At 43.8% G+C, this 72,089-nt stretch overlaps 1 protein-coding gene across 4 annotated transcripts; it reads left to right on the plus strand.

Annotated features, from left to right (window-relative positions):
* Positions 1-9,177: 9,177 nt before the first annotated feature.
* On the plus strand, positions 9,178-46,927 carry LOC147632223 (uncharacterized). Of its 4 annotated transcripts, none has more exons than XM_086808893.1 (6): positions 9,178-10,372; positions 10,532-11,535; positions 11,627-11,716; positions 45,364-46,068; positions 46,150-46,245; positions 46,334-46,927. In XM_086808893.1, the coding sequence occupies exons 1-6, from the start codon at positions 10,282-10,284 to the stop codon at positions 46,472-46,474; spliced, it is 2,127 nt and encodes a 708-aa protein (XP_086665019.1). In that variant the 5' UTR covers positions 9,178-10,281; the 3' UTR covers positions 46,475-46,927. The 4 variants fall into 4 exon arrangements, with proteins under 4 accessions (XP_086665019.1, XP_086665020.1, XP_086665016.1 ...); XM_086808894.1 differs by having other exon boundaries at positions 46,337-46,927; XM_086808890.1 differs by having other exon boundaries at positions 45,364-46,245.
* The last annotated feature ends 25,162 nt before the right edge of the window (positions 46,928-72,089 follow it).

A 72,089-nucleotide genomic window follows, 5' to 3' on the forward strand; every position in this document is an offset into this window, starting at 1 on the left:
ATCCATCAAGTGGTTGCTCCACTCCCAAATGAGAAAACTTCCAAAAGCTTAACACTACGCAATGCCTTGCTAGTTGGCATATACTGCCTTAATGATGTGCAAGTCATGCTTTGCCTCGGTCAATCAGACCAGCAGCAGCAACCAAAAAACGGTAATATGAAAGGAGTGAGTTGAAACAATTGTGTGTTTCTGATCTACACAAAGTAGTTGCTATGTATAGGAAATTGCCATACCCACTCCCAATAGAAAGCTGCTTCAATCCCTCATTATCATAGACGTAGACACATTCTTTCTCTATTTCATGTAGTAGAGAAGCACAAGTTTAAGGAGTTCATTCATAGCCATGAGGGCATCAGAGATGCTTTATATAGAGAAAGTTTGCTCCACAACACTAGCTATCCTTGTTTGAATTTGTAGTAGCACAACAGCGCATAGGTGCTTGTAAATCTCAAGTTAAAGCTTGGTGGCAATGTTGGTTGAAGTGAAGGAGCCTAGCACAAGAGAAGTTCAAGTTCTACTAACCTCCACGGAAAATCCAATCTCCATGTGGGCCCTTGGTGCCCAGTTCATTTCCAAGCTTATTAAGGTCTCCAGCATTGTCATTGCGGCTTCTTGTGTCAAAGCCAAAGCCACTTATGTTTCCTTGATGTGCAAGAATTATAAGGACGTGAAGGCATTTCCCTCCTGTAGACCAGGACTCGAGGGTACCATCACACCTTGCTCAGGCTGACCATGTTGCGCAGCCTCATGAGGAACCATGTCGTGTGTGAACCCTTGGGTCATCATACCTGACAGCTTCAAGAAAACCGAGAGGATGTCCCCACTAGAGAAATGCCTCGCACCATGTTGCTATCGATAGATCAAAATCCAAGTGCCATAGAGCTTCTACACATGAGCTGCACTCTACTTGAGCTTTTATCATTGATGGATCACATAGCAATCCATGAAATCAAGCAAATGTGCACATAAATCAAGAAATGCAAAAATGTATCACTCAAAATTCTAATAATCCAAGGGAAATCTAATGTAAAATCCAAGGTAAAAATCCACAAATCATGCCAAGATTTCAGGCACAAATTAGATCCCTGATATATGGCTAATGATGAAGCAAAAAACCCTAATCACAACAACCAACATCAAAGCCAATACCAATTCAAGGGAGGGGTAGAGAAAAGAGAAAGATTACACTCGAGTGGAGTACCACATATACTCATAATGGAGCGATCACATGCACTCAAGGTAGTAACACACATACAATCATAATGGAGCGATCGCATGCACTCAAGGGAGTACCACACACTTAGAATGGAGCAATCACATACACTCAAGGGAGTACCACCATAGCCAAGAGCTTGGAGCTCCAATAAAGGGTAATTATATTATGTTCAAAAAGGTTAAAAAGCACAATAGCCATAAACCATATGCCTTTTATTATGTCCAAAAAGGTCAAAAGGTACAATTGTATTATGTCCAAAAGGCCAAAAGGTATAATAGCCATAAACCATATGCCCTTATAGTCCAAGGTCCCTATACGTCACATGTAAATTCTCCCTTCTTTTTTGCTTGCTTTCTCTCACATGGGCTCTTTCAACTTTTTTGAAGATGGTATTGGCACACAATAGTTGAGGTGGAAACCACCACTCTTCACTCCAGCTTACACTTTGGGGTGGGTGTTAGAGGCACGGTTTTGGGTCTCCATACCCACTTAGATTTCCAATTCGAGGGTGTGTTTACAAGGGTCCAAGGCACATGTTTCTTTGATCTTGACATCTAGATGTGGGGGTTCCCTTTGTAGAATCCTTGTGCTTCTAGCCATTTAGTTGCGATGATCCAACGAAGCGTCAACTTCTGGGGTGATAGATGGTATTAAGGTCATTGCCTTGATCTTTTTGGCTTCTAGGGTTGTGCATACGACGAGGTTTTTGGGACCGAGACAGACCAGTTTCCCTTGGTAGAAGCATTGGGTGTCTAACAGCTTGACAGGGATCCAAAGTGGGTTTGGGTAAAACTCTGTTACTTGGGGCATCTATTTGGCATATCTTTGCTCACAATTGGGCTTGTATGGTTGCCAAGTCCTTGCATGGATGTCGTAGGCTAGGTACCATTGTTTCTTGGTGACCTCCGTGAAGGGTTGCTGAGATCAAGGTTTGGGAGGTAGTTTTTGTCTTCACTATCACGCTAAGATTTAGGATCTCCAAAATGGTTTGAGGGAGTGGACGATGTAGTGAGGCAAGAGTGTTGTGTAGTGCTAGAGGTTACTTGAGGTGGGTGGTGGCTCGTAAAAGTGGAGGATGAGGCTTGGGATGTCGATAGGTTCAGTGTGCCCTCATCCACCAAGAGTACATTTATCATTCCAAAGGGGAGCTTGAGTGTTGGGGTCCTTCTTCGTGTCAATTGGATGATGCAATATGTGGTTGTGATCCCTCCCCTTTAGAGGATGATGCTCTCTTTCAATGTACCTACATGGGTCACATAAAACTTGCAAGATGAAATTTTAGATCCAATCAAAAACTTTATTTCAAAAAACAAATGATTATATATTATAAATTATTTACCATGGTAATGGTTGTTGTGGATGGGTGGCCTAATAAGGCCCACATCTCCCAAGACAACATGTTAGCCTCGGTATCAACCAAAATAGGCCATGCAACTCAGTGGTCTTTTTGGGGAAACTTAAACTCAAGGCGAGCTTGTTCCACCGCTAGTTCTATCTTAAATGTGTCAAGCACGAACACAAATGTGATTTTGACACCATCCAATCATGCAAACCTTGTGCCAAGCTTTTGTGAAAGAGTGACCATGGTTGCAGAATGTGAATCCAGTCCTCGGAGTTGGCCAATTTTAGGAGGGGCTTATATTTACAGTCCTCATCTTCACCATTCAATATTGTCATAGGCTCTATAGATGTCAATCAACATGGTGTGAGCTTCTAAGTTGCATGTTGTTACATATTGGAATTGAATCTCCCTCCTCCTCTATACATGGCTAGCAATTGTGCTCCTAATCCCATATGGTGTTTGGTTGGTTTTGTGTGCCTTGTATATAGAGGATAAAATATACCCTTGTCCCTTTACCCCCCAACCATTAAGGTTAGAGAGATGGGATTACGGGGTGGGGGGTGACATAGTCTATTGGCCTCTTGCGCAAAACTGCTAATAGCATGGTATCAAAGCCAAGTTTACTACTACTGTGTGCATGGAGCTTGCTTGCTTTACAACATGTTGAGGTTGTTCTAGTATTGAGCATGGGGACTATGTAAGGAAGGTCGCTAAAGGTTAATGGCCCCACTTTGTATGTTGGGGCAACACTAACATACAAAACTGGGGACGACGTAGTCTATTGTCCTCTTACACAAAACTGCTCGCAAAACTGCTCTCGATAGCATGGTATCAAAGCCAAGTTTACTACTACTGTGTGCATGGAGCTTGCTTGCTTTACAACATGCTGAGGTTGTTCTAGTATAGAGCATGGGGACTATGTGGGGAAGGTCGCTAAAGGTTAATGGCCCCACTTTGTATGTTGGGGGGAGACACCACGTGTTTGATAGTCTTCCAGTTGGTGTCCTAGTCATGTCGTGATCGTCTCCAGCTATGTCGAAGGACTTTGATTAAGGGGGGGTGTTGGAATTGAATTTCCCTGCTTCTCTCCATGTGGATAGCAACAATGACTGTGCTCCTAATCCCATATGGTGTCTAGTCGATTTCGTGCGCCTTGTAAAATAAGGCATAAAATATGCCCTTTCCCCCTTATCACCCAGCCATTATGATTGGAGACATGGGATTATAGGGAAGGGACCCAACCTAGTATGTTGGTGTCTTGCATAGAACTACTCTAACATTGTATGCTTTGTAAATATCGACTAAAGCGGTCCAAGCGGTTGTGTCAAACTCATTATTGACGAGAATTCCTTGACCCATGGGATAGTGAACAAACCTTGCGTCTCTCATGTGAGGCCTTCCAAGGATCATGATGTACTACCCTCTTCTCTAAAAAAACCATCACCACACGAATGTGTGGTGTAAGTTTAGCCCAAAGGTGTTTGCATCCTAACGGATGCCTAAAGGTTTAGCTATGTTCTTATCTCACAAAGCTTGACCATAAGGCTCGTGCCTATGAGTGGTGGGCTTCTTAGGCCTCCTAGTAATCCTTGGTGATGATGCTGACCCCATACCGACGTTTCTTTAAAAAATGACAAGTAACATGACGTTCATTTCATCACTTTCAAAGTAGTGGCCCAGTTTGTTCATAGGCCCTTTTGGTTGTCCTTTTGTCTTGTGTATAGAAGGAGAGCACTCAATGTAGCATAAATCATCCTCCTTCTCCTCTTTAGATTCAGGTTAAGTTATGTGGGCTCTTAAATTCCCATTCATCCAATCAATTAAGTCTCTCCAAAGTTGAGAATGTCCTTGTAAAGAGAGAACTTATCCCATCACAGGACTCAGACTGTCGAGGATAAGAAAACTATGAGGCCTAATATCTTGCTCGTACGATATTCGTGCTCACTTAGCTCATACTCACTCGGAGGTGGGCTTGGGCTTGCTAATCTGTAGGGTATGTACACTGATACTTCCCTAGGAGGCGGTGCCTCTGATGGGGTCAAAATGAAGGTAGTCTATAGGGTATGTACACTGATCCTTCTTGAGGAGGCGATGCCTCTGATGGGGTCAAAATGAAGTCGTCACCTATCACATCGAAGAAATATTATGGTGACTATGATGACCCATGGAAGGCCAACTTTAACCTCCCACTAAGTCCTCCTTCACTCTTCTAGCAATGCCGAATCTAGTTAGATTAGTTCTAGAGGCAAAGGCTTGGGAACTAGCTCTTTTTGCAGCCTCTTTTGGTTACAGTTTCGGTCAAGGCATTGAGGTTCTCTCATTGGTTCTAATATTCGTTGTGGGATGGAGTTAGGGATCATCTTAGGCGGGTTCAGTGGTTTGTACTTGACCACTTGCTCAAATACTGGCTCTAGTTTTGCCTGCGCCTTCCTCACAAACTTTTGGGCTTGCTTCATTTGCTCTTTCTCCAACATGGGGTTGGGTATACTCTAAGTTTTTTTGGAAGGTTTTTGTAGTTAATGGGTTTCTTTTCTTTGGGAAGAGCTGGATTGAATGAGAGATTGCTCGTTGTCTCTATGGATGGAGGCAGCTTCGGAGCTATCGTTCAAACCACTTTCAAATGGTCATGACATTGTTGCCTTAACAACTTATGCGAGCTCTTCAAGATCTTCTCCTTCTTGACCTTTGGTTCTACCTTTTTGGGGCTGTTGTAGCCTTTGGGGCTTGTGCCTCTAGCTCTTGGGTTTTTGGCCTCAAGGTTGAAGCTTGAGATTTTTGCTTCTTCGTTATTACCTTTTGATGTTTCTTTGTGGTGGCAATTGCCCTCAACTTGGTCTTCTAGAGCCTTGTGATAGCATTAAGGGAGACTATATGAATAAGTCCTCCTTGTACACTCAACAAGTTAAGGCTCATCAAAGTTGTTGATGCTTTGGCCAACCACTAGGGTGATTGTCACTCTGTTGGGATAATCCTTGAAAGCATCTTCGAATGCACACTTGTAATATGTGTCTCCATATGGAATAACGATGGGGTTTGGCATTGGATTCGGGAGTGGAGTTGGGACCCTAGGTGCAATGGTTCTATAAGGACACACAACAACATGGTGTGGGTCCTTATAATGGAGACATTAAAGAGGCGGCCTACATGCCATATTGTTGAAATCCCTTGCTCTTTGTTGCACCATGCTCTCAAATTGAGAGGTATAGTCGATGGTTGTGGGTTGCTTGGATATCCATATGAATCATATTTCCCATATGACACTCATAGCACTCATGTTCTCTCTGAGCCCGTTGGTAATGTTACCGAGTACTATTGTATCGATGCAGTTCCAAGAGGAACCGGTTGGGCTAGTAAAACTCAAGGTGGATATGGCATTGGTGGCAGTCCGTACGTAGCTCTTAGTATATGGTTATGATAATTGGCCACTCGATTATGTATCGGTGGTAGGGCTAGTGGTTGCTTTGGCGCTGGGAGCATAGGTTGTGGTATGGTTGTGGGGTTGGGTTCCTTGGTACCACCAATGAGTTACGTCATGGTTACTATGGCACAAGTACAAAATTATTGTTGTCTAGGCCTTAGGAATGGACACTCTATACTTGTATGATTTTTTGTGACAAATTGCACACCAACCCATATCTCTCCGCGTGCGGGAACAGATGTGGGTGTCTTGCCTGAGGTGCAAGCTGGGGCTGTTATCCCATACATGGCAAATTCATGTTCTATGTGAAAGAAATTTGATCAAGTCAAGCTTGTAGTGCGGGTTAACCTACTAACTCCTATAGTTCAAGTATCATGAGATTATGTTTATACCATGGATAAAGTTGGGCTTGAATTGTGTTGATACTTCCAAAGGCTTTAAACTTTACATCAAATCTTGGAGGATTTGAAATAGGGTCAAGTTCACATCCATAATCGATTCCTCTTCTTGTAAGAGTATTGCGAATGTACTCTCGCTAGGTGTTCTAAGGTGACAATTTGCATCGATTGGTCAATAGAGTATTGAGCATTCCTTATCCAAAAGCCACCCAAGATGTACTCACTGGGTGTTCTACGGTGATAGTTTACATTGATTGCTCAATAGAGTATTGAAATGTACTTATCCAAATCCACCCGAGATGATTTCGTCAAGGTCCTCAAGAGTAACCTGGAACTCCCCCTATGGGGTTGGGCTGCACAATTTCCAGTGGCCGTTAAGAAGGAGGACTGTTAGAGACTCTTGTTTCTAAATGTTTCACTATTCCTTCACTCATGTCAATGTTTTGTTGGCTCCGAAGTTCGTGTAGGACCATTGGTGACTCCTATTTCTAGGTGTTCCACTGTGACTCTTCTTGTTTCCAGGTGTTCAAGTGTTCCTTCACTCACGTCTATATTTGGTTTGGCTTATTTCTTCCCAAAGCTCTTCACATGGGAGGTGGATTCAAAGGAGTCTAACCTTCTGAATTGGAGAGCATTTTGATGAGCGCATTGATCATTTGTTGGGAACAAAGCCTTGGTGGGTTTGAGGAGGTCTAGTTCGATGCGCTGGAATGACTTTATTATTATTTCCAACAATTAGTCCAAATTGGGTTCGCATCAAAGGTCTTGGGTGCTTTTGGATCTGGTCTAAGAATGGTTTCAAAGATAAGTGTTTTTTTTTAGATTAGATTTTTTTTTCAAAGATTAGATATTATTATTATTATTATTTTGCTACTAGGCTCATGTGTGCAGGTTCATGCCCCAGACTCATGTCTCAAGGCTCACGTTTGTAGGCTCATGTGTCCAAGCTCACGTGTCCAGCTTCATATCTCTAGACTCACGTGTCTAGCTTCATATCTCTAGACTCACGTGTCCAACTTCACATCTCTAGACTCACGTCTGTAGGTTCACATGTCTAGGCTCACGTCCCTTGGTTCATGCCTCCAGGCTCATGTCTCTAGGCTCACGTATCCAAGTTCACGTCTCTTGGCTCTCGGGTATGAAATATGCCTAATTGGGGTACATATTTCTAGAAATTAAGCCTATGACAAGGTTAGTGTACTTAACTCCATAATAATTGTGAAGGCCAAGAATTTTCCTTGAAATTTATAACTGGTATAGATTGTATGACATGGGTAGGTGTGTCCATACGGGTCTTTATGGTCTCTAAGGATGGGTAGGTGTGTCCGTACGGGTCTTTATGGATAGGTGTATCTTTCCTTGGAATTTATAGCTGGTACAGATTGTATGACAATAATATCTTCCAAAGACATATGGGTAGGTGTGTCTGTACGGGTCTTTATGGCTGAATTAATTGTCTACTATATTAAGTATATGTGCAACTCTTGAGCAATCATTGCCATTGCATGATTCATATAAGATTCAGCTTTCTTGGCCTTCAAACGGTCATGTACCAATGGATCCTCACGGCGGTTGAGATTCAATTCTTCTTGTTGTGCATAGAGAGGAGCCTGTATTTACGAGTAAGTTCAGCCCTGAAGACTATGGACTCTTCGTCCTGGCAACCATCAGGGTCACATCTCAAGGCTCAAGGCTCACATGTCCAGACTTATGGCTCACGTCTCCAAGCTCACATCTCTATTAAGGTAAGCTTGGCCCGACATTAGTCACATCTTCAATTAAATCCATACATGCTAATTGGTCTATCGCAAAATCTAGGTTTTTTGCATGGTATTCTGGGCTTATGTCCCCTACTCGTCTCGAGAGCTGGTTTAGCATGGTTTTTGTGATTTTTTGGACTTGAGGGGGTATGTTTAGTGTTTTGAATCCTAATTAATGGGTGTGATCCAACTAATTAAGTGTTTTTTGATTATTTTTAGATGATTTTTCATTTTGCAATTCTACCAATTCAACAATGCATGAACAATTTATGGAAAAAAATGAAATGCATGAATAAAAATTGATAATTTCATTGTAATTCAACCTAATAGAGCTCAATGCTCACTCCTAATCACAAAGCAATGAAATCTAAGCCTCTTGGACTCCAATTCCATGTAAATCACAAAAAATCCAGGGTTTTGTCCTACCAATAGATGAACATAGATTGACCTAATGCAAAATAAACTTCAAATGGAATTCAAAAGCAACAAACAACCATATCCAATGCTCCAAAACCTTATGTTTTTCGGAGCTGACATCCTTAATCAACACCGGGCAATATTGGGTGATCCCAATAACCTTGGGCTGAGCCTAAGGTTATGATGAGCCTAAGGTTATGAACCTTAGGCTCACCTAATTTGTGGGCATTAATTATTTAATACGCTAGGAAAAAGTGAATATATAAATATGTGTGAATATATAAAAGTGAATATATAAATATGTGTATGTAAAAAAAACAATACAAATATCCTCCGCTATGGTATTGGATATAAATCATCATACAATTTATCAAAGCACGTTTGAGAAAAGTACAACCGCATATTGGGGCCGTCGAGACTTTGCGAGTGACACGTGGCAAGAATTTGGACAGGAATCCGACGGTGGAGAGCGCACGCACGCGAACTAGAGGGGTAGAGCTTCAGACATACGGTCCGTAATATATATATATTATATACACATATATATTATATATATATATATATATTGATATATATGAATACATATTATATATATATTGATATATATATACATATTATATATATATATGTTTTTCTGTGTTTTTCTTTGGGAACCAAGATGCCCTTCAATTTCTAGTTTTAGTTTTATCGGCCCTCGTCGTCTTTTTCTCTACGTTGTCGTAGTTGTCTGCAGCTCTTCACCATAGCCATTGTTTTGCGAAGCTCTCCCCCTCCGCTATCTTCTTCGCTTTCTTGCTATTTCACACTATCGATCTTTACGTGGGCCCCTCACTTCACAGAAGTTTCTTTGCTGACTCTTTTCATCGACCTCCAAGGATGAACAGATTAGGGCTTGGACAACCTAGGGTTTGAACAGGCTCCTCGGCTGCAATCGATCGACAGCATATATTCCTCCACAGATCTTTTTCTCGTTCGTCTTTCGAGGTTTTGCGAGCTCTTGCGGCTCTCTAGGGTTTCTGCTGGAAAAAGCAGTTTTGGGAAAGCTTAACATAGCTAAACCCTAGAAGTCTGTTTAGTGCACCGCCGTTTTCTTGTGGGCAGAGGGTTTCTTGGATGGATTTTCGATACAGTTGATGATTATCCATCTGGCAGGCATTGCCTTGCCGTTGCTGCATGTCGGTTCCTCATTTTGAAGGTTGGTGAATGCCCGTCTGTTGAAGTTTGGATTATCCATCTGGCAGGCATTGCCTTGCCGTTGCTGCATGTCGGTTCCTAATTTTGAAGCCCGTCTATTCAAGTTTGGATTATCTGCAGCCTGAGGCCCCGCCTCAGGTTTTCAGTTTTCGGCATGGTTCCTCTCTAAGGCACATATCAGGGCACATTTTCAGGGTCAGCTTTTGCCATGGTTGTTGTCTAGGGCATATCGGCCATGGTTACAGGGTTCTAGCTCTTTCCATGACCTTTATGCAGGGCATAGGGTCGCTTGAATCATCTCAGATATGGCTACCGTTTTATGCTTTCCACAATCAGGCCTCGCATGGTAAATCCAGGTTTCTCGAGGGCCGCCACACAGGATTGTCTGTAGTCTGGAGGTTCACCCTGTAAAGGCCTCTGGAGAGGGCCGGCCTCCAGTGATACTGTTTAAGAAATCTAGCCCTAAAAGGTGATATGCATCATTAGGTCTAGCGGCAGCTCGGGGACATACACCACGACGATGATAAATATTTCTGATGGAGAGAAGTGAACCCTCTTTAATCCCAGAATGGCTTAAGGGAGCTTCTGGGGGTGCCTTGGCAACGCCTCAGCCTGGTTTCTTCCAAGGTATTTTCAATGCCTTTTTTTTTTCATGGTTTTGGTGCCAGGATTTCCCAGTAGAGATTGTTGCTTTTTGTGCTGCACAATGCAGCTGACTGTTTTCTGCACTGTACACCTAGCTGTTCGATGAATGCTTAACAGCACGATTATTGCTTCATTGTGCAGATGATGGAGGCAGCCTGTTTTTTCCCAGGTCTAGGGCTACACAGCAAGTTGCAGGAGGTCATGTAGATTATGATTCTCCTCGGGGGTTAGCCTCTTCTGATCGGGTCTTTTTCCCTTCTGCTTGGAGAGGTCACAGCAGCAACTCACTTGAGAGAGTGGGTGTTGACAGAGAAAATTACCTCCTAGGGCGGTTGCATCCTAGCTTGACACGCAGCAGTTCCTCAGTACGTAGCTATGATGCATCAGATAGGGAAAGGGAAAGGGATGGATCTAGAGGCGATGGCAGTCGTGACCGAGAATGGGAACGAGACAATGATAGAGACTTTCGGCCCAGGGAAAAAGACATGGTTTCTGGGTTTGGATCAGATGAGAGAGAGAGTTTGGAGAATGGAAAACTGCGGCTTTCTGTACCAGGAATGCCAGGAAAGTATGATACTGATGCCAAGTTGAGACGCTCACAGTCTATGGGATTGTCTCCCAGGATTTCTGACAGTAGTGTGTGGAAAATGAATGAGGCTGCTAATGTCTCATCGCCCTTGCCTTCTGTTAGTGGGGCCTTGGCTACTAGCATGCAGAAAGCTGTTTTTGAACGAAACTTTCCCTCTCTTGGTGCTGATGATAAACCAGGGAGTCTGCTTATGAGTTCTGGAAGTGCTTCTGTTGCTAGCCCGCGTCCTCTTTGGCAGAGTTCTTCGCGCTCAGATTTAGGTAGAGCTTCTTCACCTGGATTGGCTGGGGGTTTTGGTGGTCCCATTCCAACCACTCCATCGTCTATGAATGGGGGATCTGGAGGAGGTGATCTTTGGAGCTCAGCACTTGCTGAAGCCCCTACTTCCAATGGTAATTTGCTAAACAATAGTTTGGGAGTGAATATTCTTCCCGTCGGCAGTTCTGGCTTGGCATCTGCTGTTTCTTCTGTGCCTAGTCCTGCAGCAACTGTGACTGTCTTGAATATGGCAGAGGCTTTAGCTCAAAACCCTCCACGGGTGCGCACACCTCCGCAGGTAATTATTATTACTTGGGCCTGTTGCTCTTTGTGCCTTTTACATTGTCCACTATGGTGCAGCTATCACGGCCTTGTCCTTTTGTATGCAGTTATCTGCTGAAAGCCAAAGGTTGGAGGAGCTAGCATTGAAGCAGTCTAGGCAGCTTATTCCAATGATGCCTTCCTTGCCTAAAACCATGGTAGCTCTATGACTACTGTAAATTTTTGTTTCTTTGCTTGTTAGAATCAGCAAGAGTCTTAATCAAGCATGCTTACAGCTTCTGCTGCAAAAAAAAAACAAGAAGACTCTTGTTCAAAATAAAGTCTGTTTGTGAGGGCAGTGAGCAGCTCAAATTCGTGGCTCTTGTAATTATGTTTCACTTAGTGTGATCAGCAGATTAGTTCTTGTTGTTAATTTTGCTAAGTTGCCTAAATGTCTATAAAGAAACAATTGAATGGTGGGCGTATGATTTGCCTTGCAAGCCCTTGTTTTGTGTATGGATACCAGTAAGCTAAAAGTTAGGGTCACTTATGTGAGCTTAAATGCAATTATGGGGTGTTTTGTCGGGCTTAGAATCTCGGGCTGATATTTATTTGTAGCGTCTACTGCTAGAAACTTAACATGGATTTACAACTGAGACAACAAGCTGCTGAAGTGCACACGTGTTGTGAGCTAAGTAGTAGCGCGCTAGTGGCTGGCTGAGGGAGGGAGGAAAGAGGGACTGCTGGTTGCAACTGGTGTGTCAGTGAGTGAGAGATGAGTTGTATTCAACTTTTGAGAGGCTGCTATCAGCTTGTGAGAGGTTACTGATAAAGGAGTTGGGGTTAGTGTGGCAAGTGGGTTTCCTTCCAAAGTATTATGATGGGTTTGGTAATGCATTTGCTTGGTGCAACGTTTAGCTCTAGATGTTTCCCTATCAAAGCTCAGAAATGCACTGATGTGAAGACTTACACCTGCTGAATATGGTCACAATCCTAGATGTTTTCTATCGTGAATACGTTTGTGCTCTACCCAACTAAAACATGATTGTAAATTTAGGCGGTACGACAACGACATCGTTGTTGGTCAAGCAAAGTCCTTAGAAGTTCAATAATTTCCTCTTAGCTTATTTTTCATCGTGATGAGCGTGGAATTCACGTAGGTAGGTGTGACTCGTGAACACCGAATGTCAAACACTAACATTTAAAGATTTATGGACATACACAATGCACTAACAAAGCTGAAAATAAAGTGTTGCACAGGACACCAACACTCATAGTGGTTGAGTACTTCAGGTACGGTGCGGTATGGTATCGTACGGTACACGTACGAGTATGTAAAGTACTCATCGGGATGAGTACTTTAAGTATGTTCACTTTTTTTAAAAAATGTATATAAAAAAAACACATATTATAAATCATTTATAATTTAGCAACACTGGTACACAAAGATGCACAAAAAACAATTGAAATACAAACATGTATGCTATATAAATGTCAAATGAGCTGCATTGCATATAACATGAAGTCTTGTTGAAGCTGAAATCCTAGTACATACTACAAAGTACAAATGCCAATAGCCATATGGTCGGCTCTCACTCATCATCATCCAAGCCTGAAGATGAGGATGATGAGTAGTCTCCATCTGTGAGAGGAGATTCTCATCAAAATTATATAGTGGCTCCCACTCCCCCACATCACTTGGTATCTCCTCAACAATGGTAGAGGTCCCAGATATCTCCTCTGGAAGAGTCTGCATCTAGTGCTCTGGACCACCTCTACTGATCACTCTAGCGGCTCTTCCTTTGGAATGTGCACCATGAGTATACACCCTGGTGCCTCTAGAGGTGGAAGGACGACTTTGTTGAGCTGAAGAAGTGAGGGAGCTGGTAGTGAGAGCTCGAGATCAAGCTCGAGTGACTCGTCTATCAATGGCCTCGAGTTCTCTGTGAAGTTGTCTGTATATCTCCTCTTGTTCATCGTGTACTATGTCGCTCTTCTCAACATGTTACTGGGGGTGCTCGAACTCCCCGACATCAACCTGTGGAGCATGTATTCACTAGTAGTTATTAGTGACTAATCACTTTAAGCTTACTATGAACTTTGAAGTGTATGTTGTAAATTTTTTAACCTGTTTTGGTCTATCCATCTTTCGAAGATTCCAAATTAGTTGAAGGTTGGCTTTGCAAAACACCAACCTCTCTAGTTGTGCCGTTCTCAAGTGGTTTCGTATCTTTGTGTGGATAAGAGAGTAAGAACTCCAGTTTCTCTCACAGGCTCTAGAGGAATAATCTTGTAGTTGCTCGGATCGAGCATATCCCCGGTTTTGTGGATCGGCACAATGGTGTGCATCGTCCATTCCGCAGGCAAACCCTCTGCTAGTGCCCTCTTAAACAGGTGTGCAAGAAAAGGAGCCAAAGAATCTACTCCATATATGATGCTCACCCTGTAGGCCCATATGGTTGGCGGCCCGTCCATGCTGTAGGCGGCGGATAGCTTCCTTTACCATCGAGTGGGTAAAGAAGCTAGCTGTGGTAGGTCGAGGCTCTATGGGGGCTGAGGTATAGGTGGCTGTTGTGGGGCGTGGTATAGGCCCTCTGCATATGTGTGCCATGTTTGTGGGTCTGCAATGGGTGTCGCTGTCCGGGGCTCTCTGAAGTGCTGCCATGAGATAGGGCTATCTCTACTCATGAAGAAATGAAAGATCTCTAGCTCCTGTATCTCTGCGAAGGCTCGCCTTTTGCGGCGAGTAAGTCTCCTCATTTCTCTCCTCGACTCTTGCTCTGTGATGGCTCCCAAGGCGCTCTGTATGCGGAGCCGTGAGTATAGGGCTCTGCACTCGTCATCATACCATCTGTTTTGGGGCATAGTCCCAAATCTCGCAGGCTCTCTTGAGTGGACACGATGTGGGAAGCTCTGTAATGCAGCTGTGTGTAGGAGTGATGCCAGCTGGGCTGTAATGGTATCCATAGGTGCCAGGGGATCCATGAGTAGGAGCCCATCCTCTACTCTGCCAGCGTCATAGTTGCCAGGCGTTTCAGAAACGGCAGGTATGAAACGGGTTTCATACGTTTTGAAACGTTTCATAAAAGGTAAGAAACGGGTACAAAAAGGTTTCATACAAAATAGAAAAAACATGTATATTTTTTACTTGAAATATACAAAAGAAAAAACTGTTGACATAACTTATAAGAGACCACATTGAATTCATTTCAATAAAAACAAAATACATGTAAGATATGATGGTATCACAAATCACGTGGGTGATCACTGATGACTAAACAGAAATCAAAAGGATCACCAGGTGGGTGATGAGTCATGACTCAAAATCCAAGATCAAAATAAATAACATGTCCAAAGTTCAAACTAAATAACATGTCCAAATAAAATGATACTGGCAGCTGCTAGCTACTATCTGCATCCTCATCCTCATGCTCATCCTCATCTGCATCTTCTGCCTATGCAGCCTCACTCTCAAGGTCACTGCCGGTAGCCGAGTCCTCAAATGCCTCATCCTCTAGAGGTGCAGGTGCACCACTAGTACTAGCCTCTTGAGAAGATCGTGTAGTGTGAGCCGGAGCCATGATCTCCTCATAGAGCATAGAATAGATATCTCTCTCCTCCTGAGGAATGTCGGGAATCTCCTTGCACTTCATGATATCAATCTTATCTGGATTCACTTGGCGAGGCTCAATGGGATGACCCTTTTGTTCTAGCAATCGGAGATTGCAATGACAAAAGACAAGCCTCTCCAATTGTGCTGAGGAGAGTCTATTTCTCTTTTTTGTGTGAAGGTGACATTGTTCCAAAGAGAATCACATGTTCGAGGCATCCTACAAGGCGGGGATAAATGCAGATTGTTGGCCCTGCAAGTGCGACACAGAACATAAACTAATCTCAATAGAGCAAGGGTGGACCGTGGAAGATATGCCATAAATATTGATGGAAGAGAAAAAAGTGTGCTACTTTGTGAGTTGTGCAAAGAAAACCAACTTAAAGCAAAACATGACATTACCCCTTTGGAAGACCTCCACAAGGCCCAAGGACACCAAGGAGCAGGCGGGCCGACACAAGCGATGGAAGGAATCGAAGGATGGCACACAAATCGGCAAACTCACAGGCGGCCGTCACTGGGAAGCGTGAATGAACTGCGCCATACGATTCACGAAAGGAAACGTTTTTTAAGGTTTTTAAAATATGCATGATGTATGAAACGTGTTTCATCCAGGACGAAACGTTTTGAAACGTTTCGTACGTTTCGAACCTGTATGAAACGCGTTTCTATGCAACTGTGGGGCCCAGCGTATATGTTTGCCATGTCATGTGTGAAGTAGATGGTAGTGTGTGGCGTCGGTATGTGGGGGCCTGGTGATACTGGTGATCCGGCTAGTGAAAATGCCAAGTATGTATGATCTGTCCCAATAGGACGAGGTGGGATGGAGAATGAGGTGACAAGGTGTGATGCCTCCAAAGATCCCATAATGTAGTCCACCACCGTGCCTTCGGCTCGTGTATGACTCCCATGTGGGAAGCATGTCAGCCCTCCTGATCCCGGCCACTGTAGCATCCTGTTATAAATAACGAGACGATGCCTGGCTCCCAACTCTAGTAAGTGTTCCCCATAATGTCCTCTGTCTAGTCCAGTGTCCTCTGATGCCCGACTAGCCCCTATCTCCTCTGGATCTAGAGGGTGGAGGATCTCCATGTCATCATAGTCATACACCTCACACTGTCTGCTCTGTGTGTGGGCATTGAAGTCACCCGTAAGAAATACTTCCCCTAGTGTAGAATAATGCATAATCTCCTCTGACAGACAAGTGTATGGCGAGGCTCCTGTCTCCTCCTCCTGTGGCATGTCCTCTGTAATGACATAGGAGGATCCTGATGGAGGAAAGTAACATAGGACTATGTATATAATACTGTCTTGTGAGAGCTGTAAGCTGATCCACATGTATCTGGCCTCTGGATCCTGTGCTACCACTCTCAGTCTCCCCTGTAGCTCCCGTCTGAATAGAACTGCTACTCCCCCCCGACCCTCTCGAGGTACCCTGGCGTGTGGTCCTCCTGTATGCTGACTCCCACTGGAATCCCTCTACTCGAGGTAGCCCTCTCTCTGGGCTCTGATGTGTCTCTGTCAGAAGTATGATGTCTCTCCCCACCATAACATGCTCCAGTCGTCCAGGCTGCACCCATAGTGAACCATTACAGTTCCATATTGCCATGTGTATCTCTGTCAGTGGCCTGGTCTGTGTCCCATAGGCCCCAAACCGCTAATCCATGGGCCGTTCATCAATGATGACCCGATCATCTCGATAGAAGGCCTTCTTGCCTTCTCTCCTCGCGTGTAAGACTCGTGGCATGCAAGCTCTCCTATGCTCCGAGAGAGAGAGAGAGAGAGAGAGAGAGAGAGAGAGAGAGAGAGAGAGAGAGAGAGAGATTTTATTAACGTCTTCCAAAAGACCGAACTCGGCCTATGAGACAAATCGGAGTACCTGTATGGGGTATCCTCTGTCATCCCAACAAAATGAAAAAGTACTGAATAAAAAAAGCTGAATCTGGGTGTGCAGGGGATGGAGCTCTATTACTAGGAGAATGCAAAGCTATATGCATGGAGTATACAATCATGATATGCAACCTAGCTAGCTCCATCCTGTACCATACTGGGGGTATAAAATGGTATACATCAGTGAAGGGGGTGTCCACAGCTCCCTGAAGAACATGCCTGGGTGTGCTCTGAAGCGAGCCAGTCGCTCCGCACCCTGTCTGTGAAACTGAGCTCTGATCTCTGTCATCTCTCTCTGGTATAGGCGTGGTGTCCGAAAGCCAGGTGTCCTCTGTCTCCTGCGGGCTCTAAGTGTCTCTGCTCTTTGGAGAGTAATTCCCTGCCGTGTAGGGGCTGGGAGGGGTATGGATCTCTGAAAAAATGTAGTAATCTGTGTCTGTCGCCCCCCCTCTGGAGCTGTCTGAGCCTGTAATAATGTCTCTCTGTGGCGCTGTATGTCTAGAATGTATCTCCCCAGTATGCGCTGGTCTGCTGTCTCAAAGATCTGGCGTAGGGAATGTGGCTCTCTGAATAAAATGGGATATCTCTCTCTGATGGCTGTATATGCTCTGCATCTGCATACATAATGCTCCTCACTCTCCACCTCCTCTCTGCACAATCTGCATACCCTCTCCTCTCGGGGGATCCGTGCTGCTCTGCCAGTCTCAATCTCCAATCGGTGTGATGAAACTCTGAGCTGACCAATAGCCACTCGGGAGCCGTGTGGTAAAAAGCCCTCCATGTATCTAGGCCTCTATAAATCCATCATCAGTGATACTCATGAAGTGATCTCTGTAGTATAGCATCTGCGGTGGAAGAGGCTGTGTAGGCGATATCCATGTCTCTCGTGTATAGAGCTGCCATAGATCCTGTCTCAATACTCTGTTCCTCTCACTATGAGAGAGACGGATATGTGGTGCATCCCTGTCATACTGGAATGGTGGTAGATGATCCATGTCTAGGCCATGCTGTGAGAACCAATGTGTGACCTGTGCATACCATGATCCTCTGTCTCCTGCCTCAGCCAACTGTCTAGATGCCTTCTGTATGATAATCTGTCTTGTGGCATCTCTCTGAATCTGTCTAGCAGGCATATAGTCTGAAATATGGCCTCTACCATCATAGGAGGCACAGCAAACTCTTGCCGGATAATGTCATGAGGTACTGACGGTTTGTTGCATATCATGCGTGCCATCATGAGGGCCTGTGGTCTCTCTATCTGTGTCCACCAATGAGTAGCAAGGCCTGGCGCCCATACTGCTGCTCCATACATCAATGCCGGTGTGACTAATGTGTCAAATAGCCACCCCTTCGTCCGGGGCTCCTGAAAATGCGCCTGGTGGCACTGTCTCTCTAGCATAGCCAATGCTGCATATCCCCGTGTCAATCTAGCTCTGGCTGCTGAACCCATGGTAAAGCGCGTGGCTGCTGCAGAGAAGGTAACCCCTAGGTACACGTATGATGTCACCACCTCCACCTGGCATCCTGCGAGAGTGAATGTCAGCTGACTCCTGCCCTGTCTCGATGTATGAAAGACCATAACCTTGGTTTTCCCAAGGTTCACAGTAAGACCCCTCTGTGTGCACACAGAGAGAGAGAGAGAGAGAGAGAGAGAGAGAGAGAGAGAGAGAGAGAGAGAGAGAGAGGCACCACACCTTAGCAGGCACGACAGCAGACAACCGGCGCTTGTACGGGTTTCGAAAGCGCACAATACGGTGCAGGTACAAGACAAGTACGAGATACACGACGGTGGCCCAAAACACGAGAAAAATAATAATAAAAGGGACGGAACTCTACGCGATGCGGAAGTGACCCATTGGGGATCCAAAAAAAAAGTCCACATCAACTGTTTCTGTACGGAACGTACTGTATGGACTGAACCAATCCGTATCGGTACAGATTGCAACTATGCCAACATTGGGGCGAAACGGGTTGAGCTCTTCCTTCTGTACATTTGTATTTCTGGGAGTATTTTGTTGTACATAACCATTGCCACCATGTGCCTTGCCATGAACAAAAGAAAGGAATACATGTCCAACAGCACAAGGTTGCATCCAAACGTTTAGAACGATTGAAATGTTCACTAACGTTTGGAAACGTTAGTGAACGTGGGTCCTCGGGGTTTTGATTAATGTAGGTTAAAAAAACCCACGCACGTCAACATCAAGTTTTTTTTTCTTGTTTCTTACGTGCGTGTGGCTCTCTCTCTCTCTTCAGCGGCGGGCGCTCATGGGCTGGTCGTGCCGACGTGTTGGTCTTCTCTGGTCGTGCTGCAGCCTGCGCTCATTGCCCAAGGCCCCAAGTCACTTAGAGTCGGTCTCTCTCTCTCCACCATGATGTAACTTTTGGTCTCATAGGTCATTATGGCCTTTTGAAGACGTTAATATAACATTTCATTTCATTTCATTTCTCTCTCTCTCTCTCTCTCTCTCTCCCGCACACGCTCGCGGCTGGCTGCTGAACTCTCTCTCCTTCTCCCCCCTACTGCAAGTCTCTCTTTCTCTCTCTCCTCTCTCCTGCAAGTCTCTCTCTCTCTCTCTCTCTCTCTCTCTCTCTCTCTCTCTCATTCTCTCCTCTCTCTCCTTCTCCCCCCTACTGCAAGTCTCTCTCTCTCTCTCTCTCTCTCTCTCTCTCTCTCTCCTGCAAGTCTCTCTCTCTCTCTCTCTCTCTCTTCTCCACAAGGCTCTCACTGTTGCACCTCCCCGGACCCCTACACATAGGCTGAAATTTTATTCGTATTGTGCTTGAGTTTTAAAATATATACTATAACTCTCGAGTTGTGACTTGTCTTGGCATTTCTCCATTTTCTTGATTGCTTTTTGTGCATATTCCATAGATGCCTCGTGCATATTCCATAGATGCCATTGTCACTTGTGACTTCACTGACTTGTAAGTTGTAAGTTGTACAAAATTGAGATTAAAGTTTGTATAGTATTAGTAAGTGCTTTAATGTTCATTGATGAATCTTCAAACTTCATATTTCAAAAGTTCATACTTCTTTTCACCTCCAGTGGCGTAGAAGAGTCCAAGATCCTTCGTACCCTGCAGATACCGCAAGATACGCAATCTTGCGTCCCAGTGAGACTTCAACGGCGTCTACATAAACGAGCTCAACAGCCCCACAGGAAAGCTCAAGCCCAATCTGGTGTTGAGCAACCAGTTCAATGAACCAACCAGCTTCCGGTATAGAGAGGCATGAACTGGCTCACAAGGATCATTAATTGCAAGTTTTGTGTTCGGGTCTATCGGTGACGTGATAGGCTTGTAGTTCTCCATCCCAAAGGCCTCAGCAACTCATGGACATACCGCTGTTGAGAGACAAAGAAGCCCCTCTGGGTTTGCCAGATCTCCAATCCCAAGAAGAAGTGGAGTAAGCCTAAATCGGTCATCTCAAACTCCTTTGACAAGGCAGCCTTCATCACTGCAATGTGCTCCACATGACCGCTCGTGAGAATGAGGTCATCCACATAAAGGATGATCAACGTGACTATGCCGCGTTATCGAAAGAGATATAGGTTAGGATCTGCAATCGATATCTGAAATCCAGTCCGTAGAAAGAAGGAATCAATCTTCTGATTCCAAGCCTTGGGAGCCCGTGCGTATACCTGCGAAGCTTGGCCGCCTGCGCCTGGTTGCGCAAAGCAGTCCGACTGCTTGCATACAACCTGCTCGCAAACGTGCACTGGCCCGCCCGTCTGCGTGTGTATATCAGCCTGCACACGTGCACCCCTTGTCAGCGTGTGTGTATTACACGCCTCACTGGTGCAGCGTTCATGCTGCTGACCTCTTCATACAAGTGGGCTGCGTAGCAACCATACAGGCGCTACACAGCTACAGTCGGCGACCTTCTCTCTCTCTCTCTCTCTTACAAACAGCCGACAGGCTTTTGCTTGTTTTTCTCTCTCTTCAAATTGTTCAAACAGTTGAAAACATCTAAGCCCTACTTCTTGCAAAGCAAGCCAATCCTTTCTAGACCACAATCTCCATCATCACGGGTTTCTATGATGAAAAAGCAACATACTGAATTTGAAAAAACAGCAGTATGCACAGAAAAAACAGCAAGCTTCTCGAACTCATACCTTTTCTTCGACCTCTTTTTTCTCTACCTACCGACTTGCTCGTTCATGAGGCTTGCTTTGATACCATTGTCAAATCCCCATAGGATCTCCTCCTGGAACGCTCTTGGTACACGACTCGAAACCTGCAAACAAACCAAACAAACAAGACGGGGGTGTAGGCTTGACTCACCTCCCAACCTCGACAGCTGTGGGCTAGCCCACAAGAATTGGCTGTCCCCACCGAGCCACGAGCTGAGCTAACTAGATGGACGTATCAACCAATCTCTACCTCGTGACGTCACCTGGCAAAAGGCACCAGGTTTGCTTCAGCCATTGCCTATTCACACGCAGCTATGGGAAAGTATTACAATGGATTTCATTATGGACTTGCCACGGACCCAGAAGGGTAATGATGCAATTTGGACAATTGTGGACAGGTTTAGCAAGCAAGCTCACTTGTTGCTGGTCAAAAAGACCATCAAAGCTGTGCATATGGTTAACATATATCTTGCACAAGTGTTTAAGCATCATGGAATGCCGAAGTCCATTGTGAAACCGATCCCGTCAAGTGGGAAGACTCCGTTGGACACCCACACGCTTAATAGCACAACTTTAAAACCACAATTTGAAATGGACAACTTAATTCAACTTGAAATTGAAATGAAAATGAAATGGAAAGATGGACACCAGCACTGGGGCCGGAACGGGCCGACCCCCCCCTCAATATATGATATATTTATTGGGAGTATTTAATAAATACAATGCTCCATGGGTTCCAAGAACCAGATGATGTCCATGTACATATGAAAACAGTACCAAACAAATATGCTCGAAGTCGACGTTCGGAGTAGACACTCGAAGCAGAACGACCACTAGCGTGGTCCAGTCTCTACGGTCCTGTGCTTTCATTGGACTCCGCGGAGAGCGCCTCACTGGTGTTCCGAGACCACGCACAAACAGTCGCTCTCGTACTAACGCCTGGCTCTCCCGATCTCAGCACCTTTGGACCGAGGTTCTCCAATAAAGCTTGGACTACCTGGCACCGAACGGGTGTTGGCCATATAGGGAGTCGGGAATCCCTTATCAGATTTAACACAAAAATACTTTACTTAAATCTGAAATTCACTTACTTGTGGATGCCTGAGGAAGTCCAATACCCATGTGTGCAGTTACTTGAGAGAAACACCAAGGCACAGCATGTCGAGAGAGGTAGCTGCTGTATGAAGGTGACACATAGCCTGTATGGTCGCCAAGCTACAGTGGAGAAGAGATGACAGCTTGCAACCACCGGCCTTTAGCACACTGTTGGAGAGGACATACAGTACATAGCCCTCTTGTTGAAAGAGGATGGAGGCGCCTGGAATAAACAGAAGAGGCAGCACCTGTAGGAGTTATGGTACCAGGCTGCAGTCTACGCAGCTGCTTGCTTGTGTGGTGGGCAGCCCACAACTAGCGCAGCCCACAGCAGCAGGAATTACAGCCGCCTGCAGAGGGTGCTGAGGTACAGCTGGAGGATAGATGTCGCCTGCAGTCTGTGCTGGCTGGAGGCACAGCTGCCTTCAGAAGAGCAGGCGCAGCCAGCAGCAGCATAAACAGCCGCCAGTAGAAAAGCATGCGCAGCCAGCAGTGGATTCAAAGTGGCTTGCTGGTTCGAGAAGAGCAGCCGACTTCAACACAGCAGATGCCTGTAGATGGTGGACATCCGCCTGTAGGTAAGCTGCCGCCTGTAGGAGCAGCCGCCAGAGGCAGAGAGTACAGCCCGTTGAAGGAGGATATACAGTAGCCTGCGCAGCCACCTGTAGCCTGTGGAGTCGCCAGCAACGGTGGAGAAGGAAGCGCCAATCAAGAGCTTGCGCCGGGCGGCAGAGCACAGCCGCCTTTTGATTTTACTCCTCCGTCTGCAAGCGTTGGAGCGCAGGGTGATGGAGGCGCCAAAAACTCGTGAATCTCCAAGGTGGTCGCCGTTTTCTTTTATTAAGGTTTGGAGAGGGAGTTTAACAATTTGATTTGGCTGCCCCCCCCCACACTTGCATGTGGGTGGCGAGTTCCAAAGGGATGTGGTAGGTAACCATGCCCACCCCCACACTCACTTAAGTGGGGCTCCCCACCTTGGCCCCTAAGTGGGTGCCCAAAGTGGTGCCCACATTTAAGTGTGTGAACAAAAGACCTTATAAATCAAAAGGGTTAGAAATATGAAACATTAAAATAACATGTGCCATATACTTACCACCTGTTCACATGCACCAAAACTAGTCAGAAGACACAGAGCAGACTTCACGACTCACTGGCAGGCGTCCCCGCTGAGTAAGTAACACGTCAACCAAGCAAACACAAAAATACATGTCATGCGAAAACAGTTTCAAACATGCAAAACATGTGTGCATGTGCAAAAAGTAACATGGACATATCTCCCGTTCATGGAACAAGTACAAAATATCTGTCGGCACAAAACTGGCACGACATAAAAACATAAAAACCTGGTCTTCCTATGGAGTGACAGTCCCATAGGTAAGACACAGTTCCAGGCACGAGCCTCCCTATGGTGTGACAGTCCCATAGGCAAGACATGGCATGAATACTGGCTCTTCCATGGCGTGACAATCCCATGGGTTGAACACAGTCCAGGTCATACACGGGTGGCACCAGTCTGGCTCCCGCCCATGTTAGCAAAATACTGGCCTCTTCACATGAGACACCGGCCTGGCCTCAAGTGAACGAGACGCAAAAACTGGAGATGAACCAAATGGTCGGCCAATTGGTGACATCCCCCCGGGCTTCTAAAGAGTTATCCTCAACTGAAAAGCCTCAAGATATGCTTGCAACAATTGTGGATAATCAGCAAAATAGTTCTCATTTACCCACTTGGCATCAATAGGCAAATAATTCTTAAACTTTACAAGGTATCTCTTGGAAAGCTTTCCTGCAGGTAGCTTTCTCTCCTTGTGAAAAACGATCTGTTCTGGCTGGAGGATCTCCTCAAGCTCTTCAATCTCTGGCGGATCTTCTGTGATAGGCTCATCAGGATCTGGCCCCACATATTTCCGAAATAGACTCACATGAAAAGCATTGTGAATCTTCCAATGACTAGGTAAAGCAAGCTTGTAGGACACTTCATTGATCTTGTGAATCACCTTGAAGGGTCCATAATAGCGAGGAGAAAGCTTAGGATATAATCCTTCTCGTCTTGGCCTCTTCCGAAGCCTAGCTTTCTCAAATTTCAGCAAAATCCAATCACATTCTTTGACTTCCATGTCCCTTCTGTGCTTGTTAGCAGTCATTTTATGCTTATCTTGAGATCTTGCAATGGCTGTCCGGACTTGACCAAAGGCAACATCCAAGTCACGAACGTATTCATCAGTTGCAAAAATCTCATCCTTGGTACGAAGGATGGGTGGCAATACCACTCTGCCATAGATAATCTCAAACGGAGCCTTTCCCGTGGAAGCATGGATCGTATTGTTGTAGGCAAACTCAACAAGTGAAAGATACTTCTTCCATGCACTCTTTTGATCTGCCACATAACACTTCAATAAATCCAACACGGCTGAATTTGCAGCTTCACTTTGGCCATCCGTTTGGGGATGATAAGCTGATGAAAACTCAAGCTTAGTACCCATATTATCAAATAAAGTCCTCCAAAAGAGGTTGGTAGTCCTGGGATCTCTATCCCCAACAATGGATTTAGGCATACCATGATGCTTGAAAATATTAGCAAGAAAAAGCTTTACCATATGATCAGCTTTGATGGTTTTCTTGACGGGCAAGAAATGAGCTTGCTTGCTAAACCTGTCCACAATGGTCCAAATAGCATCATTCCCATGCTGGGATCTAGGCAAATCCATAATAAAATCCATAGTAATGCTTTCCCAAGGTTGCGAGGGAATAGGCAATGGCTGAAGCAAACCTGGAGGTTTTTGCCTATCAAATTTCACCTTTTGGCAAGTAATACATGCACGCACATAAGCCTCAATGTCTTTACGCATGCTTGGCCAAAAGAAATACCTCTGAATCATGCGAGTAGTGAGCATAATACCTCTATGACCAGCATAGGGTGGAGCGTGACATTCGTCCATAACCTTTGGACGCAAATCCTTCAGCACACATAGGCAATTATCCTTCATAAGATAACCTTCGTTGATAACATAAGAGGCATGTGAATGACCAGCCATCAAATCAGTCCATATATGGCAAAAATCAGCATCCAAATGATACAAATCTCGCATAGCAGATAGGTCGCCATGAGAGGCTACTGAGACTGCAGCTACATAAGGCCTCCTGGATAGTGCATCGGCCATCACATTTTTCTTTCTTGGAGTATGCACAATCTGAAAATGAAACATGGAAAGAAAGTTTGCCATTCTCATCTGCTTCTCTGAAAGCTTTGTTTGAGATAGGAAGTATCTCAAGCTTTGATGATCTGTCTTGACTACAAATTCAGCCCCAAGAAGATAATGTTTCCATATCTTTAAGGCATGAATTACAGCCAAGAGCTCTTTCTCATAGATATCCATATGAAGCTCGGCATCATGCAAACGACGGCTCTCGTATGCAACTGCATGCCCTTCTTGATTTAGGACAGCTCCTATGCAATCACCACAAGCATCACATTCAACTACAAATGACTTGTGCAAGTCGGGAACAATCAAAACGGGTCCACATATGATAGCATGCTTGAGCTGCAAGAAAGCATCCTGTTCCTTTGAAGTCCATTTGAAAGCAGTTTTCTTCTTTGTGAGATCATGTAGAGGAGTGGCAATCATAGCAAAATGCCTTATGAAACGCATGTAAGATCCATTGTAACTCCATCTTTGGATACAATATGACCCAAATAATGAATCTCTGAAAGGAAAAACTCATACGAAAAGTTTATGCTTCCGCAACTCTTCGAACACTGTGATCAAATGAGTTCTGTGTTCCTGCTCATTCTTGGAGAAAACCAAGATATCATCAAAGAATACTCCTGTGAATTTGCGATGGGGTCGGAATATCCTATCCATCATACGATTAAAAGTAGCAGGAGCATTGGTAAGACCAAAAGGCATGACCAAAAATTCATATAGTCCGAAGGCTGTCCTGAAAGCAGTTTTATGGACATCTTGTGGCACCACGCGTATCTGGTGATAACCAGTCTTCAAATCAAGTTTGCTAAAGCAAGCTGAACCATCAAGCTTATCCAAGATATCATCAATACGCGGAATTGGGAATCTGTTCTTGATGGTAAGCTTGTTCAAAGCTCTATAGTCCACACACATACGGAATGATCCGTCCTTCTTTTGAACAAGAAGCACAGGAGAGCAGTAAGGTGAGGAACTGGGCTGAACCAAACCTTTCTCTAAAAGCTCGTTTACCTGCTTCATGATTTCTTCTTGTTGTGCAGCACTCACTCGGTATGCGGGTTTGTTAGGAGGAGAACTACCTGGCACAATGTCATGTGCACAGTGGGTATCTACCGTGTGCTATACGCATGCAAGACTAGTTTCGAGGCTTGGGGAAGCTTGGAACTAGGCAGGCTGATTGACGAGCTGAGTTAGGGATATACTAACGGGCGGGCACCCAAGTATGGACGGGCGGGCGGCCAAGTGTGGACGCCCGATGACCGGCCAAGAGCCTATAAAAGGGTGGCCAAGGTTAGTTATTGACCATAGAGCTCTCACAAACTCGCGAGACTCTCTATATCAATAACTAAACTCGCGAGACTCTCTATATCAATAACTAACCTTGGCCACCCTTTTATAGGCTCTTGGCCGGTCATCGGGCGTCCACACTTGGCCGCCCGCCCGTCCATACTTGGGTGCCCGCCCGTTAGTATATCCCTAACTCAGCTCGTCAATCAGCCTGCCTAGTTCCAAGCTTCCCCAAGCCTCGAAACTAGTCTTGCATGCATATAGCACACGGTAGATACCCACTGTGCACATGACACACAAGATCTATGCGATGATCTTCGGGCCTTTGGGGAGGTAATTCACCTGGTCATGAGTCAGCAAAACAGTCGTTGAATGCATGAAGAAAATTCAGCCTATCATTAGACATAGCATCCACATTTTGATGATTTAGTAGAAGGCTATCACGCACAAAAACCAAGTACGCTGAAAGACTCTTTTTCATGCTTTATTAATTTGGATGTGTGATACAAGTGGGATGGAATCCCCTTCTTTGCCAGCATCAATAAAATGCATGTGGCCTTTATGCATAAAAGAAATCATATTAGACTTGTAGTCTTTGCGGGGCTCAAGCCTATGGTGCCACGGCTTGCCCAACAATACATCACATCCATTCAGTGGAGCAACTAGGAAATGCTCATTATCAAGGTAGCCTTGGATATGGATGCGCAACTTCCCTATCAAAGGGGTAACCTGCACCTCTTTACCAATAAATGCGGCTTCGGCTTCAATCTGAGGTCCCATATGCTCGACCTCAATACCCAATGCAGCTGCCATTTGCATAGAGATGAAATTATCAGTTGCACAGTCATCAAACATGAATAGTGCGGGCTGATCCTTGATTTGTCCCCAAGCCTTGCAAACCATTTGCTCTTTTGCATCATGACTTGTATTTCCTTGCACATCAGGAACTGCATGTACATTAGCCTTGGTCTGCTTGTCCTCGTGCTTTGGTTTGCGATCTGGGCATTGTCGAAATATGTGGTCTTTGCTACCACAAGAAAAGCATTTTCCATCCTTGGCATATTGCTCTCTTTGCTCCGGGGTTAAGCCGAATTTGTTCTTCCTTGGGTCCTGATCTTTAGATGTGTTATTTTCAGCTTTAGCATCCTTGTAGGTGTCCCGGAAGTTCTTTTTAGGTGGCTGTCCACCCTTTTGCTGATTTGGGACAGCCTTGTCTTTCCCCTTGGAACCTCCTTGATCCTGCTTAATCTTGAGCACCAATTGCTCCGTAGCAAGAGCAGAAGCTGTGAGTTGTTGCAAAGTATGTTTCGGGGGCAATTCTATGCCCGAACGATATGCTGGTTGCAGTCCAGAATGAAACTTCCTCTTTCTTTCATCCTCAGTGATTTGCATAAAGGGAGTCACTTCCACCAACACTTTCCAGAACTTGTTAACATACTGTTGCACGCTTTCATTGTTTCTTTGTTCCAGCGTGTCCCACTTTTGAGTGAGAGTTTGCTCCGCATTTGGTGGCAAAAACTGAGTATAGAATCTGTCTTTAAATTCCTTCCAAGTGGAAATGGGATCCTTGGTGATCTTTTCAGTGATCCACCAATGAGCAGCAGTTCCTTTCAAAAACATGCTAGCATGACGCACTTTTGACTTTTCGGTAAAGTCCTCATCGCTAAAAGCAATGTCGAACTGTGCCACAAATGCTAACACTTTAGAAGCATCATGTTCACCATGAAAGACATCAAACTTGACAGATTTGTCACCTGCTTTGAATTCCTTGAGCTTTCTGGCATGAGGCTCATGGTCTTCTCTTTTTCTTTTCGCCTTATCCAACGGGGCAGCCCTATCTGCATGGGCTCAATGGGCCGTCATAGAAGTTTCATGAGGCACGGTGGCATGTGCTCCACGAACTCGAAACTCAGATGCATGTGACTTACCTGCATATGGCAATGTCTCTCCATGAGACAACTCAGAAGGCAAAATTTTTCTAGAAGCAGACCTGTCACCATGAGATACATGTCTTGCATGCATGTGACTTTCATGCCCTACATGAGCACTGGCATACATATATCTGTCAGGCTTTGTGCCTTGTGGAGAAGATGCATGTCGAGAGGTGACTGTCACCTCTTCCTTTTGCATAAAAGATTTCAGCCTTTGAGATGCGGGATCTCCATGCTTCAAACGAGGTGGATTTCTGAATTTCAGCTCTCCGTCATCCCCCTCTTTGATATCACCTTTGCGGAGGAGGTAGGCAAGTGCCAACTCCCTTGGTTTCTTGCCCACTTCCCGAGCCCTTGATTCAAACGTTACATCTACCATTGCATCAGCCTTCTTGGCTTCAATAGCACTTTGCAGATGGGGATCTTCATGCAAAAACTTTAACTCTTGCTCTTGAGCCTGCAAAAGTTTTCTCATATGGGGATCTTCATGCAAAAACTAACTCTTGCTCTTGAGCCTGCAAAAGTTTTCTCATATGTTCCATTTCAGCCCTCATAGCATCATGCTCTTGTTCAAGCATAACTGTCTTTCCTGGAGACAGTTGACCCTTTGATTCACTATCATTAATCCTTTCAAGGGACTTGTGTCTACCTCGTAGGGCATCAGACCCACGAGAGACACTAGATGGACTCCTCGAATTAGGCACTTCCAAAGGGTTACCTTGGCTGTCCATTGTGTTTTAAGTTTGCTAAAAGCGGGATGTCCAGTACACAGGTTCGTTTCCCCACTAGGAAGAGGGAAACAACCGTGCTCTGATACCAATGAAACCGATCCCGTCAAGTGGGAAGACTCCGTTGGACACCCACACGCTTAATAGCACAACTTTAAAACCACAATTTGAAATGGACAATTTAATTCAACTTGAAATTGAAATGAAAATGAAATGGAAAGATGGACACCAGCACTAGGGCTGGAACGGGTCGACCCTCCCCTCAATATATGATATATTTATTGGGAGTATTTAATAAATACAATGCTCCATGGGTTCCAAGAACCAGATGATGTCCATGTACATATGAAAACAGTACCAAACAAATATGCTCGAAGTCGATGTTCGGAGTAGACACTCGAAGCAGAACGACCACTAGCGTGGTCCAGTCTCTACGGTCCTGTGCTTTCACTGGACTCCGCGGAGAGCGCCTCACTGGTGTTCCGAGACCACGCACAAACAGTCGCTCTCGTACTAACGCATGGCTCTCCCGATCTCAGCACCTTTGGACCGAGGTTCTCCAATAAAGCTTGGACTACTCGGCACCGAACGGTTGTTGGCCGTATAGGGAGTCGGGAATCCCTTATCCGATTTAACACAAAAATACTTTACTTAAATCTGAAATTCACTTACTTGTGGATGGCTGAGGAAGTCCAATACCCATGTGTGCAGTTACTTGAGAGAAACACCAAGGCACAGCATGTCGAGAGAGGTAGCTGCTGTATGAAGGTGACACATAGCCTGTATGGTTGCCAAGCTACAGTGGAGAAGAGATGACAGCTTGCAACCACCGGCCTTTAGCACACTGTTGGAGAGGACATACAGTACATAGCCGTCTTGTTGAAAGAGGATGGAGGCGCCTGGAATAAACAGAAGAGGCAGCGCCTGTAGGAGTTATGGTACCAGGCTGCAGTCTACGCAACTGCTTGCTTGTGTGGTGGGCAGCCCACAACTAGCGCAGCCCACAGCAGCAGGAATTACAGCCGCCTGCAGAGGGTGCTGAGGTACAGCTGGAGGATAGATGTCGCCTGCAGTCTGCACTGGCTGGAGGTACAGCCGCGTGTAGAAGAGCAGGCGCAGCCAGCAGCAGCATAAACAGCCGCCAACAAAAAAGCATGCGCAGCCAGCAGTGGATTCAACGTGGCTTGCTGGTTCGAGAAGAGCAGCCGACTTCAGCACAGCAGTCGCCTGTAGATGGTGGACATCCGCATGTAGGTAAGCTGCCGCCTGTAGGAGCAGCCGCCAGAGGCAGAGAGTACAGCCCGTTGAAGGAGGATATACAGTAGCCTGCGCAGCCATGTGTAGCCTGTGGGACTGCCAGCAAACGGTGGAGAAGGAAGCGCCAATCAAGAGCTTGCGCCGGCAGAGCACAGCCGCCTTTTGATTTTACTCCTCCATCTGCAAGCGTTGGAGCGCAAGGTGATGGAGGCGCCAAAAACTCGTGAATCTCCAAGGTGGTCGTCGTTTTCTTTTATTAAGGTTTGGAGAGGGAGTTTAACACTTTGATTTGGCTGGTCCCCCCCACGCTTGCATGTGGGTGGCGAGTTCCAAAGGGATGTGGTAGGTAACCATGCCCACCCCCACACTCACTTAAGTGGGGCTCCCCACCTTGACCCCTAAGTGGGTGCCCAAAGTGGTGCCCACATTTAAGAGTGTGTGAACAAAAGACCTTATAAATCAAAAGGGTTAGAAATATGAAACATTAAAATAACATGTGCCATATACTTACCACCTGTTCACATGCACCAAAACTTGTCAGAAGACAGAGCAGACTTCACGACTCACTGGCAGGCGTCCCCGCTGAGTAAGTAACACGTCAAGCAAGCAAACACAAAAATACATGTCATGCGAAAACAGTTTCAAACATGCAAAACATGTGTGCATGTGCAAAAAGTAACATGGACATATCTCCCGTTCATGGAACAAGTACAAAATATCTGTCGGCACAAAACTGGCACGACATAAAAACATAAAAACCTGGTCTTCCTATGGAGTGACAGTCCCATAGGTAAGACACAGTTCCAGGCACGAGCCTCCCTATGGTGTGACAGTCCCATAGGCAAGACACGGCACAAATACTGGCTCTTCCATGGCGTGACAATCCCATGGGTCGAACACAGTCCAGGTCATACACGGGTGGCACCAGTCTGGCTCCCGTCCATGTCAGTAAAATACTGGCCTCTTCACATGAGACACCGGCCTGGCCTCAAGTGAACGAGACGCAAAAACTGGAGATGGACCAAATGGTCGGCCAATTGGTGACACATTGTGGGGGATAGAGATCCCAGGACTACAAGTCTCTTTTGGCGGACCTTATTTGATAATATGGGTACCAAATTGGACTTCTCATCAGCCTATCACCCTCAAACGGATGGGCAAAGTGAGGCTGCAAATTCAGCCGTGTTGGATCTCTTGAAATGTTATGTGGCGGATCAGAATTCTTCTTGGGAGAGGTACTTACCACCTGTGGAATTTGCATACAACAACATGGTGCATGCATCTACGGAAAAGGCCCCGTTTGAGATTGTTTATGGTAAGGTGGTTTTGGCACCTATCTTTCGCACAAAGGATGAGATATTTGTAGCTGATGAGTATGTAAGAGACTTGGATATGTAAGGCTGTCGACAAGCATAGAAGGCAATTGGATGTTAAAGAGAATGATTGGGTATTGCTGAAATTTAAGAAAGCAAGACTTGCAAAGAGGCCTGGCAAAGAGGGTGCATATCCTAAGCTTCAACCAGGTACTATGGGCCTTTTCGAGTGATCGAGAAGATCAATGAAGTGGCTTTCAGATTGGCATTTTCTAGTCATTGGCACATACACAATGCTTTTCATGTGAGTCTCCTTCGCAAGTATGTAGGGCCGGAGCCCAGTGAGACGGTCATTGAGGATCCACCAGAAGTGGATGAACTTGAGGAGATCTTGCAGCCAGAGTAGACTGTGTATCACAAGGAACGCAAGCTTGCTGCAGGCAAAGTTGTGAGGTGTTACCTTGTAAAGTTTAAGAACTATCTTCTCATTGATGCTAAATGGGTAATGAAGAGTTCTTCAGAGATTGCCCGCATGTGCTTCAGACATATTTGGATGCTTTTGAGTTGCGGATAACTGTTTAGAAGCCGGGGGGGATGTCACCATTTGGCCACCCAATTGGTCCAACTGTGCTTTCTTATCATGTATGTATAGTACATTGGATTGGTGTCCATGGCAGTTGTATATGCCGGGGATTGATACCACTCATGTGATACTGTGGACTTGGCTGTCCGTTGGGACTTGTGCCTCCGTGTACATGCCCGGAAATGCTTTGTGGATTGGTGTTCCATTGGGTCTGGTACCTCCTGTACTTGCCTGGAGCACGTCTATTTTGGTATGGTCTCATGAACGGGGATTGTCTATACCAATGCTGCATTGCATAGCATCTTTATGTGCTTGCTTGCAATTGAAATTGCATGCTGTTTTCATGCTTGCTTGACCAATGTGTAGTTCCGGGTAAGGGGACGCCCGCCCGTGAACCGTGCGTGGAAAACTGTCTGCTGACATGGTTATGTGGCATGTGACAGGTGGTAAGTATTGGTCATTAACCTGGCCTTAGGAGTTAGCACTAATTTATAAGTGAGTGTGTACAGGCGACCAAAACTCACTTATAAATTACGACCAGCTCGGTGTTCACACACACTGATGTCTCGAGGTGGACATAACCCAATGTCCGCCGCCCAAACCTTATCCCCTTTGTACAAAGGGAGTAACCAGCCATGTGTCCACTCTAGCTTGCTCCACAAAGCACCTGCCTGCCACCTACACTGGGCAACTCACCACCTCACTTCTCCTCTCTCTAGAGATTGGCGCCTCCTTCATGAGGGCTGTTGGGCTGCATTTTCTGCACATTCTCTTTCCCAACTCCATTTCCAAGCTTGCTAAGGTGTGTTTCAAGCTTCCAAGAGTGTTTACGGATGCTAATCACTCTCATACACACTCCCAATGACTGAAATTCAGCAAAACAGCTCTCTTTATTGCTGTAATTTCTGGTCTTTTTGCTGAAAACTCTAATTTCAGCCCTCCTTTCTCAAGTTGAACCATAGGGGAAGCTTTCCCAAGGTTTCCTTCATCCTCTTGAAGACTTTTGTCGCGAAGAAAGGCGACAAATCGAAGATCTCAACACTCCAAGGACTTTCATCGCGAAGACTTCTGCTGTAATCGACTCTACTTGCTATTGGTAAGCTTTTATGCTTAAATATGGAAGCAAGTAGGAGGAGGGAGGAACCGGATTACAAGATCACGTAGTACGTACCCTGTGTAGTGTTCTCTTGTCCTACGTGCTCTCTTGCAGATTGTTGCTACCATGTGTTGGTGGAACAATAGAGAGCAGATGGTAGGGAACATGGGCACTTGAGAGGGTAGTGTGGATTGCAAGTCTACGTCGACAACCACTTGTTTGCAATATTGTATTCATATGCATTGGTATGGAAATCTGGTCAGAAATGCCCATGACACTATGGACTTGATTCTCCCAAGATCAATATACTTTATTTGAGGGAGGGGTCGGCCGTTCCGGCTCATTGTGTGTCTCTTGTCAATTCAGCAATTTACTTCTTGTATTTGAGTAAGTGTCCATCAAATCTTAGTATATTTAAGTGTATTGATTAGCATTGTGTTCAACCAAGTTACACTTGGAGTCCACCAGACCCCTTTCATACTGGAAAATGTCTAGGCTGGTGCCACATCTCCCAATGAAAGACCGCGAATGGGGCTCTCCAGTGAATTAAGAAGTCCCATCCTCCATGTGGTCTATATCTGAATAAGGAGAATCAATACCTTGTAAGAAAGGCTGGTCCTTCGGAATCGTGGGTAGAGGATCCATGCTGTGTGCTCTCAAGGTCTTCAATCCCTTTGCTCACGATAGCTTTGATACCATGTGAGGGCAAAAGGATGAAAGGACCAAATGTACGAGAGATAAGAGCAAATCAACATAGCATGAAATGAGTGAGTGTACACATGATGAAATCTAGTACAAGAGCTCAGTGTGAGACTCTGAAGGAGCAGAGAGAGAGAGGGTTGCTGTCCCATGTTGATGCTAAGGGCGGAGAAAGCCACGATCCAAAGCAGATGGTAGGCTGTTGTCTTGAAGTAATGAGCAGAGAGGACTGCCGTCCCAATGTCGAGGTAAAGGAGCAGAGAGGGGGGTGCTGTCCCAACATAAGCTGCAGTAGGAAAACCTTGAAGTGCAGAGGGTGGGCTGCTGTTCCAAGATGAGATATCTTGTAGAAGAAAATGTTGAAATTGTTGATGATGTTCTGATGCAGTACAGGTGCGTGGAGCAAACATCAGACAATAGTTTCGTTTATGAGGTGATGAAGCGCCGACAACAAAAGTGCACAGCTTGATGATGATTCGCCGCGGCGGCAGTAGCAGCAATAGAAGTATGATGTGGTACTTTTGTGATAATTGGTCAGGCTGGAATAGTAGAAGTGCCGGTAGCAACAACAGAAGATGATGCATGTAATGGAGCAGGCGCGCTGACAGCAGCATCAAAAGTCAAGCCTGAAGAAGTCGATTGTTGTTGTCCTTTGCTGATTTTATGATGCGTTTATATATAGTCTTTTGGGTTGCTGGTCGATCAAGGCAGGCAGTCGGCCAACAACATGACAGACAAAAATTTCCCAAGATAAACCTTTTGGGTTGGATAAAATACCAATATCAGGTATATTTTCACACAAAAGCTGTATCCAGATCTCTAACATACTCATCCGCAGCAAAGATTTCATCCTTCGTGCAAAGGATAGGTGGAAGCACCACCCTGCCATAAACGATTATCTCAAAGGGTGCTTTCCCAGTGGAGGAGTGCATCGTATTGTTATAAGCAAACTCCACAAGAGGCAAGTACTTCTCCTAATCTGATTTTCATTCAACCACATAGCATTTGAGCGAATCAAGTACAGCTGAATTTGCAATTTCACTCTGTCCATCCATTGGAGGATGATAAGCTGATGAAAAATTCAGCTTTGTGCTCATATTATCAAATAAAGCTCGCCAAAACAAACTTGTGGTTCTCGGATCTCGATCTCCCATGATAGTCTTAGGCGTACCACGATGATTGAAAATCTAGGCCAAGAATAATCTCGCCATGTGCTGAGGCTTAATATTCTTTCGCATAGGGATGAAATGAACCTGTTTGCTAAACCTGTCACAATGATGGTCCACATGGCATCATTTTCGTGTTGCATTTTAGGCAAATCCATGATAAAATCCATGGCGATGGAGTGCCATGGTTGAACCGGAATGGGCAATGGTTGAAGCAAACCGGATGCCTTATGCCTATCAAACTTCACTTTCTGGCAAACTATACATTTGCACACATAAACATCTATGTCTTTGCGCATGCTTGGCTTGAAAAAGTACTTCTTCGAAGCCTGTGAAGTGGCAAGAATTTCTCTATGTCTTGCATATGGTGGTGTGTGGCATTCATCCATCACCCTAACCCGTAAATCCGTATGCACACACAAGCGATTTTGCATCATCAAATATGCATCCCGTATGCAATAGTTCGGGGCTGAGATGCCATGTTGTAAATCAGCCCATACAAGCTGAAAATCATCATCCGTATCATACGAATTTCGCATAACGGAAAGATCTCGATGATAGGCAACAGTGATAGCATGCACCTATGGCCTTTTAGAAAGAGCATCTGCCACTACATTCTTTTTACCAGGTGTATGCAAAATTTGAAAATGAAACATAGAGAGGAAATTTGCCTATCTCATATGTTGCTTTGATAATTTAGTTTGCGTCAAAAAGTACCGCAAACTCTGGTGATTTGTTTTGACAACAAATTCAGTTCTAAGAAGATAATACTTCCACACAGTAAGGGCATGAATTACTGCCAATAACTCTTTTTCATAAACTTGCAAGTGAAGCTCTGCATGTTGAAGATGCCTGTGGAGAGCCACAATAGCTGAAGTGACAAAGTGTTAGGCCACTTGTCTCACTTTGATCCACTTTCTGACAAGTGTGAGGCCACTTGTCTCACTTTGGTCAACTTTCTTGCCACATGGTCCTTCCATAAACTCTCTCTCTAAAAATATCCCAGCTGGTAGACATTCTGTCATAGGCACTTTGGCAACTCTTGGTATTTGCTCAATTCCAGATGTAATGACGTGAGCAGAATTTCCATCGAGTTAGGCCAAGAATAGTAGTTCTCCTAGATTTTAGGAGTGTGATCCTTTGTATGCTAGGATAATCCCCTATTCCCAAAGCTTGTACTTTCTAAAAATTCAGATGTCATGGAGTCCACGAGACCCCTTTCATACAACAGGCTGGTGACATCCTCCCCAGCTTTTTAAAAGTTATCCGCAACTTTATGCTTCAAGCCATATATCCAAGATATAATCATGTCCCATCAAGTGGGCGAGATCAAATAGTCCCAAAAATCCAATATAATTGAAAGAATCCATGTCCTAAATAAATGGGCGAGACTAAATAAGTCTCTATAATACCAATATCAAAGTCATGTCCCAAAATAAATGGGCGAGACAAAAACAGTCCCATAAGTCCAGATATCATAATCATGTCCCAAAATAAATGGGTAAGAATCCCGTGGAAGATATGCTAGACACAGTCACAAGGGTCAATTGTGTCTCAATCACCAATATCAATGAGATAATCATATGCCAATGAAAATCGCCAATGAGTTGCTAAGACACTCAAATAAGTGCCTTGTACAAGAAACTAGTGTCTTGCACAGAAACGTGTGCTATGCACACAAACTGGTGCCATTCTAGAGGACAAACCATGGTGATGGAAAAGTTGGTTCTCCATAGTTAATATCATATAGATATAGTCCATAAGATCCATGTCACTGTATAATCCAATAATAAACAAGCTCAAGGCACACAAACATGTGTCAATCCACATGACCCTTGGCGTACACAAGTCTCCTGCCAACCAGGTATCATGTCCACTTTACCACTTGCACTCCGTGTTGGCACTCTGACCACACACCTTGGATGAGAGATGGGCTCAAGTAAGAAGATAAAACAATCACTCACAGGCATAGATAGCTTGGTGTTTCATAAGCATTTTTGCTACACATAGTTTATAGGCATTTCGGCCACCAATAGTTTGTAGGCATTTCGGCCACCAACTCACACTATCCTCTGAAGTGTCCATGTTCCCTTCCATCTGCTCTCTATTGTTCCACCCATACATGGTAGAAACAATCTTCAAGAGAGCATGCAGGACAAGAGAACACTACACATGGTATGTGAACCATGAGTTCCATAAGTCCAATGCCATAAACAGTGTTTCCCTGAAACCATCTCAAGCCAAACACCACCACCTTTCTCCTTGCATGGCTATACAAGGGTTAGTGAACATCAAAAACACTTAATAGTAAATAGCAAAAGCACCAACTTTGCAAACTCAAAGTATACTTAGAGCTTTTCTTTGCCAAGTTGGTCATGAAGCCAAAAGAAATATCTCCTCACCAAATCCTTAAGATATATCGAGATATATCTCCATATAGCTTGCATGTAAGCTTGATAATATAATCCACAATATCCATATGGAAAGAGTTTTAAACGTGTGTACATAAAGCCAACTCCATGCTTCCAACATAAATTCTGTGAATTCATAAATCCTTAGATCAACAAGCTGTCTACTCCTCATGCTCTTGCTTCATAGGCTATGAAGCGGTTGGCCATGCTTAACAACATTGATGGTAAGTGTGGTCCCCACTTGAGATCTTTTCTCTTCCTTATTGATAGAAGGAAGCTTCCGCTTCCAAGAAAGCCTATGCTCTGATACCAATGAAACTCCCGGTGCTTGGGGACTAGGGCCTTTGATACACTTGTTGATACCACATCAATGCATATTAAAACATTTAAACATAGCCATAGCCTTAACACATATCCCTCATCACTTTACATAAAACATAAAAGTTGTACAAAATATCCACAAATGTTGAAAATAGAGCTTGCACATGTGACACCGGATTGAGGCTGGAATTAGCCGACCCCCCTCCCTTTGGAGTATTTTATTACTCAAGGATAATAATATCATGTACAAGCTTTGAGGGCCTTACTCTCCCCACGGGAGATGCCAGATTATCCATATACAAATGCCATAACACAGCCTAACATGAGGCAACCAAGCCGGAACACAGGCTATAGAAATGTTGAGCCAACAATATAATCCATATACTTCCATGTGGATATTGATTCTTCCCCAAAAACACGGGTCTTCATGCAATAGAGCTGGTACAACAGGTTCAACTCTCCATTCAGTCGATACAACAAGTACAATGATTGGTACAATAGGTACAATGGTTGGTACAGCATGTACAATGACTAGTACAGTAGGTACAATGATTGGTACAATAGGTACAATTGTTGGTACAGTGGTTGATATAGCAAGTATAGTGGTTGGTACAGCTAGTACAATGACTAGTACAGTAGGTACAACAAGTACAATGGTTGATATAGCAAGTACAGTGGGTACAATGGTTGGTACATCAGGTACAACAAGTATAAGGGTTGGTACAACAAGTACAATGGTTAGAAATCATAATAAAATGATTAAATTCAGAATTTATTCACGATGGAAGCCTCCAAAACAGTCCCCAATAGTCGGTATTCTTCATGGGCAGCCTTCAAGAGAGAGAGAGAAAGAGAGTAGCCATCATTAGGGCAGCCTGTAATGGTGGTGAGGCTGATGTGCAGCAAGAGAGCCTCCTTTAATGAAGAGAGAGAGCTCCAATTTATAGATTTGGGCCTCCCATGAGCTAACATGGCAAAAGAAGGCTATAATGACAAGTGGAGAGCCACACAATAGCTGAAGTGACAAGTGTGAGGCCACTTGTCTCACTTTGGTCCACTTTCTTGCTACACGTCCCAATCTAAGAGATGGGTCCTTCCATAAACTTTATCTCTTAAAAATATCCCAACTGGTAGACATTCTGTCATAGGGACTTTGGCAACTCTCGGTATCTGCTCAATTCCATATGTAATGACGCGAACAGAATTTCCATCGGAGTCGAGCCAAAAATAGTAACCCTCCTAGTTTTTAGGAGTGTGATCCTTTGTATTCCAGGATAATCTCCCATTCCCAAAGCTTGTACTTTACAAAAATTTAGATGTCTTGGAGTTCACCAGACCCCTTTCATATTGGGAAATGTCCAGGCTGGTGATAGAGCCCGTGGATTGTTCTTGAATAAATTCTTGAAAGGGGGCGGTGTGTGTTCCCCGCTCAGTGTGTGTGTGTACTGTGCAAAGTTCCCTAAACCCTTCTCTCTCTGTGTGTGTGTGTGTGTGTGTGTGTGTGTGTGTGTGTATCTTGGATACGTAGTGGAATTTGTCACGGCATGCCCCGCTGGGCTTCCAGATAATGATTTGGATTTGATTGATTGATGTGTAAAATGAAGTACAAGGCCTTTGCATATATAGCCCTTTCAATATGCCAAACCCTTTGACCCTTATTAAATGCAAGCTCATCCATATTCTACCTGCTTTATCAATATGTATCTATGTGTGTTTGCCTTCAATTATAAAAGGCTTGTTTGTTTCTATGTATCCTAGTTAGGAACCACAACTAAGTGCTAGCCTTGTTACCTCGGTCTTACCTTGACTACCATGGCACATGAGGTGCAGATGGTGAGGTAGGGTGGATGGGGTAGGTGGTAGCAACTTCTTTTGCTTTCGGGTCTCACCACCTTCAGAGCGACAGGGGATTGTTGGGATATATCGGAGCTTGTATGTGTGTGAACAACCCCTTTAATGGTTGTAAGTGTGCGTTAGAGTATTTGCGTGTGAACCACCTCTTATAGGTCTCCTACTTGCATTGCAACAATCCTTAGCTGCATGAGCTCTTGATAAGCTCTTAACAACAGGTGAGTGTCACTGGAATCGGGGACCCGGAACAATAGACCAACACTTCAAATATCAGACAGAGCATGAAAACACAAGGGAAGAACTATAAACAATATAAAAACACCGCATTGAGCCGGAATGGCCAGCCCCTCGTAGGAACTTCTTTATTCAGAGAGAAGGCTTTTACAATAAACCAAGGTGCGGGTGCATACAACACCGGATTTTCCACAAAGCATACACGAGACTTTCACAGAGTTCTCTTCTCAAAATCAAGACAAAATTAGTCCCACAAAACAGTCCCAAAACTGTCCAAAAACTGTCTCAAAACAGTCCATAAATCAGCTCATAAACAGTCCATAAAACAGCTTGGTACGGAGCCAAAAACAGCCCTGAAGTAAGTGCCAAAGCAGCCCCAAAATGGAGCCTCAAATCAGCCCCAGGAGAGCACTCAAATCTGTCCCATATTCCTCCAAAACAGCCCCAGAAGTGTGGCCAGAAGGCGGCTCACGAAGTGTCACAAACGGGGGCGTGGTTATACAGAATTTAATATTGAAATCACAAGATTTATCATCCTTTGATCACTGCCATATCCCACATACATAGCCATAACAATTGATTATACAATGAGGAAGTATTGAAAAGAAATGATACTGCACTAGGGACCAAGAGATGGGTTGTCCCCCCCCCCCCTCCTTGAAGGATATGTGTTGCCTTAAGGGAGTAAGAATTTTACAAGTACATAAAATGGGTGGATTGGCCCAGCCATACACCATCGTTTCTTCCAAAATGATTGAATATGAAAACAACTTACAAACACTATACTTGCCTACAAGTAGCCCAGCTACAAGTTAGCAATATGGTGCCCAGCACCCTTCACCAAGATTGCCTAGCAATCCCAGTTTCTTCAAATGTAGCTTAACTTCAATAAATCAACCACCTAATGGCTGAAAATCAGCCTTAGGAGAATGCCCAACACTTCCCAAGGGTTCTCCCGCATAGAACTTGTAGCAACCGGAGCATGTCGCATGCATGGGGGTTTCTGGCCATGCATGTCGTATGTATGGGGGTTTCTACCTATTTCTGACTATGCATGTCACATGCATGAGGATTTCTGACTATGCATGTCACATGCATGGAGGTTTCACATCATGGAGAAGAAGTTTATCAACAATACTTAGCTAGACTGTCATGCATGTATGCATAGAGATAGAAAACCCGCATAAGAGTGGGTTGCCTTTAAAATGTCAATTATTACTGTACAAGTCCATCAATACAAGTTAATTCAAGACATGTTATGCAACATACTAACCCATGGGTGCAATCCAGGCGTCCCCAGATCCATGAGCTTCTCATGCAATAAAATACAAGCATTGTCCAGGCAAACAAAACAATACACGCAAATAAAAATAAGCCATGCACACAAATGTATGCATTTAAACACATATTTTGGAAGAAACCCCATCTATTTATATGTTCTTAATATTTACAAGGGCTATGGTATTTGGCTCTCCAAGATCCATCAAATATCCATGGCATTATATATTGCATTTGGTTCTCCAAGATCCATCAAATGCTTAACATGCTTCAATGCAGCCAGGATCTCATAGATATAGCTAGCATACACATGCATAGGAAGCTTAACCATAAACTGAAAGAATGGCTGTAAATCAGGAAAAAACAGCAAATAGATCTTGCAAAGAAACACACGTGCAAGAAAACTTGTTATCTGCTGAAGTAGAGCACGAGGGCTGCCCGTAGGTGCATACAACCAACAGTAATAGCTGAATAATGATGTGCTAATGATGCTAACCCAAGCCACCTATTTATAGGTTGGACAAGAGCTGGTCGGCCAGTATAAAAACAGTGGGCTGGCCGACTATGCAAAAAAATACTAGAATAATGTTTAAAAAATAGGCAAAAATAGCAAAAAAATATCTAAAATAAGATGAATGCATGGCCTCATAAATCTGGCCAGATACAGCATGAAATATGCCCAATCTGGAGATGATAATGCCAACACCTCCTCTTCATTGCCAGATGGGCGGACCAACTCCAGCACGTTGAAGAAAGATCTCCAAAGAGTCTGAAGGAACAACCTCCTCATAAAAGGCACAAAGCTCGTGAAGATATGGTACATTTGAATACCAAGAAGGTCTTTGGAAGAAGCCACGAGAAGATATCGAAGACGAAACAATAGGATCAATCTGAAGAGAGAAGCCCTCAGGAGATGGAACCATAGATGGTACCTCCTTTGCATCTGCAACAAGTATCGGGACCGAAGCAGACTTCTCCTCTGAAGAAGAAGGAAATGAAACAACCACTGGAACAAACTGATCATCAGTGATAGTAGAATTTGCCAGGTTCAAAGTAGGGACATGCTCCAAGATAGTGGAAGATGCCTCCTCTGAAACATAAGAAGGAGAAGCAACTGCCAAAGTAGGAAGCTCGAGAATATATGAGGATATCTCGACAAAATCATCCACCTGCCCAGTAGAAGAACCACTATCCTCCTTTGAAAGAGACGAGAGAAAATCTGCAATAATAGCATCAGCATGAAACAACACAAGGGAAGGGAGATACTCATCCAAAGGAATTAGAGGAACTGATAAGGTCTCTATCAAAAACTCCTACAAATAATCCTCTGTTGCTGATAGGGCACTGACTTCTGAATCAGAACTCTCCTCTGTGACCACGAGGATGGACTCATCTTGCTTCTGTGAAGATGAAAGAACAGGGGGATCATAGACAGCAAGAAAAGCCATCTTAGCATGAGACTTCATACCCTCCTCTGTTGTTGGCGAAGTATCTTAACCATCTGTCGTGGGTGAAGTGTCTGAGTCATCGGAGGAGGACTCCTGTTTTGCTTTAGCTTTGCGGGAAGCAGCTTGCCTGGCAAAACATTTGGCCTTAGAATGACCAAGTCGGCCACAAAACTCACAAGATTCCTTCATCCTGGAACCCTTGTTGCTGTTAGAATCGTCGTCGTCAGAAGATGACTTTGTGGTGACTTTCTGCTTCTTGTTGGGAGTTCCCTTTTCCGCCTTTGCCTTTGTCCTTGCCCTTGTTAGAGGCAACAAAAGCAGACTCTGACTTGCCTTTTCCGCAAAGCATGCACTTGTCGTGGAGATAACTCACGACTTCCTCACAAGGGGGGAGAGGATCACGAAAATAGATGTGATCTTTGAAAGAGTCAAAGGATGATGGCAACTTACCGAGCAGTTTATTGATCGGGTTGTTGATCGAGCTCCCATACTCCTCAAGTTGCCTCTTGATCCTTGTGAATTCCCCAATCTTATCAATGATATTATCTGAGTCACTGATGGTGATCTTCTCAAGATCCGCCTCCAACTTAGCAATCTTCACGGAAGATACTGTCCCGAACCTCCTCTGAATCTCATTCCACATTTGACTGGCATCACTCCGGGAAGATATGAATTGTGCCTGGATAGATGGTGTCATACAATGGATGATGATGAGACGGGCCCGTGCATCCAGAACTCCACGAAACGCGGGATCCACCAAGTGAGGAGTGGTGACAGAGGGCCACACACCTGCTCCTTCAAGAAGCAATTGCGTATAAAACGACCAAGTATGGTTGTTGGTAGCAGTCAGCTTCATGGAATCACTCACTTGAGGGGGTGAATAGGATGGCACATGGGAAGGGGTTGGGATGAGGGTTTGTGGGAGGGGAGTAACAAGAGAAGTGGTGGTGGCGGGGAATATGGAAGGAAAAGAAACAGGAATCTGGGAATAAGGTAGAGAAATAGGAAGTTGGGAAGAAGAACCCTGTGAAGTTGGGGCTTGGGATCGGGGAGAAGAAAATAGAATCCCCGAGTGAGAAGAATGACTATGACAAGAAGCCATATCTCTGATAACGCAGCAAAATCCTCCTCTTCAACAAAGCTGATCAGAAAATCAGCAAACTCTTCCTCGAAAGCTGAGTGCAGCCAAGAGAAAGGAAGGAGAAGAAGGGATGGGAGGGTGGGAAACCAAAAGGAGAGGTAAGAAATGACTCCCCTGGGTTAAAACCCTGTTGTAACACCAAAATACGGGGCTGAGATCTGAAAATGCAGATCTCAGGCTGAAAACGCAGCACCTCTGTGGAAAACGCAGTTCCTCAATGGAAAACGCAAGTCCACAGCAGGAAAAACGCAGCTCCTTAGTGGAAAACGAAGCTTCTCAATGGAAAACGCAGGTCCACAGCAGAAAACGCAGCTCCTTTGTATATGTAGATGCGGTGGATCTTTGCATGCAGCAGCAGTAGATGTAGAAAACGCAGGTCCCTTTGCAACACTGGGCTTTGATATCATGAAAGAATGGCTGTAAATCAGGAAAAAACAGCAAATAGATATTGCAAAGAAACACACGTGCAAGAAAACTTGTTATCTGTTGAAGTAGAGCACGAGGGCTGCCCGTAGGTGCATACAACCAACAGCAATAGCTGAATAATGATGTGCTAATGATGCTAACCCAAGCCACCTATTTATAGGTTGGACGAGAGCTGGTCGGCTAGTATAAAAACAGTGGGCTGGCCGACTATGCAAAAAAATACTCGAATAATGTCTAAAAAATAGACAAAAATAGCAGAAAAATATCTAAAATAAGATGAATGCATGGCCTCATAAATCTGGCCAGATACATGCACATATATGCCCAATATGGAGATGATAATGCCAACATAAACATTCCATGGCTACATGTAGTGTCCAACACCCATGTCCATGGATAATATAGAATTTGCAATATGAATCCCGAGAAATTAGGGAGTAGTTACACGAAGAATGGATGGTGCATGTTGGCATTGGTATGTGACAGCATCCTTCATCCTTGTAACCTAGCATCTTTCTAATTGTATATCCTCTTTTCCTATGCATGCGGTGTATGGTGATGCTCCCTTTCTGCATGCTGCAATGCACAGGGTAGTCAAACTTGGTTTGCACGAGAAGCAGTGTGTGTGGGGAGGGGGGCACCTTGGCTTGTGTTGGCTATTGAAGCAGGGGGGATATTTGCTTGCATTCTTTAAAAAACTGATGCTTGTGTTTTTTGGGATTTTTATTTTAAAGGAAGATGGTTGTGCTTCATCTGTGCAGAGTTTGGCTGATAAGGCAAAGTCCAAGACGGTGCGCACAGTTGATGGAACAGTGACTACTTCTAAGTTGAATCAGTTGTCAGGGTCCTTGCAGTTAAACTCTGTACACAGGTCAACGAATCCCACTAGACCTGATACTCCAAAGCATTCTCAAGGGAAACTGCTCGTTCTGAAGGCCAGCAAAGATGGCGGCATAATGGCTGCCACTGCAGTAAACCCTGATGGAAACAATTCAACTCAAGTCTTGTCCCATGGAAATATTGGCCTAACTGCATCAACAATGAGTGCAGCAGGTTTGTCTGTCTCTGCCACTGGTGTTATTGGTCAGCGCAAGAAGCCTAATGATCGCAGAGCTGCTCCACAGCCAGGATCTGCAGGTCCAGATGCCTTGGCTGGATTGCGTGCGAAGGATCTTATGGAAGACAAGCGAGCTTCTATACAAGCGCAAAACAGAAGTGACTTTTTCAACGCACTGAGAAAAAAAGCTGCTGGCAATGGAAGTGCTTTCAATACCCTTAAATCTGATTCACTTCAGACAAAGAGTGATGTGGTAACATTAAGCGAATCTGCAATGCCTGAGGAAGCAGGTGTTCCCAGCCAGGGCTCTGAAGCAATAGAAAATGGTGTAGGTGAGGACTCTGTTTCTGTTGAGTATTTATCTCAGATTCACAGTAATGGAGACGTAGAACATACCCCAGGAAATGGCCTGATTACTGATCAGATAGGTAGCCTGGTAAAGGATTCTTCAGCTGTGGAAAAACCAGAGGAGAGTCTAGGTATGGACTCTGAGGAGGAGGAAGCAGCTTTCATGCGGTCTCTCGGTTGGGAAGAAAATGCAGAAGGTAGTGAGTTGACAGAAGAGGAGATAAATTCTTTCTATCAGGTCAGCCATTTCAAATGCTTTCTGCAGGTCTCTTCTGCTGTAATCATATGTTGTTTATTTTTGACTGTTTGGTGGACCTATTATTTAGCAGATGAGAGAGAGAAAGAAGCTACTTAACAACAAAGGCCATTACAATGTTGGCACGGAACATTCTGTGGGCAGTTTAGAGAGCTTGTCTTCTGGCATGTCTTCATCTGACTCTGATTCAGATGATGAACCATACACATGAAAAGGATCTCCCCCATTCAAGGGAAAATGACGAGTGTTGGCCAGAGTTTTGACATGTCCACAGGGAGGGTTTGCAAAAGGTGCAGCAATGTGTTGGCAGGAGTAGTGCCATAGTATGAGACCATTGATCAGTTCGTTTTCTCAGAAGGTGAGTTTGTTCCTTTGAAATGTAACTCTCATGGGGCTAATGAATAATCTTTATTTAGTGTGCACACTTCCATTGTACACAAACACATGCGCAAAGCCAGCGAATGGATGCAGGTTAGCCCTTATCAATGAGCAGTCTTGGGGCGGTCCTTCGAGAGTACTTCGTTTTTTTGACCCTGAGCATGAGAATTCTTGATTGCTGCTGTCTTGTGCAGCATGTCTCTTCAGATTCAATGAACAGTCGCCTTTTTATCACAAAAATGCATGGCATTTGGTAGATATGGAATTGAGTGCTTTGTTTTCTCTACTTTAATCGCAACGTTACCTGCTGGCTTTGCATCGATGGGGTATAGTGGCCGCTAGTAAAAGACTCCGTTTTTAGACCTTTATAGCTTCTTGTTATGATAACTAGGTTATATATTAACAATGCTCATTGTTCCCCATCATTTCTTTAGTGATTTACCCTCTCCAACTTGTGAATGTTGAAGTGTTGAGCTGACTATGCAACTGCAATAATCATAATGGAGGGTTGCCTTGCATGCGTTTAGCCATGGTGAAAGGATGTGGGAGTTGTTGCCGTGAAGGCTGAAGGTGGTGCTGTCCACCCGATGTCTGTATTACTACTTTTTCCTTGGTCATTGTTACCTTGGCTCCTGATTTCTGACTGTTAGGTTTAATGTTACGTTTGATTGCTAATGAAGTGGGTACTAGGGCACAGGATGTGTCTTTGTGGGTAGGTTACTCTGAATTTTGATCTGTACATCTAACATTAAATTTTGTAGTGTTTTTTGTTGTTCTAGAAAAAAATCAGAGACATATATGTGGCTGTTGGCTGTTGGCTGTTCTCAAGATTTAAAAAAAATCCAATGGAGATGGACAAGTGTTCAAAAAACGCACTGTTATTATTTGTTCATGCTTGTTTCAGTCATCAATTCTTAGTTGCATTGCGAGTGCAGAGCATTAACCATACATTGGTGAGGTGTTCCCATTGTACTATGTCATGAGTGGTAAGGTTGGTATGTAGATGCCTAAATACTAAGTGTGCACAATGAAAGGAATTTGAATGTAATGTGAACTTAAAATTAAGCGCCTTGGCCTCCACACACACTCTCCCCCCCCCCCCCCCCCCCCCTTTTTTTTCTACTGTTTGACATCCAGTCATTTATGGATCATATGTGATCATTGTTGCCCTAATGGATCCTCTGGGCCTTTTGTAGACGTTTAATATGACTCTCTACCTCCTCCCGCTCAGGGTCGGGATTATCTAGTAGTAAGGGAGTTCACTCAAGTAATTCGTGATTATCTAGTAGTAAGGGAGTTCACTCAAGTAATTGAGAGAATTTGTGTGAGTGCACTCACTCACACTACAGCTGGTAAGGGAGCCCATTCAAATAATTGGGAGAAATCTGTCAGTGCACTCACACTCTACAGCTGGTAAGGGAGCCCACTCAAACAATTGGGAGAAATCTGTTAGTGCACTCTACAGCTGGTAAGGAAGCCCTGTCAAATAAGTGAGGAATCTGTCAGTTCACTATGTCACCCTACAGCTGAAAGTGGGTACATCAGTTTTGCCATGGTGTAGACTTCACTCATCTCATCATTTGAGAAAACTCTGATGGGTCGAAGAGAGCTCTTCTTTTCAGTTTTTCCATGGTAGGAGACTGCAGTCATCCCATGAATTGAGAGCCTGATGGATTGAAGGGAGTTAATAATGAAAAGTGTTTTCAAATTACTGTGCATTGTCCTTTTAAGCCAGTGGTACCTATTCAATTGTTCAGCGTGGCTGGGTGCCATAGGATCATAAGCACTACATAAATCTTCATGTGAACCAAATGAATACCTAATAGGATCTCAATAGCCAGCTTGTTCGAATGCAATTGCTGGTCTCATCATCCGAACGGGTCATGAGTTTGCACTTATAAACGGGTTGTGTTTAAAGAAACTCTTCAAGAGGGTTCGATATGCAAAGGGTCATAAAAGGCAGTTTGACATGGAACTCTTGGATTGCTTAACATAATATGTGACTTTGGGTTGTGTTTAAAGAAACTCTTCACGAGGGTTCAATATGCTTTATTATGAAACGTCCAAAGGGTCATAAAAGGCAGTTTGACATGGACTCTTGGATTGCTTAACAGAATGTGACTTTTAAAACTTATCAACATGAATTTGAAGGTGCCATGCACGTGCACTAGAAAGAAGTGCTGGTTCCATGAACACCTTCAAGGGAACAAAGGGGGGGAGATAAAGGAATGCAGGTTAAAAAACTGATCATTTTACTTAGCACTGTAACGTGATTCGGAGATGCTGAAGAGATGATTGACTTGTGGATCATTTTACGTTGCCATGTAGCATGGGTTGCCACTAAATTAGGCGGCTATTGGACCATTGTGGCTAACTTTGCTATGTTGAAGCTTTTTGGGACCATTACGGAATTCTAACTAAGGAGATGAATTGAGTAAAATAACAAAAGAGCATAGGGTCAAGTAGGTTGTCAACATGTGCACAGCAATATTGACAATTTGGTAAGGGTACTCGTGGAAGAGAGTAGACTTAGTTCCATGCAAACTGAGGAGGTGAGTTGACCAAAATAACAAATGATCATAGGTAGGTTGTCAACTCGCACACAGCAATATTGACAATTTGGTAAGGGTACTCTTAGAAGGGCGTATACTCAAAAGAAATTTAAGGACTATGATTATGTGGTAAGGGTACCCACTCATAAACTCTGTTTACTTATCTTAAAAATTGCATTTGACATGGTGCAGAGAAGGATGATTGAGTTGGTATCTAACACAAACTAGCCAGATGCTCAGTATGATAATTGAGTTCGAATCCTACACAAACTAGCCTATACACAATTATCTGAAGAGGTCAACTGTTGGGTGCACATGGAGGTAGAATTTAGAGATGCTCTGCAGCAGTGACGTGTGAAACAAAGCTGCTCTCTGTTACCCACCCTCTTTGTGCTCAAACCCATGTTGCTAGACTAAAGAACATAACCAAGCCATGCATATAAGTAGGAGGTATTCATTTTTTTAAATGTTGATGATCTGGTTCTTATGCTCTCTTCTTCTGATTTGTCAGCCCATGATCCCCTACATTTTCCCAACCTCCACCTTTTTTTGTTTCAAGTTAAAAAATGTGTACAAGAATAGATTGTGACTAAGACCTTGTTTAGGTCAAGGCCAAGTCCTCACAATCCTGTGAGTGCTGAGACGTGCCTGAGCCTCTGCTAATTGCCATTACCCTACTACTACCACTCCTCTCTCTTGGCAAGGCATTGTTGCATATAGATGTGCCAAGTGTGTGATGGGAAGAATACAATGCCAAGTGCTCCTATGAACTATGTTGCTACTTCCACCGCAAACAAGTAGAGTTACAGAAGAACCGTCTTGCATTTTGCATGACTTGCACAAAAGAAATAAGTGTTTCTTTAGTATTTAAAATTGGTGGATCACAAAGGAGGTTTTGTGTTTAGCATGAGTAATTGGGTGAGGCTACCGGCTCCTGTTGTGAGGTGGGATTTCTATCCGAAGGGACTTGGTGCCTTGAGGGTATGCTAGCCCGCCCCGAATATAATGCATCTATATGGGGAGGAGGTGCAAGGCGGGGAGGGCAACCCCCGGGGCACTCGGCACCCACGGAACCTCGCCGGCACCCGGGAAAGCCTAACGTGCCTAGGAACGCACTCACGCACCGGGTAGGCACGTTAGGCCTTCCCGGGTGCCGACGAGGTTCTGTGGGTGCCGAGTGCCCTAGGGGTTGCCCTCCCCGCCTTATAGATGCATTATATTCGGGGCGGGCTAGCATACCCTCAAGGCACCAAGTCCCTTAGGACAGAAATCCCACCTCACACCTGTGTGTTGTTTTTATTACAAAGGGGGATTTAATGTCTTTATGTAAGTAAGCGGAGTGACTATTATGAAGTGGTTCCTTCTTGATAGAAGGAAGTTTGGTCACCGAGACAGGTCATTGGTTATTCTAATTGATTACCAGGGTAGCAAACGCTTCAATCTTATCGGTGGAAGCTAGAGCATATGCGCAAATTTGATGTTATATTTGGAGGAGCATGAATGTTAATGTTTGATCCATGCAACTATTTTTATATATGAGCTTTTGCATATTAACCCTTTTGTGAATGTTTCATTAACCTTGGTCCTTGCTTAGAAATAGGTTTTGTTCAGAACAACCAAATGTATGTCTCCGTTAGGGTGGGGGCTTTGAGTATGCATATAACGCACCTTGATGATGGATGTTGATTATGACCAAAGTTTAGTAATAATACTATAATTGATTATGACCAATAATAATTAAAAATATCGTTGAGGTCGGGAGCATCTGCTACCTATTCTTGAACTAGGGACACCTTGTGTAGCAAAGCTCAAAAAGGTGGACTCAAACGCCATGGCAGTCGGTACATATTAAAATTGTGACTCATTAAATAATAGTCTACTTCTTTGGCCAATAATATTCATCATCATTCAAGGTGATATCAAGGAGTTGATATATGTTTATTCTTTTGTAATGCTTTAGTTTGTGCCATTTCTTGGCTTAAATTGTCACTGCTTTTTTATAGAGGTTTTCTTGAGATGTCTTTCAAAGCGATCACCTAGACAATAAATATTGATTTTTAAAGAACCTATTTCCAAAAAAGATTTTGAATTCACATTTTAATATTTAAACACTATGCATATCAAATATTGGTTTGCCAGGTCTTTTCTTTATGAAACAAATATAATTCAAATTTTGAGTTCAATTTTGCAAAAGAATGGCTTGGTTTTTGAACCCAATTTGATTTCTCAAAATGACAAAATGACTTCGTCTATTTCAAAAAAGTACATCTAGGCTGAACATGGTTCTATATTTTAAACAACTTGTTAGGAAGTATCTCCCTGCTAAAATCTTGGGCTTACCACCTTAGTATAACTGCCATAAGCTTCTAAATTCTGCTTACAAACCTCATATTTTAATTTCCTTTTGTGTTTATTCTTTCAATTTTACTCACATGTTGATACCCCCCCCCCCTCTCTCTCTCTCTCTCTCTCTCTCTCTCAAATGTAGTTTATTCCTTCAATTAGTACTCACCTATTTGATATTCAAAATTTATAATAAAATTAGTATATTTTATGAGTGTTTTGTTGATGTTCTAATGTGAATTTGTGATCATAAAGAATGTAATATGGTGGTTAATGAGCCCTAATCTTATGATTAAATAATCATGAATAAGAATAAATTTAGACAACAAATCAATTGTATCTCAATTAACCCCACTAATAGAAATTTAACACAAGAGAGGACTTCCTCCACCACACAATGGTTTCCTTACCATTGTGGTGGAGGAAGTCCTCTCTTGTGTTAAATTTCCAATAGTGGGGTTAATTGAGAGAGAGTGTTGCTTTGATTTGGTGTTTAAATTTATTCTCTTTAATGTTTATTTAATCATAAGATTAGGGTCCATTAATCCACCACATTACATGAAGTCAAGTCAATTTTGTATTACATTTTTTATTTATGAGCATAATGATTTATTTTTATATTTTGCTAACTATGTTTTGACTGACTAAATAGTTTTTAAAATTTTAAATTAACAACTCATTCTGATAGTGTAGGATTATTGCACTTGTGTTTAAGCTAATGATCCACTAAAAGTATAAATATGAAAAAGGAGTTTGGTGATTGTAACACAAAAAACATAATTACAATGCTTTAAAAAATATGATGATCTATAAAATAATAAATTTTATTATTCTTTTGATTATACAAAATACCCTTAACTTTACAACTATATGAATTACCTTAAATTTTCAAGGGAATGAAATTTTTACACTCTTTTTTTTTGGGTTATTTTCAAGAATCGAGTTACATAGTATACATTTAAAAATTCAGCCAAAAAGTGCATTAAAGTTTTTTTAAAAAGAATATTCATCAAGACTCCAAAGTCCACAAAATATGACCCATTTTGCTCATGATAGTGTTTCATATAATGTCCCAAAGACCATGTGTCAAGAACAAAAAATGCATACACCTAATTTTAAGGACCTTAATAACTACCCTTTTTTTTCCACGTTAGAGGTACATCTTAAATTTTTGGCACAATGATTCCATTGTTTTACTAAGGTTAAGGATGTGCACCTTCTTTTAAAAGAAAACTATGCTCAAACTATGGTTAATGATGTGCACCTTCTTTTAAAAGCAAACTATGCTTGAAATGTAACATCTACACATACTTTACCTATGTGGAAAAAATCCATGTGGGAGTATGTACTTGAAATGATTTCATGTGCTTGAAGAGACAAGTTAGAGGCTAGGTGCAACACCTAGCAAGAAACCACCACCACTTCTATGCATACACCTAAAATGATTTCATGTGCTTGAAGACAAGTTAGAGGTTAGGTGCAACACCTAGCAAGCAACCACCATCACTTCTATGTATACACATGGATAACCATGCATGGAGACAAAGTAGTAAAGGCTAGGTGTAACGCCTAGCAAGCGCAACCTGTTCACCAACTTAAACATGCTACCTTGCACAAGAGAGGGAGAGAAGAAGAGAAGGGTTGGTTTTGGTGTCTAGCACTTAGCCAACCCTAATGAGGGCTAACTCCCCTATGCGAGGCCACTAGGGGCTCACTCCACCTCCACTTGTGTCACCCAAATGGAGCTTACACAAGCTAGGTAGTGAGCAAAGAGGAAGGGAGCTATGGAGAGCTCAACCTGTACTCTATGCCTTTGTGTGCAAGAGTGATATCAAGAAGAAGACAAGAAGAGGGAGAAGACAAGAAGACAAGAAGAGGGAGAAGACAAAGCAAGACAAGAACCATCACCTACATGCAACCACAATCAAGCAAGCAAGCATAAACAAACACAAGCCTATCACCATAGCCACAAGAGAGTGTGTGAGAGAGAGAAGGCAAACTCAATTGTGACAATGGGATTGTCCCTTTTCATATTTAATAAGACACTTATATACATAAACTCTCTTTTACAATGGCCGACCACCCATTTAACAATTGGGGGCCCAAAATTGATTTCCTAGCTCTATGTACACCTATGGGTGGCATTACACAAGTCGTAAGCTCGATCATCCCATATATCTTTTACATGAAGTGCTTAGCGCTGTTACATAAAAACGAGTTACAAGAACCATAACCATGCTTAGAAATGATGTTAACTAGTGTGGTTAACATACCCCCTTCCCTAATTTAGATCCATCCTCGGAGCAAGGAGACTCAGCGGTAGTAGATGGAATAAGTTTGGATGAAGTCGTACCACGATTTAGCATGCGGGGGGGGATTGATATGGAAGACTTTGTAGCTGGTCCAAAATGTAGTCTCCACCATGTCTTCAAAAGTCTGCAAGCACCTTGTGGGCATCCATTGGATGTGATCGTAGTAGCTGAATAATTGCTTCAAGGTCGGGCCTTTGTTGAGATAGAAGGCAAGGCCTTGGCTGCCCTCGTAGTAATGGTTCCAATCCGGAAAGGCCTCCAAGAGCATGATGATCAAGTTGAAGAAGCGGATGGTTGCTACAATGGCTGGGGTTGGGGACCTGATCGTAGGGGCAAACGATAAATTGCAAGCATCTTTGTCAGCATGGTGGTCTCTGTGTATGGGCTCTGGGGGGGGATGTCAGTGGGGCGAACAAAGGAAAGTTGTACAGTAGCTTGGGGTTTGCTTCTGGAATAAGTTCCAAGCCCATCATCTGCAGATAGGAAGGTATGCCGGATTCATCTACAGGTGACAGGGGTGTCTTGCAGTATTGCTCCGAGATGTAGGGCTTCAGGAGAAAAGGTCGATGCCAAACGGGCTACTTGCCCATGAGTTTGAAGGTTATGGGGCGAGCATTGGAAGGGGGCCGCTAGTAGCTGCCACGTTGTCGACGTGGATGTTGGAGGCATCATGTTTGGCATCTAGATAAGGCTGAGGGACATGGATGTCTAATCAATCTACAAGCCTATTGATTGGGACATGGTGAGGGGAAAAGGGAAACAGTTGTGGTGGAAGTGGTTAGACCCTTAGAAATGGCAACGAGGTTGAGGGTGTCGTCGGTGGTGGGGTGCCTGTATCTGATTAGGTTAGCCCAATTGATGACGTTGGTAAGTAAGAGGGTTGGACAAGAAGGTATAAAAGGGAGGCAGGTTTGGAGAAGGAGATTTGGGATTGAAAAAGAGGGTGACGCGAGGAAGGAGATGGAGTCGGATGGAATTTTGTTGAGGATATAGGAAAGGGTGGCGGGGGGGATGGTGGTCGTGGAAGATGTCGTGTTGGAGGAGGTTAAGGTGGAGGGCGTAGTGGTTTAGGTCAAGGATTTGGTTGGGGTTTTCAGAGGATTGGTGAGGCAAGGGAGCTTCGTGGGGTGGAGTCCATCAACGCATAACCTTGCACTCGATCGTGCTTGGTACTGGCCTGGAAGGTGTGGGTTGAGGGAGAGTGGCATGGGCGTCTGTGTCTTGCTGTAAGTCCTTTTGGAAAAGGGTGTCCTCTGCCACTTCTCTGTATTTGTTGAAGGATAGGCGGAGGCTGTTACCTTCATCCTTGACGTGAGCAGCTCTCTGTTTGGGTTGGTGGTGGGCTTCGATTTGGGCGAGGGCCAGGGCTTGGGTTGCATGCTACTTAGCTTCTTGGGCGGCTTGTAGTTGTTGCTGGAGGAGCTCGTTGACCCCTCTTGTTGTGAGGGTAGTGGCGAGGGTGGCCTTATGGTCCTCTAAGGACACATGGAGTTGTTGGTTGGTGAGCATAGCTTCATGGAGAGTTTCTTATGTCTACTGTGTGTGCTGGTTGGCCTTGGTGATGAGTATTTGCTATTGGGCGGTCGTGACTTGCTCCTACTGTCTCTGCATGTAATCTATCATAGATGTGAGCAGCTCTCGAGCAAGGTTGGAAAATTCTTGTGCAAAATCCGGGACAGCGCCATGGGTCAAGCGGATGCCCTTGAAGTAAGCACCTTGGGAGCAAAAATAATGTGGACACCCTTCGTTGCGCCCACATAAGGTGGAGAGTCTGGGGGTGGCCCTTGCTGTCGATAACCTGCCATGTAGCCTGGTTTGCATCATATGTTTCAATGAAGTAAAGGCAGTTGAGAGGATCTGGGCCCCAAGACTGAAAGAGTGGGTAAACCGTCGAGCCCTACTATGGCAAGATTGGTTATGGCACTATAATGAGGTTATGTATAATAGAGCAACTTGTGCTCAACCTTGTAGTTATTCTTCACGAGGCTATGGACAGCGTGGCCGCTAACTTGCCGCCATGAGGTTCTCACCCAAGTGGGAGGACTGGGTAGGGTGCTTCTCGTACTCCTCAAAATGGGGACCGATAGGTCGCTTCTTCTTCTAGGGTGTATGAGGGAGGACCTCATAGGAGGAGTAACAGTGGGCGGGGTCTGCCATGCTCTTGAGGATAAAAAACTGGTATGGGAGTGTGAAAGCTTGGGAGAAAAAATTGCAAGCGTTTGGCTAGGGGAGAGAGAGAAAAGTGAGTGAGATGAGGTGGTGGGCCAATCTTATAGATTTCTTAGGAAGTGAACGGCTGGCTAAAGAGCGTCCAGCCGTGGGCTAAAGAGAGTGAAAGGCCATGGCTAAGTAGAGTGAATGGCCGTGGATTCATGAGTGAATAGCCGTGTCCTCATGTGAGTGCGTGTCTTAGAAAATGATGAGGGAACAATTATGTCAGCATTTTACAAGCGAACGGCCGTGGCTTCAAAGATTGTTTTTGTTTTAATTTTTTTTGGCACCTTGTAACCAAGTTTTGTACCTCCTTGCCTAGTTCGCAAGAGTGAGAAGGTGGCTCCAATCAGGTTTTGGCGAGGTTGATAGCTCCATCGAGATCTTGGAGGCTTCATTGGAGGGAGCAATTCGGGAAAGGGGGGTTGGAGAAGCTAAGGTTGAGTGGGGGTGCATCGAGGAAGTCAAATGATAAGGACTGGTGGAGTAGCTGAGGTGGAAGGTATATCATTGTTGGAGACAGTAGACAAGGGCTGTATTGCCGTTGCTTCCTCCTGAAGCTTTGCTTTCCCTTTGTCCCGCATAGTAGTAGTAGTGGTTGTGGTAATGGAGGCTATCTTGGGCCACCATTGGAATCTTTGGGGTTCCGGGATCACGGGAGTAGGAACGGTGCACATTGGTTTTGTCGGGTACCCAGATGTGCCGATTGCATTCATAGAAGTGTTAAGCTCTTAGGAAAGGCTTAGGGATCCACTTGTAGGTGGTCATGGGGTGAGGACAAGGTTGGTGCCAATGATGGTTTTGCTGAACATTAAAGGTCTTTGCCGGGGGTCCTTTGCATCATATTGGCTTGGGGTTGTCTTATGGGAGGGCAGAGCGAGGTACGAGTCGGTGGTTTTGCCGGGGTGTGAATCGGAGAAGTGAATCGCCAGGGAATCCACAGAGTGTAGCGCCCTCATAATAGCCTTGGGTTTGTTGCAAGGAGCTTATTGGGCACCCATGAGTGAGGTTTGTTGGGTTGGGTGTAGCAGGGCCAAAGTTGTACTTGCTGCCGGTTGTAGTTAGTCTTGTTAGTGGGGTTAGCAGTGGTAGTGGTCTCCTTGTTGTGGGTTTGTTGAGGGGAGTGGGTATTCATTATGGGAAGGGGCTTGTTTTTGGGTGTCATGGTTTTATGTTGGTCGGGGGGCGAAGGTGATTGTGGTTAGTGGAAGAGAGTGGTTGACATGGGGCTGGTGATCGGATGACTAGGGTTCTTCCTCTTCATTAGGATTGTAACTTGTTGGCTTGAGGCCAACTGCTTGTTGTTCCTTGCATCCCAATCAAATTTGACATCGGTTGTGTCCCATACATCCATGCCCTAGAAGGATCGCTTCGTGCATTGTCCCTGTGCAGGCATCACATAAAACTTTCCTTTCAAGGGGTTATTGCCAATGTGAAACAGAGTTGTAGTTGTGCCTTGGATCGATTGTGAAGCAACAGTAGTAACCGTGGCTGGGGTGCTCATTAATGGGGGGCTCCTGAGGGAGTGCCATGTGTCATAGGAGATAAGATTATAATTAGCTCATGTATCAACAAGCGATAATTTTTGTGTGAAACTTGTTGGGGTGGTCATTACTAACCACAACCATGCGGGTTTCACTTCCCAGTCCTTTTCTTCGAGGTCCACTATGTGGGCTATGTTTACCATGATGTTTTTGCCCCTTGAGTTTTGCTTGCCGCTCTTTTGCTTCGTGTTGTGCCATTTCTTTCATTGCCTCGTGCTGTATCTTTTGCTATTTTTAACATGAATGACCCTTAATGTGGTTTCAATGAGTGGCCCATAGTAGCATTTTAGTTTGCTTCCATTGAAATATCCTGCCATCTCGACGTCGTTCGAGTGTTTCTATGTGCACTTTTCCTTGCGAGGTTTTTTAGCGACTAGGAAAGGTCCGATCCCCTTGAATTTAAGTTTTTTTTGTGTGATTTTTAGTGCTGTAAAAAAGGAGGACCATATCTCCCGATACTCATTTCCTTGTCTTTGAGTTGGTCTCATCAAACCACTGTTTATGCCTTAGCTTTTCTATAATCGTGCGGTACATGGCTCTAAGGCGTGTTTCATTAAGTCAGAAGCTTAGGAGATTGCATGTGAGTTCTTCCCATACTGCGACCCTTAATCTGGGTACTAAAAATTTCATAAGCATGACAACGTCAGTGCCATAGGTCAAAGTGAAGGGCATCGTATTTGTGCCAGCAGCTTTGTACGCTGTGCGATACGTCCAGAGTGCAACGGGAAACTTTAGTTCCCAATTGTTTCAGTTGGCCTCGACTATCTTGGTCAAGATAGCACATAGAGTTTTATTCGTGCTTTTTGCTTGGCCATTGGCTTGGGGGTAGTAAGGGGATGAGTTTTTTATGAATGACCAAGAGTTCTTGTAGCAAGAATTGTATCACTTCATTAATTAAGTCGTTGCCATTGTCACTCACCAACTCAGGCAGGCATCCAAAACGAGTGATTACATACTCATAAAGGAATTTTATAGTGGAACTTGCATCAGCTTTGCGGGTGACTCTAGCTTCAACCCATTTCGTACAATAGTCCATGGTTGTGATATATCGCACCTGAGTGTGGCAAGCCGCTAGATTGATGGTCCTACAAAGTCAATGCCCCAATTCTCAAATAGTTGTAAGGACACAATTGGGTTCACATGCATTCTATCCTTAGTTTGGGGAATTGCCGCTCGTTGGCATTCATTATAATATTTGATATATTCCCCAGCGTCCCTAAATAAGGTGGGCCACCATAGTCTTGCTAGGAGGATTTTTTGAGGAGTAATGTCTGCTCTGCAAAGTGTCCACCAGCACCTCCAGAGTGGGCCTGCTCTAGAAGAAAGACATATTCATTTTCTCAGACATAACATCTCATGATTCTGTCATTTCCTTGCCTATAAAGTTGCCCTTTAATCAACTGATAGGGGCCATGCTTTTTAATGAGGCATCTTGCGCAATCCTTGTTGAAGAGTGGTTCGGTGGGTAGGCCGTTGGGAAGGAAGTGTGCAATTTCCTCTCCCCATTTAGGAATTAAGCATAGCTGGAATAAGGCGGCATCTGGCAGGTCATCATCATCAACACCCACTCGTGGCTCACCATTGGGGATGTGTGACATATGGTTAGCCAAAACATGCTACGAGCCTTTCCGTGCACTAACAATGAAGTCAAACTCAAATAGAACTAGCAACCATCTGGTGATTCTACCAGTGGTACGGGGTTTATTTATAAGGTAAAGGAGAGCTTGATGGTCCACAAAGAAAATGAACTGTCGCCACCAAAAGATAATGGCAAATTTTTTTAACCATGTAGACCATGGCTTATCCCTTTCTTTTTGTGGTGGTATAGTTTCATTCTGCCTCATTTAGTTGGTGATGACTGACAAAGCTAAGAGGGAATTCCCTATTGTGTTCCATGCCGGGTTGAGCGATTATGCACCCAATCGATGTGAACATGGATTATGATATCCCAATTGGGGGACCTCGGAATGGGGGCGCTTGCCAAGGCTTTCTTTAGAGTATTGACACCTATTGGCACTCCTCTGTCCATTCAAAGATTATTAGGAGTTTATAGAGGGGATGAGCAATGTCAGCGTACATGAAGACAAAGTGCCGATAACACCTGATGTGTCCCATGAAGTGCTGGACTCCTTTGAAATTGGTCGACGTTGGTAGCTCCACAATGAGGCGCACCTTACTGTCATTCGTTGAGATTCCATGTTTTGAGACAATGTGTCCCAAGATTACTCCATGCCAAACCCAAAATTGGCATTTGAGAGGATTGAGAGAGATTCGGTAGAGTCGGCATCTCTCTAGCACTTTTTGTAAACATTCTAAATATGATTTCCATGTAGAGTTGACATAGAAGTCATCCACGAAGACTTCTAGGAATTTTTGCCTAAAGATATTCCTTATAGGCCGTGCACATTAGGCATTGGAAGGTGCCTAGGGTTTTGGTTAGCCCAAATGGCATGACTCAATACGCATACATGCCTCTCTCGGTAGCAAAAGACTTTTTATGTTGATTCTTCGGATCGATCAACATACTTAGAAAATCCATCAAGGAAGCTATAAGCTTCCTTTCCATCAAGCACATGCTCTATGAAAGACAGTGGGGATAGTGATCCTGTATGGTGGTAGCATTGACCTTTTTGAGGTCTACGCACACTCACACTTTACCATTCTTTTTGGACACTATCACACTATGGGCGAAACCCATTCTGTGTGCTCAATCTCGTAGATGAATCTGGCATCCATAAGTTTTTCTATTTCCTCCCAAACCATCTTGGAGTATTTGGGGTTCATAGGGTACACTTTGCTTCACTGGCCTCACTCCCTCTACCATGGGGATGGTATGTTTAACCACTTGGGGTACACTTTGGTTCACTGGCCTCACTCCCTCTACCATGGTGGGGATGGTATGTTTAACCACTTCTAGAGGTACACCCTTCATGTCCATGTACTTCCATGCAAAGTAATCCTAGAATTTGATGAGAAGAGTGACCAACTCTTTTTCTTCTTCAATCGAGAGGTCTTGCCCTATGTAAATGGGTTTGAGATCTTCATCTAGGAGTGCCAAGTTAATTTCTTTAACTTTAGCTCCAGACCATTGTAAGATGTTCCTGGCTCCCCATCATGGGTTCTTTGGGTCGAGTCATACCGTACAAAACGATTGGCTATTTTGAAGGTCTTGAAGTGTTCGGAGACTTGTTTAGTCTCCTTAGCTTTAGCACTTTCTTCTTCTATCAAATTTTTGGCTTTTTTTTTGGCAAGCGTTAACTTTTTATTATGTGCCTTGCATGCGGAGTGGCAAAGCTTTAGTTGGGAATTGTATTACCTGGAATGGAGACATTGGCGAGCTCCTTTTGCCAAAATTGGATAAGTATGAGTGCACGTTGATAGCCCCTACATATTTCAGCCAATGTGTTCCAAGTCCATAGGGAAGACATATCTCGTTTTCGGAAAAACCATTGGGTTTATGGGATCTGTGCAGATGGTTTCCTTGTACTAATTCTTTGTCACCACCACTCTTAGACTCATGATGTGGCATCGGCCATGTAGGCAACACTGAGCATGTAGAGGGATGGAATTTCTTGCATGTTAGCCACATAGCAAATCTGGTACCCACACGTCTTGGAATTTCTTACCCCATGAGCCGCATAGCAAATCTGGTACCCATGCATCTTGGAAGTATGTCCAAGGTGGCAAGGATATGCATCCAATTCTCAGAGTCTTCCAGCTCTAAAAGGGGTGCAAATTCTTCACTCTCTCGCTCCTCATCAAGTGTCTTATGGCATGTTTGCATAGGTGGATTGCAGTGGATTAGGTCATTTGTCACTAAATTTTTAACTAAAGGTCGGCCACTCATAGGATGGACTTTCCCAGTGCGCAGGTTGACTGTATCTTTTGGATCATTTTGGTTTCTCTCATGAAGGGACGACCTAGGATGCAATCGTAGGAAACAGGTTGTTGACCAAAGTTCATCACCCCACGAAAGTGTGTCGGAAGTTAGTTCTGAGGATCTTTATCTTCAAATCCCGGAGAAGGCCTATGGTCCTTGCGGTGGCTCCATCAGGAAGTTTCAAAAGTAAAGCCGTGTCATCCATGGTAGGTGCTCCCCATTTCACCCAACATTGTTTGGTAACAATGCTCACTCCCACTCCTCCGTCAAGGATGGCAGCAGTGACTTGAAGGCCATTGAAGGTTATGGGTACTGCTATGTTGAGTTCATCTCCATTGAAGTCTTGCCCTAGTTTGTTGACTCGAAAAGTGGGGACACCAGTGATTCCTTATGGTTCTATGAATCTGTCCTCATTAGTCTCTCCAGAGCTTGCTAATTCACCATTTGAGGAAGTCTCTCTCAGAGGGTGCTTGGTCATGGTGGGAACCTCTGTTATATGCTTGGGCTTCCGCAGTTGGTCTTACATTAGGAATTGAGGGGAATTCTTCAAGGTATGCTGTTTGAGGTTTCTCCTCCAATTGAGCTTGATAGTCCATGACCAATGCTTGAGCCGCCTTCTTCAGCCTTTCTTTCTCTTTAATGAGTTTAGGATATTTGGCTAACTTCCAGGGTGTCTGTTTGGGGTCTATTTGTCCTTTGAGAGGGGCTGAAGGTAGCACTTTGTCCTCTTCAGATGAGAAGGTTGACTCATTGGTGGTGGTTCCATCCTTGGACCCACTCTTTATGATCACACGGCTATTCCCTTTGCCTATCTTCATGACCTTCTTCTTTCACGAGCACCTTATCGCGTGTGCTTGTTCTGGGACTTCCTTTTGGGATAAAACTTTTGTGTGTCCATGGTTTCCCTAATTTTGCAAAGTGGATGCCTTACCTAGTAGGCAGTGTGAGCTGTGGTCCTTCTTCTCCTTTGCATTCTGGTAACTGAATTAAGAGGTACCATATGGATGAAACTATCTCGTACACTTAACAAATTAATGTTGGTGCTAGGATCAGCTTCATGTGTTTTTCCCACTGTGCTTGTTCTTAGTGGGATAGTCCTTGTAAATATGGTATATTCCACACCGTGTGCATAGATGAGTTAAGGTGGAGGTACACACAGAAGTACTAGCCATCCATTTTTTGATCGCACACTCTGCTACTCGGTGAGGTCCTGCACAGTGATAGCATTGCATGGGTGGTGGTTTGGCCATGTTATTCAAGTCCTGTCCCGAAAGGTTGGGGTTGCTAGGTACATGGGGTACATTTGGTCTCCCTCTATCACATAGTGACTTAGGATCTGGGAGGGTGGATTATTTGATTCAAAGGGCTCAAATGTGATACCTTCAGCTGCTTCCTCCTCATCACCCTCTTCGAAGATCTCTGTCAATGTTAACTGGAAAACGAGGGTGATTCGAGGTAGTGGGGCTGTGGTGGTAGTATGGGGGTGGTAAGGGCACTTTGGGTACCCTAATAATTCCTCTCTAAGCCACTTCATGGCCTGGTTGAGGTGCATTATGTAGTGCTGGTGCTGGCAAGGCCAGCGGTTGTCTAGGGTTTGCAAGCAAGGCTTGGGGTGGTAGGGCTCGGGGTCGGCCTTTGATGGTAACAATTTATGGTTTCATGATTGCCCCATATTTGGCAATAAGCACAGTAGAGAGTGGGGAGGGGTCTCAAATGTGGACACTCCATGCTAGTATGGTTAGCTCGATAAATCCTGCACCATACTAAGTCCCACTGTGGGTAAAGATGGGGTTGGCATACTCAATCCCGACCTTGGCTTGTTCTCTAATGTTGGGTCATTTGCTGCATCAAGGTTGCTGCTGCCAACTATTCCACCTGTTGTTCTAAAGAGGACTCTTTTTCTTTTCCTTCGGATCTTGTGCTGGTAGTTTTGAAGGATTCCTCAGATGTGTCCTCATGCAATTCTTCAAGAACAAGTTCTCTTGAAATTATCCTCAAATTCCACAGCACTCTTGCAGCATTGCTTAAAGGAGGTGTGGGCTAGAGTGTATAAGGAGTTGTGTAAGGGTACATCTTCAAGGCCCTCAAAGAACCTCCCAATAAACCTTTCATCTCAGAACTTGTCTCTGTCATTTACAGTGGAAATGGAGGTATCTCACCCGGTTGATACAGTCCCGGATGGATTCCCCACCCTCTTGTTTTACGTTGTTCGATTGGTCTCCATCAGGTTCCTTGCCGTGAGTATCCCACTTTGAAAGCCTCTTTCAAGGCTTCAAAGGTGGCTTTATCCTTTACCTTTAGCAGACCGAAATAATTTCCCAGCTTTTCCATCTAGGGTGAGGGCAGAAGGCACTCATCACCTCACCTTAACTTGGTCATCCACGTGGTCAAATATTTACCTTGCAAATCTGATTTAACATTTTTTGTTGTGGTATGGGATCTCTAGTTCCATCAAACTTGGTGATCTCTAGTTCCATCAAACTTGGTGATCAATTTAGAGATGTGGGCTAGTTTATTTATTTCCAGTTTAGGCTGGTGGTGTTATTCCTGCACAGCAGCTACTAGGGGGGTGAGTTAGGCAGGGGAGCTGGACCAAGCGGATAGTATATCATTGGTGGTCCTTGCCTCAATGGCGGATCCGTCTAAGCTTCATAAGGTCCCATGTGATATCCAAGAGACATTCTAGGAGGTGGGTATTGTTGGTGCCTAGGTGTGCTGTAGGTTGATAGAATTATTCAGGGCGGCCTCTCTCCCTTTTGATATAGGAGGTTTCTGGTCCCTAGTGAGCAGGTTCTTGTTCTAGGATTAGTATGTATCGGGTTATTTTCACTCTATCCTATCTCAGGTTTATGGTCTAGTGGGCAGTGTGGACTCTCTTTCAGGCTAGCGTTTCATGCCCTTGTCCTTGGGATGTAGATTATTTGATTGTGCATTTCCCAAGATAAAGTTTCTAAGCCTTATAGCGCAAGACTTATATGCAAGTGCGTAGTGGATTTTGGGTCTTGCTTTGAGAGTCGATGGTTTGTCCATGCACTCGGATGCCAACCCTCCTGCAATTAGGTCAGGGTTACTGCATCCCGTGCTAGGATGCTCCTCGCTCTCACTCGTGTTGTTAAGGACTAACACTGTTTGACTCCACACTGTGTTGATCGAAGGGTCCAATCTCATGAGTGAATGAGTGTAGGAAGGCTCTGCGTCACGAATAGAGGGTTGTCTCGCACCAATTTCCTTGAGCATAGGTTCATGTGAATATGGAAAGTGATGGTGCTTGAACTCCCTTTAGACAAGTTTAATTTTTTATTTTTTTGAAGGTACAGACGTATGCAAGGTAAGGTATGGGCGTACACAGATGAAGGAACGGACACACATTGAGCAAGGTATGGGCATTCTCTTCAAGAAGATATGGGCATATGCAAGTGAAGGAACAAACTTATGTTGAGCAAGGAATGGGCGTTCTCTTGGAGAGGAACGAACGTGTCTTATCAGACGGAACTGGCATACGCTTGAGGAAGGAACATGTGTGGTTAAGAAAATGGTACCAGCATTATCATGAGGATAGCCACTAGTCAAAGTTAGGTATTACCCCACACCTTGTTGAGGATATAGATAGGATGATACGAGGGCATAGAGGAGGAGCAAAGGATTTTCTTAAGATGTACGCATGATGTTCTTTGGCCATGCTATTTTCATATCTTTCTTTCCTCACTTCATATATTGCCCTGCGAACAGCTTCTGTATCATTGGATTTGGACTTTATTAATTTGTCCTCATATCTTATCTTTATTCTCCTATACCACCATTGGAGTAACTGACTCATAGGATTGGAATCATTAATTCCACCTCCATGTGCCATTGCTTTTTGGAATCAGCATTGAGCTTGCCAAGAGATCACTCCATGCCTTGTGTGGACCATATCGCCAAACTTCCTTGTTCAGCAAAGTATGGACCATGAACCTCAAGTATGTGCTGCATTCAAAAACACAGGATTCACAATTAAACTCAAAATATTACATTCACAATTGTAAAAATGAAATGGAGACCACTCTGACCATATAGTGTGTAATGCAATTTGAAGTCCATGCCTCTGTCATTGAGTTATGAAAGTTTACAACCGCCTCTTTAAATGCATTGGCATCATCAGAATTGAATGTCATCGTCTTTTGTAAAAGTGGTGCCAATTTAGATGGGAACTATTAGACACGATAATTTTACATGGGTCACTAAGGGACAAAAAGTGCCACAGTTTTTGCGTGGGTCACTAGGGACAAAAAGTTACACAAAAGATTAAGATTCCAACAAATGTGTGTGCTAATAAAAAGGAGAGTTTGATAGCATCCAAGGACTATGATGAAGGCTAGTGAGTTTAGATTATTAGAGTACTAGTTGGATCTATGTTACTTTTTGTTATGAGCTAGTGCATGTTAGTCTCCTACTATTTAGAGTTTGATTGTTTTTTATAATTTTCTTTCAAACTTTATGGATCTTTTATTGGCTAAATTATAGCTTAAATGGTTTTTGTAAACACCCCATATGTCTTATTATCAACCTTGAGTAGTAACACTTTCTCTTTCAAATTTAGTGAAAATACCAAAGTCATCGAAATCACCAAAATTAATTTAAAGATGTCAATATTATTTTTTGAATGCATGGATTTTTATGAATTCTTAATATGGACTTAGAATCTTAAGATTTCACCTTTCCTTCTTTTGTAGAGTTATCCAAAAATGAGGGTGTATGGGGATGCCACCTTCACTAATATAACTGCCATTTCCTTTAGGGACATGGTCCCATCTAAGGGAAGTCCATTGCTCAAATATTCCGCAATCTTCTAACTCCACATTGGCCCTAAGATTATTTAAAATAGGGATGCATATGGAAGATCGTCCCTCCCCATTGGAAATTCTAAATAGGTGATCAACTCTAATATATGATGTTCCTTTGTGAACTGACACCATGAAATCAAACTCAAGAAGAAGTAACCACCGAGTAATTTGCCGTGTGGCACTGGTTTGTTCACAAGGTAGAGAAAAGCCTGATGGTCTATAAAAAATATAAATTTATTCATCACCACCAAAAGATAATGGCAAAACTTTAATCGCATGAAACCATTGCTAATCCTTTCCTATATGTGGTGGTATAATTCTTCTCAGGATTGTTGAGTGTCTCTATTGGTGTAATTAATAGGAAAGTCCATGTTCCTTCCACCAGGCTGAGCTAGTATGCATCCTATAATATAAGTTAATGCATGTATGTGTACATGGAAGATGACACTTGAGCTGTTATGAAATGACTCTTCACACTCTTTAATCCACACAAAACATACCAACGTAGCATACAACGATCTAGCAATTTCTGCATAAATAAATATGAAGCATCTAATAACCTATGTGACCCACAAATCTTTGGACTGCTTAAGGTGTTTCAGGTCTGTCGAACTCTATAATTACTCAAATATTTCCTTCATTTGTGGAGATTCTATTTTTTGACACCACGTGCCCTAGAATTACACCATGTGTCGTAGAATTACACCTTGTCTCACCACCATGAACTTACACTTTTCAAGATTTAAGCATAGTATGTATTGTCGGTACCTTTTTAACACTAACCTAAGATGGGGTATGTGCTCTCGTCTCAACTTAGAGTTCATGCAAAGATAATTATTGAAGATCTATAAGAACTTCCTTAGTTTTGAAATCCTTTACACTTCGCACATAAGTCTTTGAAATGTAGTTGGTGCATTGGTTAAACCAAACGGTATTCTTGTATATTGTACACATAAGTCTTTAAAACATAGTTGGTGCATTGGTGCATTGGTCAAACCAAACGGCATTACTACCTTATACATAATGTTCCTTATTCCATAGAAAAATTTCATTTTGTGCTAGTTCCTTGGGTCTATGGATACTTGGTTATAACTAAAAAAATCCATCTAAGAAGCTATAGGATTTGTTTTTGGCCACTCTCTCATCTATGTAACAAAAATAGTTAATGATCTCTTACCATGGGCCACATTCACTTTTTTTAACTTAATGCCACACGGGATCCTACCTTTCTCTTGAGCATAATCATAACTGGCGATACCCACTCTACGTGCTTAATCTTGTAAATGAAACCCACATTGATAAGTCTATCAAATTTGTCCTTAATCACCTTGGTGTATGTTTCATTATACATGTACAATCTTTGCTTGACCAGCCTTTCACCATCCACTAATGGGATTATGTGCTAATAAACCTCTAGAGGGATAAAGAGAAGGTGGGGGAGAGGTAGAGCTTCAAACCCTAGTAAGCAAACACACACACACACACAAGAGAGAGCAAGACACAAGAGAGAGATGGATAACTAAATTTTCTTCTATCTTCTTCTTCTCTAATCAACCAACATAACATAAAGATAAGAGTACACACTATTGGGTTAGTACTACTCAACTACTACAACATACAATCTGAACCCAACTAAATGAGGTGGCGCTATAACTATGCCATTCTCTAGTAATCCAAAATGGTTGTCACATAGCCTGTCATCCCACTGGCCGCATATCACCCATAATCTCACCAACCTTAGCAGTGTTGTAGATGCAGAAGCTATCATCCAGGCGGGTCATCAATGTCTATCGTAGCACCAGTTGAGCTCCATATCTCAACACTCCCCCTCGAGCTCAACTCCACACACTGCACTTCAAGTAAGCTTCTAAACCTGTGAAGCTTCTCTGTGCCCAATTCCTTCGTGAAGATGTCAGCCACCTGATCCTCTGTGTGCTGACATATACCAGATCTACATCTCCTGCTAGAACCTTCTCCCTCACAAAGTGATAATGTACCTCAATGTGCTTTGTTCTAGCATGATATACTGGGTTATTGGCCAACTGTATGATGCTCATGTTGTCACAATATATAACAACTATCCTATCCACAGGCTCTCCCATGTCACCAAGTAGCTTTTGAAACCAAGCTACCTCACAAGTTGCCATAGCAACACCCCTGTACTCTACCTTTGTACTCGACAAAACAACTGTTGGGCTGCTTCTTATTGCTCCAACTCATAGCAGTACTCCCAAATGAGAACATAAAACCACTGGTAGATTTCCTGTCTACAATACTACCAGCCCAATCAGCATTTGTGTACCCATGCAATTGTATCTCTGTACCAATCGCATAGAAAATTTCATAATCAACTGTATCTCTGTACCGGTCGCATAGAAAATTTCATAATCAACTATATCTTTGTACCAGTCACATAGAAAATTTCATAATCAACTGTGGACTTTATGTACCTGAGGATCCGTCTAGCCACGTCCAAGTGTGGCTTCCTAGGGGCCTGCATAAACTGACTCACAAGTCCAATAGCATAGCTCAAGTCTCTGGCCTTGTAATAGTCATGTAGATCAAACTACCCACTATGCGCATGTATGTAGTGGGTCCTCCAAAAGCTCACCTATATCTCTAGAAAGCTTTGTGTTCTGCTCCAATGGCACTGAAATAGGATTACAACATGTCATACCATAGTTGGACAACATGTCCAAGTCATACTACCTCTACAATAGCGAAATGCCATGAGGTGATCTCACCACCTCTATGCCCAAGAAATACCCAAGCTCACCCAAATCCTTCATCTCAAACTTCTGCTTCAAAAACATCTTGACATCATGTATGTCTGCATCACTATCTCCAGTGTAATCAAGTCATCCGCATAGATGACTAATCACATGATCCCTCTATCTATCTTTTTCACATATAGTGAAAAATTTGCATTGGATATCTGAAATCCAATGGTAATAAGATACTCCCCGATCTTGTTTGACCATGCTCTGGGTGCCTGCTTCAAGCCATACAAGGCTCTGCGTAACCTGCACACAAAATTTGGATGTGCATCACTCTCATAGCCTGGTGGCTACATCATGTAGCCTTCTTCTTGAAAATCACCATGCAAGAAAGCATTATTTACATCCATTTGATGTAAAGACCAAACCTTTGCTACAACCATAGCAATGACAACTCTCATGGTTTTGCCATTCTTGCAACTGGGCTGAATGTCTCCTCATAGTCTATGCCATAAGTCTGCGCATAGCCCTTGGCAACCAATCTTGCCTTGTACCTCCTCATTGAACCATCAGCATTGTGCTTGACTTTATACACCCACTTACATCCAATTTCCTTCTTTTCCTTAGGTAAAGGCACTAACTCCCATGTTGCATTTGTATCCAATGCTGCCATCTCCTCATCCATGGCATCTTTCCATTTCTTATTTCTAATTGCCTACTCAAAGCAAGTGGGCTCAACCTCTTGTATTGCTTTTACCATGTAAGCATAATGATGGGTTGTATATTCATCATATCTCAACCTGTCAATAGGGTATCTAACCCTCGTAGACCTGCGTACACATAGATCACTGCCAGGTGTCCTCAAAATAGCCCTGGTTCTCCCTACACTAGGAGTAACCATAGATGGAATGCCAAGCTCCTCATCAAGGCTCTACTCAGAGCCACTAGAGTCACCATCCATATATGAGTGACCTACTGATGACATATTAGGTAAAAAAGGTTGATCTACCTTTTCCTTCCCTTTCCATGATACATGTGTACTTGCATCATTCCTCAACTTACCTGACCATGGGCTAACATTGGATCCACTGCTCGAGGACTCCCCAGGTCCACTCAGCACCTATGATTGCTGCTCTACATGTGGTGTAACATCATCATTTCTTACATCTGCATCTTCTATTGCCTTCATACTGGTGCATACCACCTAGTCATCTCATCGAAGACAACATATTTGCTTACTCACATCTCGAGTGGTAGGGTTATAGCATCTATAACCTTTTTGCTCCATAGCCTAATCCATGAAGATGCATTTCTCTGCCTTTTTTAGACCAGTCATGCACCATCTTTGCCTCTCTTATGAAGGGTTGTCCTAAGATCATTTCATATGATTTGGGTTATTTGGAAAAGTCCATAATAATGAAGGTATGTTTAACCCAATGTTTAAGAACCTTGATCTTTATCCCGATAGGTTTGACGACATTCCCGTCAACCATCTTGACAATGCAATATCTGAGATATCTAAAGGCAGCTTGGCTAGCATTTCTTAGTGTGATTATGGACACTCTCGCACCACCATCTAGGACTCACATTACTGTGATGCCTTTGGTAGCGGTGATTGGTATAGTAAGGCATTACATTCATCACTTTCAAAGTATTATCCCAATTTATTAAGTGGAATTTTAACCAAAAAATTTGGCATTTTCTTCTTCCACTAGGATTGTTAATTTGGGCATGACTTGAGGTGTCTCCATTGTATATTGTGGACGTGCCTTATGCATGTTAGTAAATGGTGGTAATCCTACATTGATTTCTCCATTAAAAAGAGCTCTCATTGCTTCAAACAATTTAGCAGCAGTAATCCGACCATGTATCTGCTCATGAGGAAGAATCTGTGGGGACTAGTTGAGGGAAGAGATGAATGTCCGACAATTCAACAGCAGTAATCCGACCATGTATCTGCTCATGAGGAAGAATCTATGGGGACTAGTTGAGGGAAGAGATGAATGTCCAAAGGAGATTAGGGAGAATGAGTGGAAGAGTAGGAATGATAAAGCATTAGGACTCATTGCACTTAGCTTAAATGATGAAATCATTCACCACACTGTAAGGATACAACGGGTTAAAGATACATGGGATGAACTTAACAAATTATTTGTCACATCATCAATGAGCAATGCACAAGAAATAGCTAAATTTAATGGGGAGCAGTTCCATACATGTGGCAAACAGAGACCATGTATCTGCTCATGAGGAAGAATCTGTGGGGACTAGTTGAGGGAAGAGATGAATGTCCAGAAGAGATTGGGGAGAATGAGTGGAAGATCAGGAATGAGAAAGCATTAGGACTCATTGCACTTAGCTTAAATGATGAAATCATTCACCACATTGCAGGGATACAACGGGCTAAAGATGCATGGGATGAACTTAACAAAATATTTGGCACTCAAGAAAAAAATTCAAAGATAAATCTGCTAATGCAATTCTACAAACTTGACATGAAGAAAAGTGAACCTCTAACCACGCACTTGAACAAATACAAAAGCATTAAGCAACAACTGGTAGCCATTTGGTAAGAAGGTAGAGGATGATGAGGCACTAGCAGTGCTTTTGAAGAGTGTGGACAAAGGAGATTATGAGAACATTGTGGAAACCTTAAAGAATGTATCAAAATTGAAGCTGCATGAGATAGAAGGAGCTCTACCAAAGCTGCATGAGATAGAAGGAGCTCTACCAAAGCAAGAGAATAAGGTCAAAGAGAAGAAAGGGTTGGACCCAACAACTAGAGAGGAGAGAGCATTCTACACCTGAGGAGGACTCTCACAAGGATGAGGACGAGGAAGAGGCAAGGGAGGGGGAAGGACCTTCACTTATCACAACTGTGGGAAGCCAGGAAGACATATGGCTAGAGACTACTACAACAAACCAAATGAAGAAGGATCGACATTGGCAAACTTCATGGAGACTCCAAGGAAGAGGATTCAGGACATCTTTTTTGAGAGAGAAAGAGAAAGAAACCCCACAACCCAATGTAACCTACCCCAATAGAGTAAAACCACCTCTGAGCCA

Source organism: Cibotium barometz, chromosome 14 (genome assembly GCF_041138505.1).
Source record: "Cibotium barometz isolate CiBa-2024 chromosome 14, ASM4113850v1, whole genome shotgun sequence".
Taxonomy (NCBI): Eukaryota; Viridiplantae; Streptophyta; class Polypodiopsida; order Cyatheales; family Cibotiaceae; genus Cibotium; species Cibotium barometz.

Excerpts from the sequence above, each read along its gene's own strand:
- LOC147632223 (XM_086808890.1), top strand. The coding sequence starts at position 10,282 with ATGGAGAGAAGTGAACCCTCTTTAATCCCAGAATGGCTTAAGGGAGCT. Across the intron at positions 11,536-11,626 it reads GGGTGCGCACACCTCCGCAG|TTATCTGCTGAAAGCCAAAG; the intron begins GTAATTATTATT and ends TTTTGTATGCAG. Across the intron at positions 46,246-46,333 it reads AGATAAATTCTTTCTATCAG|CAGATGAGAGAGAGAAAGAA; the intron begins GTCAGCCATTTC and ends CCTATTATTTAG.